The 72,089-nt window shown below is 37.8% G+C and overlaps 1 protein-coding gene across 2 annotated transcripts; it reads left to right on the top strand.

Annotated features, from left to right (window-relative positions):
* Positions 1-31,575: 31,575 nt before the first annotated feature.
* GOSR2 (golgi SNAP receptor complex member 2) lies at positions 31,576-55,179 on the top strand. Of its 2 annotated transcripts, XM_051994902.1 has the most exons (6): positions 31,582-31,758; positions 42,324-42,388; positions 44,338-44,446; positions 45,235-45,367; positions 48,929-49,069; positions 51,598-55,179. In XM_051994902.1, exons 1-6 carry the CDS (start codon positions 31,646-31,648, stop codon positions 51,757-51,759), a joined length of 723 nt encoding a protein of 240 aa, XP_051850862.1. In that variant the 5' UTR covers positions 31,582-31,645; the 3' UTR covers positions 51,760-55,179. The 2 variants fall into 2 exon arrangements, with proteins under 2 accessions (XP_051850863.1, XP_051850862.1); XM_051994903.1 differs by lacking the exon at positions 48,929-49,069 and having other exon boundaries at positions 31,576-31,758.
* The last annotated feature ends 16,910 nt before the right edge of the window (positions 55,180-72,089 follow it).

Raw genomic sequence — 72,089 nt, 5'->3', positions numbered from 1 at the left:
CATCTGGATCCAGTGGCCAAATATAGATCAGAACGACTGGAGATGGCTCTGAATGCAGCAGGAGACCTTGGTCTTTTAAAACTAAGGTCTTTTTTAAAATAGTATTTTATTTTTCCAAATACATGCAAAAGTGGTTTTCAGCTTTCACGTTTGCAAAACCTTGTGTTCTAAATTTTTTCTCCCTCTCCCCAACCAAGACAGCAAGCAATCTAATATAGGTTAAACATGTGCACTTCTTCTAAACCTATTTCCATATCTATCATGCTGTGGCAAGAAAAATCAGATCAAAAGGGGGAAAAAAACACAAGCAAATAAATAACAACAACAAAAAGTGAAAATACTTTGATCCACATTCAATAGTTCTCTTTCTGAATGCAGATGGCACTTTCCATCACAAGCCTATTGAAATTTAAGCTAAAGTCTTTTATAGGTCTCGGTTTGACTGAAGCAACACTTATTCAGTGATTAAGGCTGGATGCATTTGAGGCAGGTTTAGGGTATAAGAATACAGGAAAGATGGGGGAAAGGGAGCTGGGTTATGGGGGGCTTTGAATGCCAAATAGATGTTTTTGTATTTAATATTGGAGGCAATGGGATAGGCCTAGAGTTTGACTAAAATAGTAAATCAAGTCTCTTCTGACTCCATCCCAGTTTGCTTTCCATGCCACCATGCTACCATTTTTCAAAGTGAAAAAAGAACAGGAAGAGAAGAGACAAAGAGAGACAGAGAAAAAAAAAAGATGAGAAGAGGAAAAGCCTTGGGTACTCACTTGGTAACTGTACCCATGTAGTAGGAATAAAACTCTAGGTTCATTTTTTTTCATAAATCATTTTTAAATTATTTAATATTTTGTTTTTCTCCCATTACATGCAAAACAATATTTAACATTCTTTTTTTTTAAACTTTGAGTTCTAAACCCCATCCATGTTTTTTAAAACATTTGAGCTGTAATCAGGTCTGCTAGCCTCAGAGATGAGACCAGTTCAGAGATATTTCCATTGTGCCTAAAGGGGAGAAAAGACTACTGGAGTAATTCTTTTATTCCCAGTCACACTTCAGTCTACTCATTTCAAATACAAAATTGTGATTTGTAAAAATGTTTAGTTGTTTTTTAGTCATATGTGTTTCTTTATTTGGCAAAGATGCTGGAAATTGTATTGCCGTTTCCTTCTCCAAATTATTTTTCAGATAAAATAGTCTCCCTGGTCCCAGCCTAAATCTTGTCCATACTCAAGGACATTACAGAAAGCACTACAGAGACAGGGATGCCTCCTCCAGTCATCCTATTCCTCACTGCTTACCAATAATGACTTTCTGGAACCTCTTTATCTGGTCAGACTGCTCCCTACATTTATATAACCCCTTTTCTTCAAGAAAGCCCTTTTCACTGATCCCAATCAATAGAATATCTTTAAAAGTTTGAAGAGGATTGTTTTATTGGGTCTACTCCCTCCCTCCAGTCTTCTCTTCTCCATATTAAATAACCTTAATTCATTTAATCTATCCTGGGGTGACCATTTATTACATGTATGAAACTGATCAAGTGACTTTCCCTTTCTGTGTCTCAGTTTCACCAGCTATAAAAAGAGGCAATGGGATGAGATGATATTTAAGATTCCTTCCAACTCTAAATCTATAATGTTCAACAACTACAATAATTCTTTATTTGATCAGAAGATTTTATCATTGCCTCTCTCTCTCTATGCCTTATTACCCCTAATCTTATTCTTCTTTACCATAACCTCTAACCCCTTCATACCACACACAGTACTTCCCTCAGCCATCACCCTCGATCTAGTTCCACTATCCTCCTTTCTTTCCACTCCTTTGTGAGTTCAATTTTACACACACATCTTGCCAAATTACAACCCTCAATTGCTCCCTCCCTGTATCTCATTTGCTTCTACTCATGAAATGGGCTGGAGAAAATCATGCGATTATATTGATTGGTATCCATTACAAATTTATGTTACTTAATTCACAATGGTACTCTCCATACAACAGGGCAAGCTTTCTAGTACCCCCTACTTAATTCTCTTATCTCATTCACCATAGTAACCATTGTGGTACCTCCCATAGTTCCCCTTTCTTCTTTTCTACCTCCTCATCTGAGGACCTCACCTTATGGAGGTCATTCACCATAAATTCCATCTTCTCCCCACCCTCTTACACCATCCCCCCACTATTTACTCTAGTCTCTGATGAAGAGTTGGCACTTCTCCTTGTTGAGGTCAACCACTCTACATAAAATCTTGATTCCATATCCTTCCATCTTCTCCAGTAAGACTTCTCACCATTATCCCTATTCTGTATCTAATCATTCTTCTCTATCTACTGGTTCCTCCTCTGCTACCTACAAACAAATCTATATCTCATCCATTCTCAAAATACTCCCACTTGATCCTACTGTCTTTACTAGCTATCATTTTATTTCTTTCTTTCCTTAACTCCTTGAAAAAGTTCAGTTCTATGTTTACATATATTGGATTATTTGCCATCTAAGAGAAGAGGTAGGGGGAAGGGAGGGAGAAAAAAAATTGGAACACGAGATTTACAAGAGTAGATGTTGAGAATTATCTATGCATACATTTTGAAAATAAAAAACTTTAAATAAAAAAAAATTCAGTGCTTCTACTTCTTTTTTTCTCTCTTTCTTTGAAATCCTCTGCAATCCAGCTTTTGCCTTCATTATGCAAATAAAACTCTTCTCTCCAAAGTTGACAATAATCTCCTAACTGATCAATTTAATGCCCTTGTCTCAGTTCTCCTTCCTCTTGATCTCTTTACAGCCTATGAATTATTGGCCACTTTCTCCCTTAGATCTGGGGTCTCCTAAATCTCTTCTCTCTTGGTTTTCCTCCTATGTTCAGTTCCTCCAGTCATGTCTGATTCTTCATGACCCCATTTCATGGGTTTTCTTAGTAGAAATCCTGGAATGGTTTACCATTTCCTTCTCCAGCTCATTTTACAGATGAGGAAAGTGAGGTAAAAGGGTTAAGTGACTGTCCAGGATCACACAGCTAGTATAAAGGGCTGAAACTCTGAACAGGTGTATCGGAATCAGACAACAAGAGCACTTAAGGCTAATTGCCTATTGGGCAATACTTTATTAGCATATGCTTGGAAAAATGGCCCTTCCCAGTATTCTGTGTAGGCTTGATCTTTCAGTGTATACAGATAATCGTAGGAGGGATTAGGGGGTGGAGTAAGACAAGCCAGAGCTATTTTAGGTGGAAGAAGAGAAGGGAGATTTATTGATGGAGAGTGTGAGTGATCCCCTTCACTTCTTTCCCTAAAGACCAAAGACTTTCCCTTATCCTGACTCTGGCTGATCCTGAGGTCAACAGGAAGCTAACTCGGACTTCACAAGCTAGTAAGGGTCTGAGGTGGGATTTGAATTCAGGTCTTCCTTATTCTGGATCCTGCCACTCTATCCCCTGTGCTGTTATTCTCCTCCCATCCTTCTAACTATTTCTTCTCAAATTCTTCTGCTGGATTTTCATCCATATCATACACAGTAGCTGAAGAGTTCCCCCAAGACTCTATCCTTGACCCTTTTAATCTATACTTTCTCATTTGGTAACCTCATCAGCTTCCATCTTTATGCAGACAATTCCGACATCCAACCCTTGTCTCTTTTCTGATCCACAATCCCACATCACCAAATATATGAGACCTATGCACCTCTCCATTTATAGAGCTGCTATCTTAACTCATGCCTTTAGATTACTGCAATGCCTTTCTAATTGGGTTCTCATCCTCAAGTCTCTCCCCAGTACAGTCAGTCAGCCAGTAAAGTTGATTAAGCAACTACTGGGACAACTAAGTGGCTCAGTTGAAAGAGTACTGAGCCTGCAGTCAAGAAGACCTAAATTCAAATCTGACCTTAGACACTTACTCACTAATATGATCCTGAATAAGTCACTTAACTCTGCATTAGTTTCTTCATCTGTAAAGTGAGCTAGAGGAGGAAGTGGCAAACTCCTTCAGTATTTCTGTCAAGAAAACCCCAAAAAGGATCACGAAGAGTCAGACTTGACTGAAAAATGATTAAAGAACAAAAATGGTCAAAGTCCCAATTTTTCTTCTCTTTAGGACTTCTCTTTCAATTCAACAATAAACATTTCTCTATGAATTATGTGCAAGACCATAAAGCTACAAGCAAAGCAGTCTTTGACCTTCAAAGAGCTTACATTCTACTAGGGCTACATAATATGCACAGCTAGGACACTAGCAACTGGGAAGAGATCAGGGATAGCTTCATGGAGGAGGTGGCACCTGAAATGAGCCATGAAGGATGATAAAGAAGTTCAAGATGAGGAAGGAATGCCTTCAAGGCATGAGACGGACTATAAGAATGAAAGCAGGCAGGGAATGGCATGTGGAATTTGAGAAGCATCTAGATGTTTGGAATTCTCTTGAATTTTCCCCCCTTTATCTCATTTGTGAAGCCCAGTACTATATGCTGCATTCTTCCAAGAAGCAATGCAGAGTATCCCAAAATCACCTTTAAGTTACTAAGATTGAGATTTTTATATCAGACCAGACTCAAGCTTCAAACTACAATTTCAGCTGGAAGTCCATCATGTATCTCAAATATTCTTCATCCTGATTTGCACAGACTTTATTATTTCTCTATCTTCTATCTGAGTAATTAATAGACTTTTTTCCTCTCTGCTTCTTTTGTTTGTTATTGATGCAGTTTTGCACTAAAGATCACTCTTCAGATACCCAAAGGGCAACAAACTGTGGAATTTGATGATTCTGGAGGAATGGATGAAGCTGATAACTTTGCCTCACGTAAATCCAATTCAGGGACAAGTCAAGGCATCAACCACATGAAATCACTGGTTTTCTTGCAATGAAAGGCAAAAAACAACAACCTCTTGTTGGCGCTCAAGAGGGACCCCCAAAAAATCCGCGTCACGAGGTATTTCAAAAGAATTTGCACACTTGGATCCATCTCCAAGTCAAGGGGCAGTTTATTATAATTGTAATGCCAATTAAAGTGGACTAAGTTCTTAAAGATATTAGCAAAGAACCAGGGGCAAGAAGATAAATTTATAGGAAAAAGTTAGAGAAAGCAGGTGTTTCATGCCACTGATAGGCTAATTTTATGACTTAGAAGTAGAGTTGAGGAGTGATCTGGTTCTGATTTTGTGTGCAGATACAATACTCATAATCCTCTGGGCAGAACTCACAGGGAACCTTCTGGAAGTGTATTTTTAGGCCTGAAATGTCACTAGTTCAAGTGGAAGGAACCCAACTATTGATCTATAAAGTGGGTAGTTTGAGCTAGATTATCTTTCCAACTTGGCTAACACCTATGTCCTAATTTCATCATGTAGAACAGGGATTTGGATCTCCTAAAGAAAAAGTTCCAAATAACCTTAATAATTCTAACAATAGGATTGGATAGGAATATCTTTCCTTGGATCTTTAAGGGAAAATTGAGAGAATCTAGAGTGGAGGGTAGGAAACCAAGAAGCAAAAGTTTATACAAGACTAGAGAAGGGCAGGATATCCATGCCTATGGACCTTAGTCATCCTATTTCCTCTCCAGAGACTGACTGGTAGAATGCAGCCAGAAGAGGTGGCAGCTGAGGAGAAAAGCAAACCACCCTGCCCCATTCCCCCACCCTCATCTCAGGAATGGGACAAATGTTCGGCTGAGAGATCTAAAGTCTGGGCCACCTACCACAGCACTCTCACCCCCTCTTGAGAGAGGATATGGCCTACTTATTTGAACAATCTCAGCCCATTTGCTCAGCCACCAGCTTCTCCTTTCCTCCCCTTCTTGTTTAATCTTTAATGTGGCCCCAAGTGCCCCAGGGCTGGACCCATCAACTCACCAGGTCTGATAAAAGCGATAATTAGCTCCTTTTTCAACTTTCCACTTTTTCTTCCCCATCCACCCTGCCCCCTCCCTTCCACATACTTATTTATTTCTCTGATGTATGTAAGTGTATTGGGAGGTCTAGCTAATGGGCTAACTAGCCCTCAGCCAATTTTTCAACCCACAGCATTCTGGAATGTGGTCAGTCATTAGTAGAGCCTTATAGGGGGTCTCCATGCATACTTTCTATCTCATTCCCTATCCTTAGCACACCCAAGAGCTAATGGAGGAAATGGGCCTAATCTAAGCAGATTGGACCTGCCCAGACTTGCTGAATCCTACCTTCCTCAACCAAAGGGAGGACTTAAGAGCTACCTCCCCTATCCAGCTCCAGTCATGTCATCAGCTGCCTCTCCCAAGAGCAGTAGCCAGACAGGATCTGGGGCTCTCTTGCATCCCAAGAGACCAAAAAGGGAAGGGAAGGGGACATTTTTCTAGCTTTCTAAGGCAATGAAAAAAGAATTGGTTAAAGTTCAACTACAGGTCACCATAGTAATGATGGCTCCTTCCTCTGGGATGGATGGGTCAAGAGGAGAAGCGAATACTTGTCCAAATTAACTGGGAAACTAAATTAATCTATGCATCTATCTCAGTTTCTAATTCCCCAGAGTAAGAGCTAATCTGAGAAGACAGTTAGGTAATGTTATATTCTTTCCCAACACATGGCAACTAGTGGGGCAACCAATGGATAAGGTGAAGGCAGATCCCGCCAGCTATTAGTTAAAAGAGAAAAAAGACTAAGTCTTTATATAAATATCACTAGCCTATGAGACTCTTCCCAATTCAGAGTTCTCACCTGAAAAATGGTGGGATTAGACCAAATGATCTTTTAGGTCTCTTCCAGTTCTTGACTATATGAGAAATCCCTCTACTGATACCCTCAGAGGACAGAGGTGATTTCTTCCCCTCCCCTGTCTTATAATGCCCTCAGGCTGCATGCTGACCTTTTTGTGGCATCCCCTTAAGTCTGATCTGGACTATCACTGTAAACCAACTTCATGTTCCCTGATTAAGAACGGCCTTGGGCCCTATAATTTCCAACAATAGCTCTTTCCAGGATGCTTAGAACTTCAGGACATTTTTGTGCTGAAAATGTTTAATAACCGGCTTCCCAAGTGTAAAACAAAAAATTGCTTGCATGGCATATTCTTCCCCCTCCACTTGATAGGGTTCCCCCCCAAATACATTTCAACATTCATTTTTGTAAGATTTTGAATTTCACATTTTTTTCTCCCTCACTCCCTCTTTTCTTCCCTTTCCAAGACAGCAAGCAATCTGATATAGATTATACATGTACAATCATATTAAACATATTTAAACATTAGTTGTATTGTTAAAAAAGAATCAGAACAAAAGGGGAAAAACCACAAGAAATTTTTAAAAAGTAAAAATTGTATGCTTTGATCTGCATTCAGATTCCATACTTCTTTCTCTGGATATGGATAGCATTTTTCATCATGAGTCTTTTGGAATAGTATTAGATCATTGTATTGCTGAGAAGAGCCAAGTCTATCAAAATCATCACACAATGCTGTTGTTACTGTGTACAATGCTCCCCTGGTTCTGCTTACTTCACTCAGCATCAGTTTATATAAGTCTTTCCAAGCTTTTCCTGCAATCACCTTGCTCATCATTTCTTATAGCAGTAGTATTCTATTACATTCATATTCCACAATTTGTTCAGAAGTTCCCCAATTGATGAGTATCCCCTCGATTTCCAATTCTTTGTTATCACAAAAAGAGCTGCTACAAACATTTTTTACATATAAGTTCTTTCTTCTTTTTTATGATCTTTTCGGAATACAGATCTAATAGTGGTATGGCTGGATCAAAGGCTATGCAGAGTTTTATGGCCCTTTAGGCATAGTTCCAAATTGCTCTCCAAAGTGGTTAAATCAGTTCACAACTCTACCAATAATACATTAGTGTTCCAATTTCCCCCCATTCTGTCCAACATTTATCATTTTCCTTTTCTATCATATTAGATAATCTGAAATACTTGAGTTAATACCTTAGAATTATTTTAACTTGCATTCATCTAATCAAAAATGATTTAAAGCATTTTTATGACTATAGCTTTCATTTCTTTATCTGAAAACTGCCTGTTCATATCCTTTGATGAGCTAACAATTGAGAAATGACATGTATTCTAATAAATTCAGTTACCTATATGTTTAAGAAATGGGGCCTTTATCAAAAATATTGACTGTAAAAATTGTTTATCAGATTTCTGCTTCCCTTCTAATTTTGACTGCACTGGTTTTGTTTATGCAAGACTTTTAAAATTTAATCTAATCAAAATGATCCATTTTGCATAGTCATAAATTTTTCTCTTCTCCATAGATCTAACAAGCAAATTATTTCTTACTCTCCTAATTTGCTTATGCTATCACCTTTTATGTCTAAATCCATGTACCCATTTTGACTTTATTTTGGTATAGGGTATGTGATGTTAGTCAATACCTAGTTTCTATCATATTATTCTCCAATTTTCCCAGAAGTTTTTGTCAAATAATGAGTTCTTATCCTTGAAGCTGGAGTCTTTGGGCTTATCAAACAGTGGATTACTACAATCATTGACTACTGTGTCCTGTGTACCTAACCTATTTTACTGATCCACCATTCTATTTTTTAACCAGTACCAAATAGTTTTGATAACTGCCACTTTATAGTATAGTTTTAGAGCTGTTTGTGCCCCATTTTTAAGTCTAATTTGTATTATTAACATTTTCTCCATCATTTTTTTAAAACAACAAACAAAAGAAAAAATCAAGCCCTCATCTGTAGCATTTTCCAATTTCTAGCATATAAATCTAAAAATTAACAATCAGCTCTCAAGAGCTATAAGCCTGCCTATGGCTGTATATCTTAAGTGTTTTTCCTTTAACTGAAATCTTCCACAACATGGATCCAGCAACCTAACAGACTGAAAAGACTACCATAGAAGCTCTTGAGTTCAGTGTTTCTTAGTGTAAGGTCCCTAAAGGGTCAGTAAGTACTCTGGTGCAGTGGGTCAGGATGGGCTGGGCTAATGCCCAAGTTAGACGATCTAGTATAGAGAAGAAAGAAAGACTGTGAGAGGAGGCTGTTAACTCTGAGTGGCCTGATTGCTAGAAACTCTCAATTTTCAGATAGAAAGAAGGGATAAGACTTTATTCTTATATTGTACTCTGCTCTTATCTCATTTTCTTCTTGCTCAACAGCCCAGCCTCAAACACCCAGTCCTCACAGTGAGAAACATTAAGAGTTAAGGATGGGTAGAAATTCAGTGGCCCCATTATTTGCTTGAATATGAAAGAAAGGGCAGATGGCAGTCCAGGCATATGGTAATGGTAAAATTAAGGAAGTATTCAAGTGATAGTCATCCAATTTGGAATTTTAGGTATCCTAGAGTGATTAGGAAGGGGCTATGTATTGTCATATATATGCAGATGCATTTATATAAAAAATATATAGATGCTTTTATATAAATATATATGTATATATGTATTACGTACAGCATCTGCATCATATAGTTAAGTTGAGTAACTGAACAGAGGATGAAAGCACCTTCCTGTCCCACCAACATTTATACTCAGATATAAGTACTCCCAAAGTACATATATAGTATGACTATGACAGTGTCTTCAGGGCCCATGCTGTGACATTAATTACAAAAAACAAAAAACAAAAAAAAAACACTACTCTATATTTGTGAAGCTCAAAAATGCAAAGCACAATAAAATAAGGTTAAGTTTGTACATATGCACAGATATAAATACACATATGATATATACAGTATTTAAAAGTTTTGGAGAAATTGTAACCTTTTCAAACTTAAATATACCATATTATATAAAAATATGGTAAATGAGTGAGACTGATAGATATAAAGCGGGATCTGATTCACCTTTGTGGAAAGGAGGAAGAGAACCATGCTCTAAATATCATCAATAGCCTAATTGGGGGAATTGGAAAAAGAAGGGCAGACAGGATCCAGCATTGCTGAAATTAGTCAATTTCTCTTATTTCCAAGAGGAATTTGATTTCAATTCATAGATAGCAATTTGCAACCTCTCAAATATCTCTAGGACTGCTAGGTGGTACAGTGGATAGGATGCAGATCCAGAGTCAGGAAGATTTGATCTCAAACATTTATTAGGTTTGTGACCATGAGCATGTCACTGAACCTGTATATTTCAGTTTCTTCATCTGTAAAATGAGCTAGAGAAGGAAATGGCAAACAACTCTAGTATCTTTGCCAAGAAAATCCTAAATGGGATCATGAAGAATTGGACACAATTGAAAAACAACTGAATAACAACAAAATAGTCTAGGAGAATGAGTTTGGGTTCCTAATAAAAGCCACTTTTCTGATCATTTCCAAAAGAGAGGATAATCTTTAATTTACATTTCCCAGTTTAGCTGCATCCACCAAACAATGATTGTATGAAAGAGTATAACAAATAGCTAATAAATCTATTTTTCAAGAAAGCAGCAAACAGAAACTGGAGAAGCTATGCAAATTAGAATATACAGAAAGAATGTATAAGGAAAATTTAACTCTAACTAGGAGCAAGATAAAATCTCTCCAAGAGGAAATATGTTCTGTTCAATTTCTTGTAATGGAAGTTAAGGGACAGAATGAGGACTGACCCCTATATACTTCTACAGTTTTAGGGCACCAGGTCACCATCTAAAATCGATGTTTTATATCTCTTTCAATCTGTCTCTCTCAAGATCAACAAACTGTGTTCAACAAGCTGAAGCTAAATCTTTTCTCCACCCAGAAAGCTCAGAATATATTTCCTTCACATAGATAAGTAACTGAGTTATTCTTGAGGAAAATTACACCAAGTTTGGTCAAAAGTAAGGTTACATACAGGCAGTTAGATGGTATAGTGGATAGTGCACCAAGCCTGGAGTCAAAAAGACTGATTTTTGTAAGTTCAAATCTAGCCTCAGACACTTATTAGTTATGTGTCCTTGGACAAGTCATTTAACTCTATCTGCCTCAGTTCCCTTATCTGTAAAATGAACTGGAAAGGGAAATAGCAAATCAGTCCATTGTTTTTGCCAAGAAAAATCTAAATGGAATCACAAAGAGTAAGCCACAACTGAAACGACTCATCAACTAATACAAAGTATTACATAAATACTTATATGTCAACATGTTTCCTTCTCTGATAAGAGAAGGCAAGAACTGTATGTATCATTTCTGTCTCCATATTCTAGTCTGTCTCTATAGCCAAATACTACTTCTGGTATAAAGTAGATGTTTAGTAAATGTTTTTGTTTAATAATTAATTGATTAATCTTATATCCCCTAAGTTAGTTTATAAAGGACTAAGTATAAAACTGATGTTAAATAATTACTGTTTAAATTGGATTAAATCAAATTAAGGATTATTTATTTAATTTTTTCTTTTTAAATAGTATTTTCCCCAATTACATGTAAAGACAATTTTTAACATTCATCTAAAAAAAGATAGGGTTCTGAATTTTCTTGATTCCTCTTCCTAAGACAGTAAGCAATTTGATACAGATCATATGTGCAATTATGTAAAACATATTTTCATATAAGTCATGTTGTAAAAAAGGAAAAAGCCAAAAGAAAAAAAAACATGAAAAAATAAAGTAAAAATAATATGCTTCAATCTGCATTTATCAATTTTTTTTCTGGATGTGGACAGCATTTTCCAATTTTGGAATTGTCTTGGATCATTGTATAGCTAAGAAGAGCAAAGTCATCCACAGTTAATCATTGCAAAATGCTGCTCATATTGTATACCGTGGGCTTACTTCACTTTCTATCAGTTCATGTAAATCTTTCCAGGTTTTTTTGAAAGCATTCTGCTTGTCATTTCTTATAATAGTATTTCATTACATTCCTATACAATTTATACAACCAATACCAATAGATGGACACCTTGAGGCTTATTTAAATCACAAAGGTATCCTTCATTTCACGGAATTGTCCCTTGAATAATTTCCCCATCCTCATTCCATCCCAGTTTATTTTCTATGCTATCTTACAGGAGAATGATGGCATAGCAAGTAGGTAGAGCAACTTAGAGCTTAAGATCTGATAGAGATGAAAATGATCAAAAATGATATGAGCACATGGAAAATATCATTTACTTTATAAAAATTTAATTTGCACATGCCTTTTCAGAAGCCTACTGACTGTAGAATGAGGCCCACCTGTATTGAGATGGCCATTGGCCAAGAAGCTTTGTACCTGCACTCACTCCCAGACGCTGCAAATTTTCTCTTCTATTTAATTTCATGCTTGTCATAAAAGCAGTCATTAAGCAGCTGAGTCTTTAAGGGGGAGAAAAACCTCCAAACACTTTGCTTCGGCTTGTCAGAATCTCTTCCAGGACCTATGTTTCCCCCATACCACACACACACACACACACACACACACACACACACACACACACAGCTTTGTGTTTCCCAGTGAAGGGAGACTCATAGAATTAAATCCAGCTTTCATAAATAGGAAAAGTGACTAACAAAAGTCACATAGCTAATGAGTAAGTCAGAATTCAAACCCATGTGTCTCAACTGTTAATTCAATGTTCTCTTCATTACTCCCAAATGCTCTATGAAAAGGATGTGCTGCTGCTTATTGTTGTTGTTGTTGTGTGTGTGTGTTTTTATTCTCAAACAGTATTACCTGACTTAATCCCTCGTTTATTTACTAATCAAGGCTCTTAATATTTTGTGTTGCTATTGTTCATTCATTTTCAGTCATGCCCAACTCTCCATCACCCTATTTGGGATTTTTTGGGCAAAGATAGTGGAGTGGTTTGTCATTTCTTTCTCCAGCTCATTTTTACAAATAAGGAAATTGGGTTAAGTGAGTAGCCTAAGTGTCTAGGTGCCTGGACTCAGGAGGTCCTGCGTTCAAATCTGGCCTCAGATACTTATTAGTTGTATGACCCTGGGCAAGTAATTTAATTCCCATTTGTCTCAGTTTCCTCTTCTGCAAAACAGGAATAATAACAATACCTGCAAGATTGTTATGAAGATCAAATGAGATAATAATTATAAGTGCTTAACGCAGTGCCTGGCACAGAGTATAATATAAATGTTAGCAATGATTATCATTGGGAAAAGAATACAATCTCCCAAAGTACCATTTGCATAATAATAGCTCATTTTTACAGATCATTGTTTTTCATTTGTATCTCACAAATATGCCTCCATATATTATCATTTTTTAACTCATTATTATTATTTTTTGCTGAGGCAGTTGGGGTTAAGTGACTTGCCCAGGGTCACACAGCCAGGAAATATTAAGTGTGCGAGGTGAGATTTGAACTCAGGTCCTCCTGACTTCAGGGCTGATGCTCTATCCACTACACTACCTAGCTACCCCTTATTTTCATGTCTTTTATAGATGAGAAGATTAAAGCTTAATGAAATTATCTTCCCAGAGTCACACAGCTAGTTAGTGGCAAATGAAGAACTTGAATTCAGTCTTTTGACTTTAATGGATTAAAAACTGAAGAAGTGAATCCAAGTTTTGCCTCTAACACATATTGAAGCTTTAGGTGATGCTCTAAGATTAAGTTGGGGATAAAAGGACAGTAGGTGATACAGTAGATAGGGTGCTAGACTTGGAATCAAAAAAACCTGAGTTCAAATCTAACCTCCAATATCTAGCTATGTTTCCCTTAGCCTCTGCCTCAGTTTGTTCAACTGTTGTTCATTTGTCCTTCATTTCAAACGTGATTAATGACCTCACAAGGTGATGTCTTGACTTGTACACGGCAAGATAAAAGTCAAAATGATTGGCAATGGTCTGGGTTGGCAGTAGATGACCTTGGTGTCTTCATTGCCTGATCAACTTCTAAGTGTTCCACAGAACCTGCTTTGACCTCTTCGGTAAATATTGGAACAAATTGTTCTCATCCTCCCATTCTACTAGGAGAAGTCTTCACATGTTCAGGGTAGATACTCCCCTAACTCATCAACAGATTTGCGACCTGTCAGTTACCCTCAACCTGATTTAGCCAGTCTGCTGAGACTGTTTGCCAGGATGTGGCTACTGTGAATGCCACAGGTCTAGTTGAGTGCCAGGTGGACCCCAAAGGTAGATGAGCAGCCCTGAAAAGGGCTTGGTAAGCCTTCACATCAGAGGTTCTAATATTCTCTGACCAGCCCATAGACCTCTCAATTCAACTGTATAATGGGGATGATAATAGTGACTACCTCCCAGAGTGATTATAGGGATCAAATTAGGTAATACTTGTAAAGTGCTTAGCATGCAGTACCTTGCACATAGTAGGTGCTACATAAATGCTAGGTAGAAGGAGGAGTTTCCAGCCTGCATTGGTAGAAGGAATTTCTTCATGTGGGAATTTCCCATGCCAAAGAAATCTTAGATCCGATATCTCACATCCCTGTCCACTGATCTTCAATGCATTTATTTCTAAACCCTCAAATTGTCCTTTTCAGAAACAGAGAGTCAGAGAAAACAATGCTTGAGGCAGGCATTTACCTGTCATATATGTAGGTTTAAGTCTAGGTTAACCTAAAACCAACCAAGGTGTGTGTGTGTCTGTGTGTGTGTGTGTGTGTGTGTGTGTGTGTGTGTGAGAGAGAGAGAGAGAGAGAGAGAGAGAGAGAGAGAGAGAGAGAGAGTTTGTGTACATGCACACACGCATCCCACAACTGTATCTGTCAGGACAGCTTGTGCCAGGAAGCTTTCATTCGATCAGGTTTTAAAAACAAACATGGAACAGTTTGTGGTGGAAGGGTCAATCTACCAAGGAGAAAAATAAACAGAACTGAAATTGGAGATGAATTCTCTGTCTTATATGCTGGGGGAAAAGCATAAATGATACTATGTCATTCACTTAAGCAGTTCAATGATACTCACTCATTGACCAAAGTTTCTTGTTTTCATTTTACCTGCAGAAAAAGTCAATGGGACAAATTCAGAATCCTGAAATCCTGAGACAGCTTCCCTCCATCTCACATATACTAAACCTATGATGCAGGAAACATTCTCATAATCTTTTCACAAGCATGATATAGAAGTTTGAGGACTGAATTGAAAATTTTAAAAAATTATTTATACCTTATTTAATATTTTTGTCTCTCCTTCCTCCCCACTTCATTATCATGTCCTTAGAGCTTTTCCATCCCCCAAATCCAATTAGTGTCTCACTTCTTCTATGAAGATTTTCTTGATCATCTATAGAATTACAATCTGATTTTAATTTAGAAAGAATGAGGTCATCCACTGCCTCCCAGGCCATCACTGGTCATCTTAATTTTTGTCTTGTCAGCGGACTTCAGTGATTCTGGAAGAGAGAATGAGGCTGCTCACTTAAATCCAATTTCATTCACAAGTCAAGACATCCCTTCATGATGTTACCAGTCCTCTTCAAGAACGAAGGATGAATAACAATAATGCATTGGGACTAGCACACAGTGCTGGTTAGCCTTTTGTGCTCTTTTACCTTATTTTTCCAACTATATGTAAATTTCTTGAGAATAAGGGGTAAAGAGTAGTGGATTTGAAGTTTGAGGTCATTGTTAAGATGTTTTCAATCATACCTAACTTTTTGTCATCCCGTTTGGAGGTTTCTTGGAAAAGATACTAGAATAGCTTGCTATTTCCTTTTCTTGTTTATTTTACAGGTGAGAAAACTGAGGCAAGCAGGGTTAAGTGACTTGTCATGGTGACAAAGCAGAGGCCAGATCTGAACTCAGGAACATGATCCTTCGTTACTCTAAGCCTGGCACTCTACGGCACACATTCCCCTCACTGCGCCTTGGAGACCAAGAACCTAGTTCATCTGCTGATCTTTCTATTACATTTGGAGTACAGACACTTCTAAGAGGCCTTCAGTGGAGTACAATCTATACTTGGCTCTACACTATGTAATCATTTTATTAATGACTTAGATGAAAACAATAGATTACATGCTTATCAAAACTGTAGTTAATAAATCTGGGAGGCATAGTCAACATATTAGCTAATTGAAATGGGATGCAAAAGAGGAGAAAAGGAACAAGCATTTATTATACACCTGCTGTATGGCAGGCACTGTAGTAAATGCTTCACAAATATTGCCTTGTACTTGGCTCTTTTCAACATGAAGTAATTCAAGGTAATTCCAATAGACTTGTGATGGAAAGTACCATCTGCATCCAGAGAGAGAACTATGGAAACTGAATGTGGGTCAAATCATAGTATTTTCACCTGTTTGTCTGTTTGTTTTCTTTCTCATGTTTTTCCCTTTTGATCTTTTTTTTTCTTGTGCAGCATGACGAATATGGAAATATGTTTAGAAGAATTGCATATGTTTAACCTATATTGGATTGCTTGCTATCTTGGGAAAAGGGGAGTGGGGAAAGAGGGAGAAAAAAATGGAACACAAGGTCTTGCAAAGATGAATGTTGAAAACTATTTTTGCATGTATTTGGAAAAATAAAATACTATTTAAAAATAAAATAAACAATTTCTTGTTACTTTTCAATACGGTAGGACACTAGACCAAATAAAACAAGACTACATTTAATAGACACAATATAACATCTCATATTTGGTTTCAAAACAATCGATTTCACTAGGTGGAACCAGGAAAACAATATACATAAAAAACAACAACACAATTCAAACTGACTGCTTTGAAATTATTATGACCAAACTTCGCTCTAAAGAAATGTGAGAAGTCATTTCCCCTACTTTACAGAAGTGAGGAACCATAGTTACAGAATACTATACAGAATACTTCATCTTTCAATCTGGTATTTAGTTTTCCTGGTTTTTTTCTCTTTATGTTTTGTCAAAAGGAATGTTATAGGGGGCAGATAAATTGGAAAATGCCTATGATCTAAAAATAAAAGACATCAATAAAATTTATGTTTTAAAAAATCAACTTCATGAGTACAAGATGAGAAAGGCATAGGTAGACAACAATTTGACAGGAGGAAAAAAACCAGAATTTTGGTGGATTGAAGCTTCAATATGACTCAATTATTACATGATATAGCAGCACTAGTTATTAAAATCTTAGGAGGAATTGAGATGCCTAGTTTCTAATAGTACATAGTCTGCACATTGAGGAGCTACTGATATTTCATACTAATCAGGCCATCTATGGATTATTGTGTTCAGTTGAGATAAGAAATGGAAAGCCTTTGGAAAACCTTAAATTCTACATAAATGCTAGTTGTTATTATTTTCATTATTGTCTTTATTGTTATTTGCTCTGTAACACTTCTTCTTCTTCTTCTTTTGCTTCTCCTTTTCCTCCTCCTTCTTCATCTTCTTTCTTCCACAATGGACTCATACCCATGCTCTCCATATAAAGTCTCCTCCCAATTACCCTTATGATCATCAAATTCTTAGGGGACACATATTAGAGACAGTGTAACCTTTCCAAATATCTCATTATTTCTCACTCATGTTTACCTTTTTATGCTTCTCTTGAATTTTGTGTTTGTATATCAAATTTCCTATTCAGCTCTAGACTCTTCAGGTATGCTTTAAAATCCTCTACTTCAGTAAATATTCCATTTTTGCCCCGATAGATCATGTTAAGTTTTACTGAGTAAGTTATTCTTAGTCTTCTGGCAGATCTTTCGGAGCTAATAGATATCTGAAGGAGCCAGGTGTTGTGGTGCACATCTGTAGAACATGCTGCTGCAGAGGTGGATCACCCGACTTCAGAAACTCTGAGCTCATAGCTAAAGTTCAGATCAACCACAGCTGATTAATTGGGTATTTACATTCAGTTCAGCACCAATACCGTGAACAAAGGCCACCAGGCTGCCAAGCCGGGGCAAGCTGGCTGCTTGTGCCAATCAGTTAGGATCAAGTCCATGAATTGCTCCGAACTACATTTCCAGCCTCAAAAACAAAACAATTAGTTGACTAATTGACTAATATCATTCCTGAAAAATAGTTGCCTAGCCTCCACTTAAAAACCTTCCAAATCAATAACATTTAATCTGGACTTTTTCTTAGGAAACTTAATAGACAGCATTTATGCAGTGCTTTAAAGTGTACAAAACACTTTACAAATATTATCCCATTTGTTCCTCAAAGCAATGCTGGGAAGTAGATGTTATTATTATCCCTATTTTACAGATGAGGAAACTGAAGCACAGGCTTGCACAGGATCCCATAATGTGTAAGCATCTGAGGCTGGAATTCGACTCCGATCTTCCTGACTACAAGTCCAAAATTCTTTCCAAGATACACTTAGTTGTCCAAGAAGCTCTAAGGTGTTAAAGGGAGTAACTCCTTGAAAGAAAATTTCATAACTTGAAAAGAAGGAGAGAATGGAGTTGGGTTTTTAATGATTTGGCTCATGTATTACCAGTCCAAAGTAGTGTCCATCACACCACAAAGTCTGGCATTAAAATGGGGGTTGGGGAGGGGTCCTGCTGGGGAGCCTGGGTGGCTGACAGCCAATGTCTGCTTGGGCTGAGCAATGGAGGAAGGCATCCACCCAGTGCTAATGAAGCTACCAGGACATCTTTCCATAGGATCTGGGGAGGAACAGGCAGGGCAGGATGTGAACTCTTGGGGCTTCTCCCTTCCTCCCTGAGAGGAAGCTCCTCCTGCTTCCACCTTTGGACTGATTGTCAGGTTGGTTACAAATGAGTTCTCCTGCCTGTCTTCTTTTCCTGATTAGCAAAAAAATATATATGTATACCAGTACACACACACACACACACACACACACACACACACACACACACGCACACACACACACACACACACACACACTTCCCCTCCAAGAGAAAAGGATCACAAGGGAAGAAAGAATTGTCTCTGCCCTTGCAGCAGAGTGACTGCCAACTAACAAGGAAGGGGTATTTGGATCATTTTCTGAATCCATCCAAACTTCAAACTGGGATTCAAACTATTGTCTCTGTCTCCATCTTTCTCTGTCTCTGTTTCTCTCTGTCTCTCTCTTTCTCTGTCTTTCTGTCTCTCTGTCTCTGTCTTTCTCTCTCTCTCTCTCTCTCTCTCTGACTGTCTGGCTCTCTCTTTCCGGCTCTCTCTGTGGGTTGTGTCTCTCTCCCTCTCTGTGTGTGTCTCTCTCCGTCTCTTTTTTTCCTCTCTCTTTCTCTCCCTTTATCTCTTTTTTTTTCTTTCTTTCTTTCTTTCTCTCTGTCTCTCTCAGTATCTCTCTATCTCTCTGTCTCTCTCTGTGTCTCTCTTTCTTTCCTTTCTTCTCTCTTGTCTCTGTGTATCTATGTCTCTGTCTTCATCTCTCCCTCCCTCCCTTTGTCTCTCTGTCTCTCTTTGTGTCTGTCTCTCCCTCTATCTGTCTCTCTTTGACTATCTCTGTCTCTCTGTCTCAGTTTCTGTCTATCTCAGTCTCTGTCTCTCTTTCTCTGTCTCCCTCTCTTGTGTGTGTGTGTGTATGTGTGTGTGTGTGTGTGTGTGTGTGTGTGTGTGTGTGTTTTTCCACTGCAGTCTATGCACTGGGATATCCAGCATCCTGCTTTGCTCCCTAACAAGTCACAAAAGTTCATAAAAATATTTTTCTCTGCAAACAAGACAGCATACAGCAATAACCCTAAAATAGAGTCGGCAATAGAACCTTTAATAGATGCCTCTAAGGTCTAAAATCTGAGAACAGGTCTGGCCCCCTTTCTGGGTTCAAGTATCCTTAACTATATGTAGCACATAAAAACTCTGGAACAGTTCATCCAACTCACTTTGGCTCTGGCAAGGCAGTTGCCCAGAGAATGATTACTATGTCTCTCCTCAAGGCTCTAGAGGATAGCCCTTAGGACTGGAGGGTATTGATTTTTCAGAATTATAGCTTATAGTCTCTCCATGAGTGTGTTTTTTACCAAGATTATCAACTGATTTCAGTTAGTCAGACTTAATAATCTTTTAAGAAAAGGATATTTATTAAGATGATACAAGCAAGAAGAATTGGTATTTCTTTAATCTCCCAAAAGACTCCCACCAATGCATACAAAGGCCAGGGAAAAGTAGGCTCCATGTTAAAAAAAAATTGTGGAAATCCTTTTGCTAGATTCCTTAAGATTTTCCTGTTAAATATATTGTAGCTTTTTTTTTTACTGGATTCTTGGTAGAACTCTAAATCTATATCCAGTCTGTTCTTAGCTCCTGATGCAGACAGGACTTTCAATTAATATAAGGATGGGGCTAGGATGCTATCAGAAAAGCAGAAAGTCCAAAATTCTCCTAATATTATGAAGTTTGTAGGTAAGATGGGGGGGGGGACACCAAAGCGATATGCCTCTGCTTTTTTTACATGTTTAGTTGGAATGTTCCCTCCTCTCTGTTGCCAGATTCAAGTCCGCAAATTCAACTAGCCCAGTCTTTTGTCTACACTCCCCAGAGGGTCCAACAGAGTCCCTCAGTCAATTCAACAGACTTCCTGTCTTACTTAAGAAGGTATCTAGGCCTAGTTCAAACCCAGTTAGATGTGTTCTCACCAATAAATATATCCAGCTTAGTATGTTTTCACCTGCTGGTAAGCAGGTTGGTTTACCTATGTTACATGTAAAATATTACTCATAAAATAATGAAGTTAGATTGAGTGATTTCTAAGGTCTCATTCCACTTTAACATTTTATGATATGGGAAGCAAGTCAGTGTTTTATTATCTGTATTTGAGCAATTCTTTTGGATCTGTGGCAAGTTTATTTTCTTGTTTGTGTTTTTTTTTAGTTTTAAAAATAACAGAATTTATTACTTCTTTATTTTTCTCAATAGTATTTTATTTTTTCCAAATTACATATAAAGATAGTTTTCAACAATCATTTTTGTCAGACTTTAGTGTTCCAAATTTTTTTCTCCTTCCCTCCCCTTCCTCAAGTCATCAAGTAATCTGATATAGGTTAGATATATACTTTTCAACATATTTACATATTATTAATTTTGTGCAATAAAAATCAGATGAAAAGGGATAGAAAAAGCAAACAAAAAAAGATAAAAATACTATGTTTCAATCTACATTCAGCTCTCTCTCTGGATGTGGATAACATTTTCCATCCCAAGTCTATTGACATTGTCTTGGGTCACTGTATTGCTGAGAAAAGCTAAGTATCATAATTGATCACATAATCTTGCTATTACACTGTACAATGTTCTCTTGCTTTTGCTCACTTCATTCTAGATCCAAATCTGAGAGAAACTCAAATTAGAGTCCTCCTGAAAAAAAGACTATCTTGAAGTATAGTAACATTTGGCCTGTAGCATTCAGACACCTGAAGGGAGAACTCTGCCATGAAATTTCTCTATGAATTCCCTAAAGGGACTGCTTTGGTAGGACAGATCCATTCATTTGGAAGGCCAGCAGGGGTATTTTGGCAATAGCATTGCAGATTTGGCCTGGAACACCAGTCCAATGCAGGATAACTGAAAGTGACAAGATGGGGGAGCAAGGGACTCTATTTTCTTAGGGACTCCTTCCATAAATTTTGAACCACCAGGGAAGATACCCCCCATACCTCCTACCTCCTTGATCCTTTTCCCCCCACTAATGGATTTATTTTCTTAAACTCCAAAGCAAAAGAGTAGACAAAGGGGACCACGATTTATACTTTGCCCAGGGCCCCTTAACCACAGTTGGGGGGGAGGCACAGTGTCTGAGAACTGTGGGGATGCAGCTGGGGGCTGGTGCAACTTGGGTTGGCAACCCTGTAATCCTTCTTCAGGTAGTGGAATGTGCTTGATTCAGAAAGGCTGAGGCTTTGGGGGGTTGGGGGGATGGGGGCAATGAAGCCTCCTTTAAAAAGCCAAATGCTCAGAAGGGCCGATCCATTGCTTTTGAAAGCTCCTGATGGATGAGCTGCCGACACTCTTGTCAAGTCTCCTCTGTCTCTAGGGCTCCTCTCTATTCTCCCCATCTCCCAGCAGTCCCCATCATTACCCCCAAGTGCTGCCAGGCACTCTGTGAGGTCTGGCTTGTGTAAGGAAAGACTGTCAGTGTCAGGACACGTCAACTCCATGGCCTGCAGCAGGATTGTGGCAGGAGCTTCCATCAGAAATACTGTCTGGCCTTCCTTCTCCATCTCCCTCTCCCTCACCTTCTCAAGCTCTTTCACTCATTCCTGCTCTATGCCCTCGGGTCCTGCATGCCTTTGCTTTCAAAGCTACAACATATTGCTATTAAGGTGGCTTGTCTCCAGGAGGTCTTGAAAATAGGGGCTGGAAGACAGAAGGGGGGCACAGGTAAGAAGGGAATGTATGGGGGTGGGGGGCAGGGTGGACTAGTTAGATTAGAATCACAGATTCCAAGAGCTGGAGAGAACTCAAAGACTATCTAGTTCATAAGTTACCTGAGCAAGAAGTATCCCCAACACACACACACACACACACACACACACACACACACACACACCCTGGACAAGTTTCATTCATTCAATCTCTGCTTGAAGACCTGTAGTGAGTGGAGGACTCATTACTTCCTGAGGCAGCCCTGAGAAATTCCATGGCAGGGAAGAGAGAGAAAATAAATTTGGCACAGTAAGGAGCAGAGAGAGCACCTGGTGGGTCAAGGTGGCTACTGAACATTGGATTTTTGTTGGGAGAGGAAGTGGTGAGAAGGAGAACCTCAATGAACAATTGGAAAAGGCCACTGCAAGCTTGAGAATGTATGAATGGCTTCACAGAAAACTGGATTTCTCTGCTCTTACCCCCACTAGATGTAGAGATCTGACTGGGAAGGTAGGGTTCTGCATACCCATCAGCTATAAAATCTTAGGGTCAAAGGGGACCTCAGCTTGGTGGCACAGTGGCTAGAACAGTGGGCCTGGAATCAGGAAAATCTGAATTCAACTCTGACCTCAGATACTTATAAACTGTATGACCCTGAGCTAGTCACTTTACCTCTGTTTCAGTTTTACTAACTGTAAAATAAGGATAATAATAGCATCTATCTTATAAGATTGTTGCAAGGATCAAATAAAATGTTTAGTCATTTATTTAGTTGTTTTTTTAAGGGCTTAACACAGTATCTAGCACATGGTAAATGCTATATCAACGCTTATTCCCTTCTTTCCTTCTTTCAGAGTCCAATTCCTTCATTTTTACATATAGGGAAACTGAGACCCAGAGACAAATAACTGACTTAAAATCACATAGATTGTTAAGTCCTCACTTATGTAGCTAGATTAACAATCAATAGAAACCTTTGATTAATTAATATCTCTGAAGATGGGACAAGGAGCTCAGCTCAGAATTTTAAAAGAAAGAAAAAAAAGTGAAAGGGAAATTAGGTGATACAATGGATAGAACACTATCTTTGGAGTCAGGAGAACCTGAGTTCAAATCCAGCTTCATAAACTTACTAGCTGTGTGATCCTGGGCAAATCATATAATCCCAATTATCTAAAAAAAAAAAAAAAAAGAATTTAATAGGACATGTGGTCAAGTAGCTGGGTAGTATAGTGGATAGAGCTCCAGGACTGCAGTCAGGAAGACTTGAGTTCAGACATTTATTAACCATGTGACTCTGAACAAAAATCATCGAACTACTTGAGCCTCAGGTTCCTCAACTGCAAAATGGATATAATAATTGTATGAAGCTAGATGAGGCAATAGATGGTAGTCAGGAAGAGTCATCTTTCTGAGTTCAAATCCAGCCTCAGAGACTTACTAGTTCTGGCGGCCCTGGTTAAGTCACTTAATCTGGTTTGCTTCAGTTTCCTCATTTGTAAAATGAGCTGAAAAAGAGAGTGGCAAACCATTCCAGTATCTTTGTCCAAAAACTCCCAAATGAGGTTACAAAGAGTAAGACACGACTGAACAATAACACTCTGCTTTTCTACCCCAACAGATCAACTATTGTAGCTAGGTGATTCAGAGGGCAGAGCAATGGAAAACCCTAAATGGGGCTACACAGAGTATGGCCTTACTGAACAACAGCAACTTCTAATTCTTAGTCTAGGAGTAGCCCTAAGGGGAGGGGAATAGTAGGGAGGGCAACCAAGACACAATACCAAGCAATGGTTTGATTTGATAGAATGAGTATCAGAAGAGTCCAGGGTGACCCTGAAGTTATGAGTGTAAGAAACTGAGAGGATAGCAGAGAAGTTTGGAAAAGAAGAACTTTTGGGAATAAAGGCAATAAGTTGTTTGTTTGTTTCTTTTTTGAAGGTATTGAGTTTGATATGCCTACAGGAATCTAGTTTGAGATGCCCAATAAACAATTGGTGATATGAAATTGGAATTCAGGACAGATGATAAGGTTGAGAATTATCTACATAGAAGTAATTGAATTGATAGATTTGTAGTAATGATGAGATTACCAAGGTAGAGGAAATGGGGAAAGAGAGAGGGGAGAAGGAAAGAAAGGGGGCGGAAGAAAGGGAGGGTGTGAAGGAGGGAGGGACACAGAAACAGAGAGAAAGAGAGCGAGAGAGAGAGAGAGAGAGAGAGAGAGAGAGAGAGAGAGAGAGACAGAGAGACAGAGAGAGTTAGAGAGAGACAGAGACAGAGACAGAGAGAAATAGAGACAGAAAGAGACACAGAGAGACTCAGAGAGAGACACAGAGAGAGAGCCAGAACTCCATATCTATACTATACTTGTATGTACTTTTCTCTACCAATAGAATATAAGCTTCTTGCAAGCAGGGATAGTTTCCTTTTAATTATTTTATCATAATGTTTGGCATATAGGAAGCACCTGACAAATGTATGGTTTTGTAGAAGCTGGCTCTTGTGTTTATTCTGCATCATATATATATATATATATATTATATATATATATATTATATATATATATATATATAATATATATATATATATAATATATATATATATACAGAGAGAGAGAGAGAGAGAGAGAGAGAATGAACATTATTCTTTGCCTGGAATAAGCTTTTTTGGAAGACTGGGTTTCCAAAAGTGAATAATGGAAAAGCAGCTCTTTACCCCCATCTCCTCAACTCCTCCCTGTCCCTTAGAATCTCTACCTTTTTTCAAGGCCCAAATCAGGTATTATCTACTATGAAGAACTTTTCCTGATTTGTCCCACTCCTATCCCAAGTAGTTAGTGATCTCTGCCTTCTCAGATTACCTATGTTATCAGATCCCACTAGTGGAAAGTAAGGTCCCTGAGTGCAGAGTCTATTTCAGTTTCTTTCTTTTCCTCTTAATCTTAGGAGCCTAGTGTCTATAGTATTTTATTTATAATAAGCACATATTTATTGTTTGTTTGTTTGTTGAACTGGACTGATTTCCTGGAATTGATTAGATACTTTCTGTTTTTAGAGATCACTTGCACACTTTAGTCTGATCGGGAATTTACCATCCTCTGAGGTGGGGAGCTAGAAAACCTGGTATATTTGGCTGATATTCAAGAAGATAACCAACATTCTTCTCCTCTTGTCCCAGGATGAATTATCAGCCTCCTGGATCCCAAAGAAAATCTGGGCCATGTTTTTGTGCTTTGGATTCTTCCTTCCCTAGGATTTCAGGACAAGAAAGCTGAAAGGGGGAGGTGAGGTCAGAGGGGGTATAAATCACACTTAGGAACCAGAAAAAAATCTTAGAGACTATCTAGCCCATCATCTTCATTTTACAATTGAGATATTATATGTAAAGCACTTTGCAGACTTTAAAGCCCTACATAAATATTAGCTAATAGTCTTCTGGGGGCACCTAGGTGGCCCAGTAGTCAGGAAGTCAGGAATGTCCATCTTCCTGAATTCAAATCTGACCTCAAAAATTTACTCAGTGTGTGACCCTGGCCAAGTCACTTAACCCTACTTGCCTCAATTTCCTCAACTATAAAATGAGCTGAATAAGGAAACGGTAAACCATTCCAAGATCTTTGCCAAGAAAACCCCAAATGGAGTCATGAAGAGTCAAAAGCTATTGAAAAAAACAACTCAATAACAATATTATTCTTATAGATTGAGAAACTGCATCCTAGAAAGGGCAAAGGAAATGCCCAAGATCATAGAGATAACAAATTCTGGATTCAAATCCAGGTCCCCTCATTCTGAATTCTCTTTTCTATTACCCCTTGCCCTTCCACCTTGCCCCTAACACAAATATACCCATCTCCTTTTGCTACCCCGCTCCTTCTCTCCTGGCCTCCCTATGCTTCTACCTTTCTCATACTATTCACTATTTCCCAAATTGTCTGATCTGCAAGGCCACGGTAAGAAGGAAGCCCTAGCAATATCTCCTCTACATCCAGATGACTTTTGGCTTCTTAGCAACAGTGGAAACACCTGAGTCCTCCTAATGACCCTGGGAATCACTTAGCAAGAGGAAAATTGGGACCTTTGCCCTCCCTCCGTTTACAAATGACGGGGTTAATAGGGAATCCTCTTTCCTTTCCTCAGTGCTACTAGTGGGGGTCCAGCTCCAAAATGACCTGGGGACACATCAGACAGTGATAAGTTGTGATTCCCATCTCCTTTTATCCTGTTTAGAATACATTGGCTTTCCTCTCGCAAAACCCCCTTTGCCCTTCTTGCTCCTGGCTGTTGTGGCTACACAAGACAATTTGCTGATAGTTTCTCCCAGGAGGGAGGGTCCATTCCCCCATTCCCATACCTCCCCTGCAGAGCTCTAATGTCTCCTTTCTGTAGCTCCCTAAACCAACATCTCCTCCCTCTGGCAGGTACTGGAGAAAAACTTTACCTATTCCAGCCCACAGTGGATCATGCAAATAGTCTTGCAACACTTTCTCCTATGAAAAGTCATTGCCCTTTAAGGTTCTTATATCTAGAGGGAAAGGGATCGAGGAAAAGAACAGCAGAAAAGTTTAAGAGGCTTTTTTTTAAGGTTTTTAAAAATTATTCTTTTTAGATAGTATTTTATTTTTCTCTATATATGCAAAGATAGTTCTCAACCTTTGCAAAACCTTACGTTCTAAATTTTTCTCCCTCTCTTCCCCCTTCTCCCTCCAAGCAATCCTATATAGGTTAAATGTGCAATTTTGCTAAACAATTTCCTTATTTGTCATGCTGCACACACACACACACACACAAAATCAGATCAAAAGGGGAAAAAAAAAACAGAAATAGGGGAAAAAACAACAACAAATTGTCGATATTGTTGTAAATGTTATAAGTCCCTGAATTTAGGAAAGACCAGATGCTGATCCTCACAGGAACTAAAAAATGGGAAAGTAAATACGCACTATCCAGCAAAGGGAGGATAGTTGTATTCTGTCCTGGCCAAGACATACTGGGATATTTTGTGGCACTATAGTTGAGAAAGGATGTTCTGGAAGATGGAAAGTTCCCAAGGAAGGCAACCAAGATATTCTTCCAGGGGTCCTCAGACTTTTAAAATAGGGGGCCAGTTCACTGTTCCTCAGACTGTTGGAGGGCCAAACTATAGTAAAAACAAAAACTTTGTTTTGTGGGCCTTTAAATAAAGAAACTTCATAACTCTGGGTGAGGGTGATAATCGTCCTCAGCTGCTGCATCTGGCCCGCGGGCTGTAGTTTGAGTACCCCTGCATCAATGCAGTATGAGAAACAGTGGAAGGAATTTTAAATAATTAGCATAAAGAAGACTCAAGGGAGTACAGAATAAGTAAAGGGTTCTCTTAGGAAAGAGGGATCAGAATTGTTCCATATGGTCCTATAGGGCAGAACCAGGAACAATTAGCAAAAATTATAAAGGCAAATTTTGATTTGATGTCAGGAAAACTGTCCTAATAATTAGAGCTGTGCAAAAATGCATTGGATTGCCTTAGGAAGTAGGGGGCTGTCCCTTATTAAAGGTCTTCAAGCAGAGATTGAATAATCACTCAATAAATATATTTTAATAGGGATTGATTTTTTATTGTGAGTTGGACTAGATGAAGATTAAAGTCTCATCCAATTCTCAAATTCTATGGCATTCCATGATTCTAGTGTATTACTCTAAGAGCCAGCTGACCTTAGCTCTAGTCTATACTCCTAACACAGGATTCAGAGCTGAAAGAATCCTTGGGGTCCGTTTAATCTAGCCTTCATCATTGTACAAATGAGGAAACTGAGGAACCAAAAGGTTACATCACACTCACATTCATTTAGATTAAGCAAGTCACTTAATTTCTTTGTTTTATAATAGCTTTTTACTTTCAAAATAAGGCAGAGATCATTTTCAACATTCACCCTTGAGAAACCTTGTGTTATAAATTTTTCTCCCTCCCTTCCCCTCATCCCTTTTCTCTAGAAAGCAAGTATTCCAATCTATGTTAAACATGCAATTCTTCTATAAAGTCACTCAATTTCTCTCTCAATGTTCTGTTTCTGTAAAGTAAGAATGATAATAATACCAATTTTTATGTTTTGAGGTTGTTACTTATAAACAACATATTGTTAAATTCTGCTTCCTAAATCATCCTGCTATGCTATATACCTGACTCTCTAAGAATTAGTATTTAGCAAAATTACTCAATGACTCTAGGAGACAAATCGAGCTTGAAAAATCCCCTATTCTATTTTAGGTCTATTTTACCCCATAGGATCATACAGTTTTACAAAGTAAATTATTCTTGGTTGTAAGCTTTTTTGTTTTGCCTTTTGTTATAACATTCAAGATGTTATTTCCTTTCTTGCATTTTTTCTTTAATCTTGATTGCGGTTTCTTGGTACTTGATCTCTTTCTTCTTCAATTTTTGTATTATTCTTTACTTGATCTAGAAATTCTGAATCTTTATTATAATATTTTGTTTGTATTTAATTTGATATTTCAGAAAGTAGTCGGTGAATTCTTTTTATTTTCATTTTGCCCTTTGGCTTTAATTGCTCTGAACAGTTTTCTTTTATGATTTCTTTATATCCCAATTCTTCAAATTTGTCATGGTTTTCAGAATTTAATGATTCCTAAATTATCCTTCCTTCTTCTGTTTTCCAGTTATTTGTTCTTCCAGACATTTAATTTTATTGTAATATTTCTTGTTGACACATCAAATCATTGAGTTCTATTTGCTCCATTCTATTTTTCAGAGAAACATTTTCTGGGGAAAGTTTGTCCACTCTCTGCTCTCAGCTATTTATTCTCTAGTATTAAAATCATTTGTTTCTTAGTTTTTCCATCATTCAAAGAGTCCTTGTTATTAATCTTTTTTCTATCCTGATTTCTGATAATGATTTTAGAATTATTTTCTTTCTCAGGAATTCTATCATAGGGTTCTTTTAACCCATGACATTTTTTTTTTATTGGTATGAGATTTATGGCAGCAGCTTGGATATTGCAACAGATGGAGCACTTGGTTGGGAATCAGGAAGACTTCTCTTTTGGAGTTCATGTGACCCTGAGCAAGTCACTTCATCCTGCTTGCTCAGTTTCCTCATCTGTAAAATGATTTGGAGAGGAAATGGCCAGCCACTCTAGTGTCTTTGCCAAGAAAATCTTTTGTCCATGAAGACTTGGACATGACTGAAAAACCACTGAGCAATCATATGATCAGTTTCAGTTCTTGGATTGTCTTTTTTTTTTTTTTTTTAAGAGCAATTTTATTTTATTTTATTTTTTTAATTTAAATTTTATTTTATTTAATAATAACTTTGTATTGACAGAGTCCATGCCAGGGTAATTTTTTACAACATTACCCCTTGCACTCGCTTATGTTTCGTTTTTTTCCCGTCCCTCCCTCCACCTCCCCCCACCAAGATGGCAAGCAGTCCTATATATGTTAAATATGTTGCAGTATATCCTAGATACAATACATATTTGCAGAACCGAACAGTTCTCCTGTTGCACAGGGAGAATTGGATTCAGAAAGTAAAAATAACTCGGGAAGAAAATCAAAAATGCAAATAGTTCACATTCGTTTTCCAGTGTTCCTTCTTTGGGTGTAGCTGTTTCTGTCCATCATTTATCCATTGAAACTCAGTTAGGTCTCTTTGTCATAAAAATCCACTTCCATCAGAATACATCCTCATACAATATCGTTGTCGAAGTGTATAATGATCTCCTGGTTCTGCTCATCTCACTTAGCATCAGTCCATGTAAGTCTCTCCAAGCCTCTCTGTATTCATCCTGCTGGTCATTCCTTACAGAACAATAATATTCCATAACATTCATACCACAATTTACCCAGCCATTCTCCAATTGATGGGCATTGGATTGTCTTTTTAGCAGAGCCAGTAGTATCTATTCTCTCCCTATAGGATAATGTATGATAATGTGTGGGATAATTAGGTAGAGGTACTATCTTTTGCTACAGTTTTAGAAGGGATGATGTTATATAAGGGCTATGTTCTTCCTTATTTCAATCCAAAACTTGCTTTTCTGTGTCAGTTTTTTTTTTTGGGCAGCTGGGTTTTGATTCAGTCTCTCCCACTGTAATTCCTATATCAAAATGTGAAATTCCACCAGAGACAGAACTAACTTTAAGCATATCTCCTGGGGGATTCCCCATATCCTTAACTCTGCTTGCCTTGATTTCTTTTTTTAAATTTTATTTTTTTATTACAGCTTTTTATTTTCTAAACATATGCATGGAAATTTTTCAGCACTGATCCTTACAATATTTTATGTTCCAAATTTCTTCCCCCTTTCCCCACGCCGTCCCTAGATGGCAAGTAACCCAATATATGTTAAACATGTTAAAAATATGTATGTTAAATCCAATATATGTATACATAGTTATGCAATTACCATGCTGCACAAGAAAAATCAGATCAAAAAGGAAAAAATGAGAAGAAAACAAAATGCAAGCAAACAACAAAAAGGGTGAAAATGCTATGTTGTAATCCACTCAGTTCCCACGATCCTCTCTCTGGGTGTAGATGTCTCTCTTCCTCACAAGATACTGAAACTTTTCCTTGATTTCTTTACATCATCACCTATGAAGAGGCTTTCACTCCTGGAACAGCCCTAGCTCTAGGTCATATCACTTTGTGCAGTTCATTATGGGATGGTCTTTTTATTTAGTTCTGATGTTTTATTAATTATTAGTAAATATTTTTCAAGGATACCTAGAAATTTTTGTCATCTTAGCTAGAACTTTCAAACATGTTTCCCAATATAATTTTTTTATCCTTTCCTATGTCTATTTTTGCACTGAATTCACCTAATAAATATAAATGGGAGTGATTTGGTTTGAAGGATTTTGTTAAGTTTATTTTTGGAAACAGACATTGGTACATAAGCTGCAATTATCTTTACAGAAGACTTTTTGCTTAGGTTCACCATGAGCATTGCAGAATAAAATGACCAAGTGTTTCATGAAATTGTTTTTTGCTGCCTTTAAACACAACATGAAACCAGCTCTTTTTATTTGTCTTTTCAGAGATGACCTGCAAACCATGCTTCTACTTTTGACTTGTAGTTTCATTTATAGGGAAAATATCAGTATTTGTTGAGGTAACATGGCATAATGGATAAAGAGCCAGACTCAAATCCAAGAAAGACCTAAGTCCCAACTTTGACATATATTAGTTATATTACCCCCGGAAATCATTTAACTTTCAAGTACTTTAGACAACTCTGTAAGACTATGTTCAGCCACTCAAAGCATCCCGGGTATCGGCGCCGAAGGCGACCGCCCCATTGAGGGGCGGGGCTAGAGTAGAAGACAAGCGCTCCCCGCCTCCTCGCCTTCTCGTCTTTTCACTCAGGACCCATGAGGGTCCTCCAAGACTACCTGTCATAATTGCCTGATTCAAATATGTCATTTATCCTCGACATCTCTTCCTGAATGAACTAGGCAGCCTTGCTCATTGCCATAGTAGAGACCTATAAAAGACCTTTTTCTTATTTCCCTTTGGCATACTTTTCGGTCCCATTCTCCGGGTAGTTTATCAGGTATCCATGTGATCAACCCAAAGTAAGGACCGGAAATGGTGTTGGGACCTAAACCGGAAGACGGAAGTGGGTTTGTGGTGGACGTGTTCAGGGGAACCGGGAGCCGGCGGGACCGAGCTATGGAGCCGCTGTACCAGCAGACCCACAAGTGAGGGCCTGATGGGGCCGGGGCGCAGGACTCGAGGAGCCCCGGATCTAGGGGTGGGGTGGTGGGTCGAGGGTATCGGATGTCGGTCAATCGGTTCCCGAGGACGTCGGGATCTCCCTCCCTCTCTTCGTTACTCCAGGCTGGGCTCTCTGGCCAGGCTGACCTGTCAGCCGTGGGGGGCGTGGTGGGAGGGGCGATCCTCGGCTGAGCTCCCTTTGCTCTCCATATTGGAGGACCCCGGCCTGAGCTCACTATTCAGAATTCCTGGTCTCAGAGTGGGTCTTCATTGGAAAGGGAAGCTCCGTACTCTCCGCCCAGCTCAGCCCCGGGCTTTGAGCTCAGCAGACGCCTAATAAATGTCTGTTTCAGGGAAGAACTTGGAGGTGTCATGCATTGCGGTGTAGTGAAAAGAGTGCTGGATTTAGAGTCCAGAGATCTAGGTTCAAATCCCAGTTCTCCTACCTAAGTGACCTCACTTTTCTGGGCATCAGTTTCCTCCCCTGTGAAACGTAAGCATCTTAGGCAAAGTGGTCTCTTAAGGTCCCTTCCCGCTTTAAATCCAGTGATTAGTTGAAGGCAGCTTGTACCACAGGCGCACCTACTTTTTGTAAGTTTTTTTCACTGCCGTGCCTCAGTTTTTCCTCTCCTCCATTCTTTGGTCTTTTTTGTTTTTCTCTATCATTTCCTTTTCTGTCTACTTTCTTTAGGCTTTTTAATGAAACACAGTGTTTAGTCAAATGGGAACCTTTCGTGATAAAAGATGTCACTAAGCACTGGGTTAGTCTTTTCAAGCTAGAGTAATTAAAAATGTTGCAGTGTGTTAAGATAATGTTTTAAGAAGGCAGAGGAAGGAGAGAATATTGCAGTCTTCAGTCCTTGATAGCAAATATTAAACATCTGTAATATTTCAGGTAACAATTGGGAAGGTTTGAGAACTATCTAGGAGTCAGGAGGGGACTTTGAAAAATGTGGCACTTAAGGTGAAGAAAGCAGGAAGTAGAGGAAATGAGTGAAAACATTACAGACACAGGGCACAACCTTTGTAAAGAAGTTCAGAAATGAAATATTGGCTATGGAAAATAGCAAGTAGTCCACTTTGGTTGAAAGTTAGAAGAAAGGTGAGGGAGTGGTGTTTCATTAAAAAGCCTAAAGAAAGTAGACAGAAAAGGAAATAAGCCAAAGATAGATTGAAGCCAGGTTATGAAGGATTTTAAATTCCAGAGGAATTTGTTAGTTTATCCCAGAGGCAGTAGATACCATTGGAGCTTCTTGAGCAGGGTATTGACATGATCAGACCTATCTCTTAGAAATCTCAATATGCCACTTTTGAGGAATGGATTGATGAAGAAACTGGATGCAGGGGAAATAGTTTGGATGAAGTGGAACTGAACTGTAGTTATGGCAATGTGAGGAGAGAGGAGAGACTAAAGATGATGAGAAGTTAAAATCAATAAAATGTCTTTCATAATAACTAATAATTATAACTTAAGTGACTCCAGTGTAGGGAAATTGGAGGTGTCACCACACTGATCACCCCAAGGCTTCCTGAAGCTAAGCTGAAATTTGTCTTATACAACTATTTTAACTAGAATTAAAATTCTTAAAGGAAAGATCTAAGGCTTTTTTTACTTGGAAATGATAGATTTTTAGAGCATTGACCAAGTATTAAGTGATGGCAGAATGGGTAAAATCTCGATGACTTCCAGAAGACCTCTAAATTGTGTGATAGTAGAATTTTGTTTTAATGTGTATATCACTATATGATTCATTTCCCTTCTAGAGGATTGGGAAGTAAAGCAAAGAAATAATTTGGATTTGTCAAGGGAAAGAGTACTCACTCTTCCTTCTTTTGGGATCATGAATTTTTTTGTATAGCTTTTTAACTCATTAAATAGATGGCTTGGCAGGTGGAATGTTCTGAGGAGGAGAAAGCTGGGCAGCAATAAAAGTTGCAGGTGATATAGAGACAGCTAACAACTATGCAGCATTCTGCCTTGGTAGACATCCCTCTTCTCTTTCCTCCCTTGCCCCAGTCTGACAAGAAGATGATTCTGTGTTTTGTTCTTTTCCTCAGATCTATGCTTGGTTTTTCACTTCCTCAGTTTGCCTTCTCTTTAGTGATCTTTTCTTCTGCTTTGTCATAAGTTTCTAGTTATATTTTGAGTAATCTTATTTCAGCCTATCAATTCATACAAATCTAAAAATTTTTCTCCATAGTTCTCTTTATTTTTAATGGCACAATAACATTCTATTACATTAATATGCCATAGTTTTAAAGTTATTCGTTAATTGATGAACACCCACCTTGTTTCCAGTTCCATGTTTCCACCCACCATGCTTCATGAAAATATCTTGATAAATATTGGACCTTTGTTCCTGCCTTTGACCTCTTTGGAATCTATGCCCTATACTAGAAACAATGAGTTAAAGGGAGTGTAATTTAATCACTTTCCTTGCATAATTCCAAATAGCTGGGCCAGTTCCTATCTCTTCCAGATATATCAGTGTGCTTGTCTTCCTGTATCCTCTCCAACATTTACTGTTCCCATTTCTCCAATCAGTTAATAAAGGAGAATTGTGCTTAACACGAGATACACATATAAAGAGGGGAACAATCCCTACCCAAGAAGCTTTATATTCTACTGGGGTTGACAAGTACATATATCAATCTGTACAAATTAAATATAAAGACAATAAATACAAGACAGGGAAGGAGAACATTAACAGTGTGACCAGGAAAGGTTTCACAAAGAAGTACTTCTTGAAGTAAGAGAGGGATTCTTTAAGCAAAGAATGCATTCCAAATGTGAAGAATAGCCAAAGGAAAGGCACAGAGAAAGCTTATTTGACTGCATAATAAAGTGCCTTGGGAAGTAAATACCCCAGTGTATGAACAGCTATCATTTTGGTTTCCTGGGTTTAAAACAACTTCAAAAAGAAGGAAAGTACTAGCATATCAATTAAAGAGAATCTCTCCCAAGGAGAATAATATTTTATCTTGCCCTGGTTACCATAAACAAAGTGTTGTTGTGTTTTGTTTTGTTTTGTTTTTTCCTGCTTAAAGAAAGGAACTAAGAGTTTTCAACATTTAAGATTCACATTCTGGTGAAAGCTGGGACTGAAAAGATAGGTTGGGATCTGGTTATGAAGCACTTTAAAAGCTAAACAAAAGTTTTAGCACTTTTTTTTTTTTTACCAATTTTCAATATATAAGGTAAAATCGGAGAATTACTTTAGTTCAACATTTCATATTTTTAAGAAAGTTCATTGTAACCTAATCAGTATAAAACTTTCTATGGATAATCCATAGAGCCTTCTTTTTATTCAAAGTAGTAGGATTTGCCTCTGTTGGGAATCCTCGTGCTAAAACAAATTATGATATAATCTAAAAGATAATTATTTTTAGTGATCCAAGATAAGATAATTTCATTTCTACTAAGGATTTATCTTTTACAGGAGTATGGCTCTTAAGAGTTTATTAAGACATCTCACGTAGTTACTCTTATTTGGTTAGAGAATGCTATTAATGGGTCTGTAGTCCATTTTGTTTTGTAAAAAGAAAACCCATTCAGAGCCCTTCAGATTATTCTGTACCAATTGTCAGTTTTCTTTAAATATATACAACTGGTCTCAAAGTTAGTATGAGTACTCCTCCAGTAGGGAGAAAAAAACAACTAAAAGTGCTCCATAATAAATATCATGGAGCATAAGTGCTGAGATTATATTCTAGCAATTGCCAGAAAATCTTTATCTGAGTTCACTTGGATGGCCTGAATTCATATACCACTTTGCAGATAGTGAACAGAGGTAAGAGATCTCTGTTTTAGTCTTGGCTCTGCTGCTAACAGTGAAGCTAATGTGCCAACTGGATGAAAACAAGGCATTGTATCTCTCCAGGGCTTAGGTTTTTTGTCTGTAAAATTAGACTGAATGGTATGACCCCATTAATCCCAGCTCTAACATTTGTGATTCTTAGTATCTTTTAAAGAGGAAGAAAAAAAAAACTTTCTTAGTCATATTGTATTGAACCATACAAATGCCAGCCCCTAGTTTTTGAGGTTGCAGAAACAATTGTAGTAAATGAGAATAGTTGAAAACATATGATTGAAATGACTTATTTGTTTTGCTAGAACTTTGAACTCAAACTTGTTATCTTTTGCCACGTCTGAAGGAGCACTGAAATTAGTTACGGTACTTGAAATCTGTACTTGTCTAACTTGATTTGAGTTCAGTCAAACCCATATAGAGAATAAATTGGGCCAAAAAAAAAAAAACAAAACTTTTTTACTACATAATATTGGACTTGGTCTTCTAAGACCAGGAGTTAATATAACAATATAACATATATGTTAGGGTAAAATTAATAGACTAGTTTTATCTACATTTGTTAGATTCTGATATATGTAAAAGATTCTCATTTGTTCCCTATCATGACCAGAAAGTTTTTCTTTTTCAAGTTTTCTTTGGGGAACAGTGTCCTTTGACAAGTAGGCTATGTAGAAGCAATAGAATGAGATACAAGAAGTGAATACATTTATAGATCATCTATCTTTCAAGCAGAAGGTGGAATGGGTTATTTTGTATCGATTTTGAACTTTGGGCTACAAGGCAAAATGGAGATTGTATTTAATAGATTTCACAAAATCAGTTTTTAAAATTCTTCTTAAAATCTTCATTCAACACATAAACTAAAAGGCCTCAGACAGTGAAGTATTTCTGTTTTCCTTTGTTGCTCTCCTGATTGTTTCACTAACCCTTCAATCCCCATAGCTTCTGTTATCAATTAAGCATAGTATGGATCTTTAAAAACTTCCATTTCAGAGTACTTCACAATTAACAGAGTTCTAATGTCTTATTCTCCCAGATAGCCATACGTTTTGTTGTTTTGGGGGTTACCTGTTTGGTTTAAAACAGACTTTCTGGATATAAATCAGTTGTTCCCATAAGAAATTTTTTACACTCCTTATTTTGCAGTTTTCAGATCTGTAGATTGTGGAATTTTGAATTGGAAGGGAATTTAAAAGATCCTGTAATCCAGGTGAGGAAATTGAGACTCAGATAGGTTATCAGAGGCTGTACAAGTAATAAATAGTAGAGTGGAGATTAGAATTCAGGGTATCAGATTACATATTCATATATTTCCATTATGCCTCATTGATGCAGCATCAAAACTAGAACCTCTTATTGACTATCTTTCCATTGGACTGTTCAAAGCACCTTAAAGTAAGAATAGGAAAAATCAGTGGTATTTTCCCTGCCATCTTTTTTTTTTTTTTTTTTTTTAAAGCAATAGCCTTTCTAGACTAAGATTTAGTTAATATAACAAACAGAAATATGGTGGGGACCTATGATAAAGGCTTATCAGTGGTGATACTTTGCTTTCTCTTCCCATGCCTAGAATCCAAAATTACAATTTGTAGTGATTTTAAATGATATATAATCTATCTACCTACTACCTCTAGTCTTGCTATTTTCCATGGCAGAGTCTTTGTGAGGCAACTCATCCCATTTCTGGCAGCTAGACAGTTTCTCTTTATATCAAACTAAAATCTGTCTCCCGTTAACTTGCCAATCAAAGGATCAGAATTGCAATTTTTTTTAAGAGTTTGATATACTCATACAAATTATAACATACCCAACAAGTGATTATTTAACTTCTGATCAAAAACATCCATTGAGGAGCAATCCTCTACTTCTCTGGCTATGACATATTTTTGGACAGGTCAGATAGCTGAAATTTTCTTTGGAATGCCACTCATTATTCCTGGTTCTAACTTCTGGGATTAACAGAATATGTAATCCCTTTTCCACATCATAGCCTTTCAACTATTTGAATACAGGTAACATGATCCTTGAGCTTCTTTTTCCAAGTTAAATTTTGCCAGTTCCTTCAACAGATCTTCCTATGAAATGAACTCAGTGTTCTTTATCATCCTAATTGTCCACTATATGCATTGTACCACATCTCTGGACTCTCCACCTCTAAAATGGAGCAGAGGGAATAGTCTAATATATTCCCTTTATGAGCAGGTATTCTAAATAATCATCCAGCTTTTACTTTCACTTTTTTGTGGTTCTTTCCATTTATATTATAGTTATATATATTGTTTTCTTGATTCTGCTTACTTAATTTTACATTCATTCATGTAAATTTTTCTATGCTTGTGTTCATGTTCATCATTTCTTTCAGCTTAGTGATATTTCTTTACAATTCATGTGCCAGAGTTTAACTCTTCCCCATTCCATGAGCATTTGCTTTGCTTCCATTTCCTTTTTTACCTCATTAAGTGCTCCTATAGATATTTTCATATAGACCCTTTCTATCTTCTTGAGAGTGTATATCTATCAGTGGAAGCTCTATCTCAAATGTCATTTTAATCACTTTATTTGCATAGTTCCAAATTGATTTCCATCATATTTGTGTCAATTCACACCTCTTCCAAGTGTGCATCAGTTTTTCCACAGCCCCTTCAGTATAAACTGTGTTCCCATCTTTTGTCTTCTTTGCCATTTTGCCAGATGTGAAGTAAAACCTCAGGGTTATTTTTATTTCTATTTCAATTATTAGTGATAATTTTACAACCAATCTTGCAAACATCACTTAACATTGACTTAACAGTCACAACTGGTAATTCTTTTAAGTACCTGATCATTTGAGCCAGTTAACTTGAATTCATTGAAGTCACTCAAGTATTCTTTTATATTTTTTTAATTTATCTTGGTTACTAAGTTCCTATTTGTAATTTTGGTCCTGCCATTTCCAGTGCAAAGATCATTCTCTTGCAGAGAAAATAGAAACACAATAAAGATTAAACAGCTTTGTCTTTTCTAACTTGTCTGTTACCTTTGTTCTTTCCTCAAGCAAGGGCCCTGCCCCTTCTTTGATCCTCCCGCTTAATATCCCCCTTCTCCTGATACAGTCTTAAAACTTTTTTGTTGTCTAAATTTCCATACTAGCTTCCACATTGATCTCTTTGAACAACTTCCATTTTTTTCCCCTCCTTATCAGAATTGTTCCTTTTTATAGTCTCAGAATTTCATTCTTTAGAGTTTACCATTTTTTTTTCTTCTTTTACCAGTTTCTTATTGCTTCCTCTACCTTAGAAAGTTGAAATTATCATTAAGGCAAGTTAATAAACATGTAGCTACTATCTTTTTTGCAGAGAGTATTTCAACAGAGGTCTGGATAATTGAAATTCCCCATCACTACTGTATTCCCAAAAAATATAGTCTTGTGGCCTGTTTCTCAAGTTTCCATTTCTTTCTTCTCCCTGTCCCTATAGTCTATACCATATACCTGTGGCAGTTTTGCTTGTTTTTCCTTCTGTTGTTATTTACCCAAATGCTCTCTACTATAATTCTCCTTTCTAGTTAACTGATTTTCCTTCTGTGACTGTGTCTTTTTAAAATGTAGTGCTACACTTTAATTTCACTTTTATTCATATAACTTCTTTTGAATAAAATGCAGCCATTCAAAACCATATTCTAGTTACAAGCTTTATCCCATTTCTCAGTGATAGCTATGGGGTATATTTGCTTACTTGCATTAGGACCTATGTAGTTGTAGTTGCCTAAACTTTGAGCATTTGTGTTTAGACATTGGAAGCCAAGGGTTTTACTTGCCATTTTTTTCTGTTCTCCCTTATGGATCAATAGTGAATAAAATCCGCTCTCTTGCATATGATGATCCTGGCTCCCTTTTTCCTCATGGCTGTCTAAGTCTTTGCTGGGCTACACATCTTCTCAGGCAGCTCAATATGCAGTAATATTAAATGCTTCCTGGGAGGCTTGATGCCCCACATCATGCTATTCCTAATTTTGAGTTGGAAGAGGTCCAAAGACCAACCTTCACCTGGATAGAAACACTTTTGTAGCATTCCTGACCAGTAGTGATCCTGTTTTTACTCTCAGACCTCCAATCTAAGGAAGCCCATGACCCCTGAGGCAGCTGTTCCAACCCATATTGTTCAGAAGCTTCCCTTCCATGGAGCTTAAATCTACTTCTGTCATTTCCACTCATCACTCTAAGTTTGACTTTGTGGATTCTGCAGAACAAATTAATTCTTTTTCCACGTGACAGCCTCTCTGATGTTTAAAGACAGCTATCTTGTCTCCCTTAAGACTTTTCCAAGTTCAACATCCTTAGTTCCTTCAGCCAGTTCTCATTCTGTGGTCTCTCGTCTCTTCATCATCCTAGCTCCCTTCAGAGAATAATCCCTAGCTTGTCAGTATCCTTTCTAAAATGTCTTTTCCAAAACTGAACTCTTTAAACGTTTCTGACCAGGACAAAGAAGTGCAGGACTATCTTTAGTCTTGGATACATAAGCCTCTCCTAACATAAGCCAATGCTGCATTTCATTTACTGGATTCCTAAGTATTTTTTAATCTTGCTTGCCCCCACCTTGCATTTGTGAAATTGATTTTTTTAACCCTAATATAGCACTTTGCTTTTATTTCTGGTCAATTTCATTTTTGTTGATTTCATCCTATTATGCTAAACTGTCAGCATCTTTTTTGGATCCTGTTATCTACTGTTTGCTGTCTTTCCAAACTTTGTCATGTTCAAATATCAAAAGTTTGCTAATTCGGCTTTTATCCAAGTCATTGACCAAAAAATATTAAGCAACAGAGGCTAAAAGCTTTTCTGGGCACTAATTCTAAGTTGACATCATGCCCTTGATGACTATTTAAAAAATTTTAGTGCTCAACCGGTTTCTGTACTATGTTCCAGGCATCGGTTGCTTTAAGTGCTAATTACTGCAACAATCTCCTACCTCCAAAGTCTACCACTGTATGCTGGTAGACTATATGCTATCCTCAAATCATTAAATTGCTGTGGTGTTTTGGGACTTGTTAGAATCCCACAGAAGCTCCCAAATGTTATGTGAAGTCCAAACTTCATTTACTGTGCAACAAGATACTGAGCTATTTCTTCCTATTCCCTCCCTCCCTCTGCTGTTTGTATTAGCCTCTTCTGCAGTTTCATACATTTGCTTTCTACCATCCTTACATGACTTGCTCACTTTTATCACTGTATTCTCACCTTCTTTTTCAAGTCATGGTGTTTCCTGCCTTTAGGTGGGTATTCAAAACCTCTTCCTTCCATGAAGGTTCCCTACCTAATCATCTTGTGCATCTCAAAACTGTGTTCCTTAGACTTTAACTCATTGCCAATGTATACAGAGTCTTAGCTATTAACTAGTTTGTCAAGTCATCAAACAAACTTTATATTTAATGTCTGCTATATGTACAGCATTGTACTAGACTAGGAATACAGAGATTAAAATGAAGAAATTTCTGCCCTCAAAAAACTAATATTCTACTAGGAGACAAGGTACATACACAGATAAAAATAATGCAGAGTTAGATATTGAAAGAAGCAAATGAGAGATTAAACAACAGGCTTTAAGAATCAATACTTAAGAAAAAAAAATCGGAACAGAAACGAGTGTCAATATAAAGTAATTATTAAATAAAAATTTAAAAAAAAAAAGAATCAATACTTAAAACAGCTAGGGGAATCTGGAAAGGCTTCATAAAGAAATCTGAATTTAAAGTGAAGAGAAAAATCTAGGCATGCAAAAGCACAGAAGTTGGGATATAGGATTCCCAGTTGGAGGATCAGCAAGCATGCTAATTGACTGAAAATAAAGTGAACGAAGGGGAAAAATGTGAAATGACCTTGGAAAAATAGGTCAGATCCTGACTGGGTGGAATTAAGTGCCAAGCTAAGCAGTTTGCATTTTATTGTAGAGGCATTATGAAATTTTTTGAGAAGGGAAAATCATACAGTCATATTTGTGTCTTAGATTATTTTGGTTGCTCTTTAAAAAAGATGGATTCAAGAAAAAAGAGTGAAAATAGTCTCATTTCAAGGGGAAAGCCTATCAGGGGGTCCTGGGCAGAACATGAATTAGAATGAATAAAGAGATAGGTACAGATGTGAGAGATGTAAAATCTACAGAACTTGGGAACTGATTGGATATAGGAGGTAAGAGAGAATGAATAAAGAGATAGGTACAGATGTGAGAGATGTAAAATCTACAGAACTTGGGAACTGATTGGATATAGGAGGTAAGAGAGAGGTAGATGTCATCCTCGTTTCACTGAACAAGGAAGTAAATTTTGTAGCATTTTCTCCACTGACAGCCAGTACTTATTGGGTTTTTTGGTCAATTTTTTTTCATGGGGATGTCACCTATAAAAGATTTAAATTTTCATTTGTCTTACTTATAGGCAGAGCCAAGTGGTTAGTGAAACATCTCATAAATGGCTTTTGAGATCACAATATCTTGAGAAAGAGACTAGAATTTCTTTATAGCAAAGAGTAACTATGTAAAAATTAGGACTTGGAAATAGTGCTTTGTCCAAAAATATAGTACTAGAGTCAAAATATTAGAAATTTTTCTTGCCTTTTGTCTTAATGCAGCATACCTGCATTATAGTGCAGTTTTCTAGTCAGATTTTAAATCTATTACTTGTTTGCATTTAAAATAGTCTTTCCTGACTGAATAGATGTTGATTAATTCTAATTCCTTCATTTCCTTTTACCCTTCCTTTGATAGGCAGGTCCATGAAATCCAGTCTCATATGGGACGCCTGGAGACGTCAGACAAGGAGTCTGTGCACCGTGAGTAATTAACTGTGGAGACCGGAGCCCATGCTCTGATGACACAGTGTTAATGGGCTGGGTTTCCTTACTGCATTTTTGCCTAGGGGGCCTAATGATTCAGCTTGAAATGAGTTTTGTAGTTAAGGTGGGCAGTAAAAGCCTATGGCAAATTCACTGATTTCTTGATTATGCACCAAGGAATCCCACAAGTCTTATCCCCCATTACCCCTCCACTCAACCTGACATGGTTCTAGTGAAATGGAAGTGCCTTTCCTTCATCTGTCTTAATCTTATTACATAGTTCTCAGAGGAATGTGAACTGTAAAAATTCAGAGAGAGTTTCTGGGATTGGTGATTTTTCTAAGCTGAAACCTATACCTTTCATGAGGATTATTCAGAAATTAATAGCAATATTAATTAGTTTTGTTCCCACACCATGATTTCTTTGGGGAAGAATGTCATTTCTTTCTATTAAAAAAATCCTTTTTTCTGAGAGAGTAGTATAGTTCATTCTAATTATCTACACATCTCAGTATCCAGGGACCTCCTCCTTGACTCTTCCCTGTTTGCTGGTATATTAATTTGTCTCCTTTCTACAACTTAACAACATCTTGCTCATTTACTTTCTCTCCTCCCACTACCCCCATCTCCATGCCTTGAGTCCCAATTTGATATAACAATTAACTAGCTATGGGCATAGAAACATTACAGAGATGCTGAACAATAGAATATAGTGTTCAATATCTACATTTTATACTAGTCTGTCACTATACTTTAAAGTCTTAAAAACAACTTTCTCTCCTTTTGTGCAGATTAATCCTTATTCAGATAAATTTTGTCTCCCAGAAATTACTCTTCCACTTTCTGTTTGGATATTGAAAGGAATTCCAGGGACAAGGAAAATAGTTGAGTTGATCAGATTCTCTCCTGGGATTTTTCTCACTACTAGATTTGTTGTTATCGTGTAGAGATTTCTTATGCTACTTAAAGCAAACCTTGGAATGATTATACAACAATCCTATGAAATGGATACTACAAATATTATTAATACCATTTTCTAAATTAGGAAATGTGTAAAATAAATTTGCCAGTGTTCACACAACTATTAAGTGTCAAGATAAGGATTTGAACTCTTTAATTGTAGCATTTTTCTAATTATTTCATACTTTCCTTCCTTTCATATGTATTTTCCAAGCTAAAATCATTTCATTTCTTCCATTATTTCTCTCTCTCTCTCTCTCTTTCTCTCTCTCTCTCTCTCTCTCTCTCTTTCTCTCTCTCTGTGTGTGTGTCACACACATGTTTTTGGTGGAAACTGATTTTGAAAACAGGAGGGGTGTTATTATTAAGACTAAGCACTTAGTATATACCAAATGCTAAGCACTGGAATAAATAGTAGAAGTTGATAGTCTGCTCATAGAAGAGTTTGCTCTTCGATTGGAAGCGAGCACAAAGGGGAGGTTACAGCCGCTGAATGGAGGGCAAGGTCTATGAAGGTGCATGTTTCCAGGGGTGGGAATTTGGAAGAGCCCGACCCATGACTTGGGAAGATGCTGGTGGTCCTATGGTCAGGGTGCAGTGGGAATTCTGGGTTTTTCAGAATAACATTCTGGATCAGCAAATACTGCATTTGGCTTGAAATATCCAGTTGGCTTCAGATACTCACTGGACTTTTCTCAAGTTAGGAAAAATCACTTCTCAATCTGTTACTTTCTTTAAAAATATATATAGTTGTTATAGCACTTGATATTACAGGAACTAGAGATCCAAAGTGCTGAAGTTATTTGGTGAAATAACATTTTAGAAGTTCTTTTCAAAGAACAGTTTGCTTTGATTTCTATTGTTGCAACTTTTTTTTTCTTTTTAAATTATCTTTTTTAGTTTGTTAGGATCTTAGGGAAAAGATATATTTGCTTGAAATTTCTTATATCTTTTTCCAGCAATTATATTTCTTCTCTTTTATGTAGTAGTAGAAAATGAAATCCAAGCAAGGATAGACCAGATATTCAGCAGCCTGGAACGCCTGGAGATTTTGTCCAGCAAAGAGCCCCCTAATAAGCGCCAGAACGCCAAACTGTAAGTGCTAGAGCCTATGGGAGAACTGTGGTCCTTGACATTCAGTCCCTGATGTGGGTCTTTCTCATAGTGATAGAAGCTGTACTTCACAGGGACAGCAGGAGCAGTCTCTGTGAGGGGAGGCTGTTAGGGAGATGGGCTTCTCACAAATCAGGTGCTAGCTCCCCCGCTGCACATCTGTCTTATTCATATCAGCCTCCAAAGCTGGATTTTTCTGACCTCAGAGTAGGAAGAAAGAAGGTCAGAATTGTGGCCTTGGGCGACTGCTGCCTGGTCACCTTTGCTATGGTTTGTGATCCCCACTGGGTTCCTAGGTCAGAGTACAATCTTGTTTTTTATCTTTTTCACCAATCAATTCATAATTAAAATACTGATCTAACATTTGCTATCCGGCCATGAAATTAAAATGGAAACTGGAGTAGTTCTCAAATGTTTTCTAAATCTTTATTGACAGTTTGAGCTGATGTTGCCCTTGGGCCCCTTACAGAGAGGAACAGAGGAAAGGTCAGAAAGAGTTCATCAGACCTGTTTCCTGTCACCTGCTCCTTGTCCTGCCTTCAGAGTCATGAGCCAGCAGACACTGAAGTAGAGTGGCTGGTCCCTGGATATAGTACATCCCTAACTTAGACACAGGCAGCCACTTCAGTTTTCAACATCATTGATCAAAATCAGTTTTTTACTGAAGTGGGTGGTATCGGATAGGAAAGAAAAAAATGTTCCATCCTAACTACTTCAAATTTTTCTTTGTTTTCTGGAATTTAATCTCTGTCTTTATCGCTTCTTTCTAGCCGGGTTGACCAGTTAAAATATGATGTACAGCACTTGCAGACTGCATTGAGGAACTTCCAACATCGGCGATATGCAAGGGAGCAACAGGAGAGACAGCGAGAAGAGCTTCTGGCAAGAACCTTCACCACAAATGTAAGCCAGTCGTTCTGGGCCACTGAGAGGGGCAGGTGGAGAGTCAGGCACTTTTCATTTTGCTGGGGTATGACTTTAGGAGCAATGGCAAGGGCCTACTGGGAAGAACAGGGACCTGCTTGCATTGACACAGAGAAACAATGTGAGTTGGACTCTTTTGCAAATGTAAAGATTTAAGAAAGAAGCAGTTAAATTAAAAGAATGGATAGAAGTAAGAATTACCTAGATGAACTATTCAAGTGTAAGACAATAGAAGTTCATGTGGTAGGGAAAAATGTTCTGATCAGATAAAGTCAGATGATTAGGACTTAAACAGCTCATAAGGAAAGTAACATTTGAAAGTTGCTTCAGGCATCAAATATTGTGCTCTGTGAGATAGGTTAGACTCATGTCTAGTGATTTATGATGCTAAAATACTTAACATAATGAGAATACTAATAATGACTTTTACATACATCCATTTGAACCCCACCATACCTACTATAAGGTTAAAGTACAGTATGAGTTCAATTTTATAAAAGCAGAAACTGAGCCCTGGAAAAGCTAAGTGACTAATATGATATATCTAAGACTTGAGCCTAGAGCATCTTATTTTACATCTACTGATATGTGATTCTGGTTTCAGTTTCTTTTCTTTCTTTTTTTTTTTTTTTTTTGTTTTTTGTTTTTCTTTTTTTTTGCTTCCAAACTAAATAGCAATTTGGAGACATTTGTTAACAGTTTAGTTTTACTTGGACTACCAGAATTGAACTTGGTTCAAAAGTGACCTATTGGTTTTTATTAATAGATTTCTTATAAATTTTCTTGAACATTTTTAACTTTTAAAAGTTAAGTTGTCTAATATACAGCTCCTTATTACACTAGTCTGTGCACTGCTATGTATGGAATATTTTATAAGGTGAATTATTATGGTGACGTTGTTCCTGTATTTTCACTAAAAAGACCGATCATAACTCAGGCCTGTTACTTGATGGATAATTCTCATTGTTGCCATTGTTCATCACAGGGAATTGCCCAAATGTGTTGAAATAAATCTATTTAGTTTCTTTTTCTTCAAAGTAAGTTGTTTCCTCTGGCTGCCAAGTAAGTTATGAATTATTCTACAATGTGACCAAAAACTTAAGACTTGGCATAATTGTAAGGTTATTTTCAGTGTTTGATAGGCATTTTAAACTTAATAATCCTTGTTTCTCTTTTTTTAAACTGAACTTGTTATTTCATCAGTAATGAATTTCTCCTGCCAAGCCAATTTACACCTACTCCTCAACAATGTATCTTAAAAGCCTGGAACTTTGTGAGATTAAGCAGCCCAGCAACTTGAACTGCCAAGATTTAACCTGGCTTCAGGGCTGGCTCTGCATTGTGCCATTGCATCTAGAAATGCTAAAGATAATAAAAGTGACTGACATTTACATAATATTTGAAGTATTACAAAGAGTTTTTCACACAACCACCTTGTGAGGTACAAGGACTACTGATCCCATTTCATAGATGAGGACTTACATCTGAAAGATTAAGTGACTTGCCCATGATCAAATAAGTGGTTGAGGCAGGATTTGAATCTAGATTTCTTGACTTAAGCTAAATATTTTTTCTACTACATCTAAGCATAAAAGAAGTGTATAGAACCTTGAAAAAATAGGTGTAGAACAAATAGGTACTCCATGCTTATTGAACAAATGGAGAAAGAACTATGATTTGTTCAGCCAGTCAACACTTTATGAATGCCTGCCTTGTGTTGAGCACAGTACTAGATTACTGCTGCTTCTAAGGATCCATTATTGGAATAATTTAGGCCCCTCTGAGCTTATCAACTTCTCAGACCACCAACTTCTTTCTAAAACGTATGTAGGAGATCTTTGCCTTTGAAACCATAGTTTTTGCCTTTTGTTATTTTATAGGCTTCTTGTCTAGAAAACCAGCTCAAAGGAATGAGTTTTCTGAACCTTCTGGCCTCTGAACCTTCTCTGCTCCCTCTATTCCATGCTATGACTTATCCAATCTTAATTACCTTCTCACTCATTTGTCACCATCTTGGTTCCCAGTTTCATTGCTCATTTCACCATTTTTCTTTCTCCCCCAGTTGCTACATACACCAGATGACAAGAGTACATTTTCAGGGGCTTACTTATAAGAAAAAAAGGTAAAAATTTAGAAATAATATGCCAAGAAAGGGTAATTAGAAATGCTAATGAAAGTAATCCCCAACCCTACCCTACATTGAGACTAAATAGACCTAATTTCTCTACTATTATTTCTCTTCTCTTTATTTTCATGATCTTTGATTGACCTGTCTTGATTCCCTCTAGGCTGAATATTTTGTTTCTTTATGGGCCTGCCTTTTCTCTCTCTGAATACTTTTAATTGATTTTTAGTTGGCCCACCTGGGTGCGAAGACTCAAGCCTGTTGGTCTGTTTCTTAATCTCAGACTCAGTCTGTGCTAGAGAGTCTGAAAATCTCAGACTGCCTGCCAGGTGCACAGGAAGTGTTTAATAAATGCTTATCATAGCCAACCTGGAAACTTCCTGGATGCAAGTGGAGTTTTCAGTGCTCTGCCTCTGTTACTATGAAATCTTTCAGTTAATCAGATCTTTCCATCTCCCAAATGGAGAAGGGAATTTTTTTAAAAAGGTGATCACAAGCAAATAAAGATTTTTCTATTATACCCGAAGGTGAAAATGATCCCAAAGACAAACCCTTTTGTTCCCTCAGCATTGTAACAGGATGGTGACAACAGAGTCACATCTGCACACATACAACAGCTATTTTGGACTTTGATGGTCATGGATCAGTGCTTTGATCTCTGGCAGATCCAGTAAAGGATTAAGATGAAAAAACAGTACTAATGGATAATGATTTGGGAGCTTTATTACTACTATTGATAGTAAACCATTTCTGTGTCAGAGTCACCTTCACCACAAGTAACAGTTAATTTCTCACACAGACTTGGAAATGGGCAGATCCATATCAAGTTTTACTTTTTCCTCTCTACCACTCCATTTAATTCATTCACTCAAAAATATGCTTCTGTGACACATATGTGACATAAAACACTGTTGGGCTATGTAGGCAATTAAGAAATAGTAAACCACCATTAGAGAGCTTGTTGAACGGACCATAAGTCCATACACAAAGTGACTAAAAAATGGAAACAAATGCTTTTTCTCTTGAGAAAAAGTGAAATGAAAAGATTTTAGTGTGGTCAAGAAAGTGATACTTGTGCATCTGCAAAGAGGAAGAGAGGATTTTTTTTTCCCAGGCCAAACTTTGAGGTGGGGAGTAAGGCAAGACTTAGTAGTACATGTGCCAGTACAGTACAGTAATAGTGAAGACCTAAATTGGAGAGTAGCAGAGAATTTCTTCTTCTACTACATCAACATATGCCATTCCCAATCTTAACTTTTGGAGTTTTTCTACCCTATACTTTTTGAATTTTACTCCCCTGCTTATTGCCAACTTTAGGGTTTAATGTAACCAAAATGATCAGTGGTAGGGCCCTAGGAAATTGGATGGGTAAGCAAGCAGGCAAAGTTAATTGAGACCCTGCATTTCCTCCACAGGACTCTGATACTACCATACCCATGGATGAATCACTGCAGTTTAATTCCTCCCTCCAGAAAGTTCACCACGGCATGGATGACCTCATTGGAGGCGGGCACAGTATTCTGGAGGGACTGAGGGCCCAGAGAATGACCCTAAAGGTGGGGCTCCTTCTAGGGAATGGGGCCAAGGCCATTGCTTGGATCTCATCCAATTGTCTAATATTTAAGGTGGTTTCTATTTCCCTGATGCTTTTGGTGGGGAGGTTTTCAGGTTTGTTTTTCATTTAAGCTTCCTCTAAATCTTAGTGTGTGTAATAAAGCCTTCAAGTTTGAAATTTCTGATCAGACACATAGTGGTCACTTGTATTGAAAGTAACTTTGAGTGAACTGTTAGGATAGTCTAGGAGAGTCTCAGACTCCTTTTGCTGTTAAGATTTCTTGGTTCTTTTCTTGCTTGACTTTAGAAAGGCTCCATGTGGTAGAAAATTGCCTCTGGACCTATGATATGACCACACTTTGAGAAAAATATTTCATTGTCTTTTTTGCTCTCAAAGTCTTTTCATTTCCTGAACTTGTGATAAAAATGCATTTTACAATAAGGAGTCAGGTCCTTGTAAAAATGGCTAGTGAAAGTGTCTGTTCAGGTAGGAGACATAATGCAGTAGAAAGGACATTTAATTTGGCTTAAGAGGGCTTAGATTCAAGTCCCAGATCCCCCATAACCACCTGTGAGACCTTGGGCAAGTCACTGAGCATCTCTGGGCCTCCGTTTCCAAATGAGAGGCTTCAAACTTGCCTCCTGCTCTGAATCTATGATCATCTAGGAAATATGTACAGAAACATATATATAAAGTTCATTATCAACATTTGGAAAATTGCTTAAATTGTGAGAAATCTAGTTGTGCATTGATGTTATTATAGAAATCATGCGAAGACAACTTAATAACAAGATCCCTCAAGTCCCACTTAATTATTTCTAAACTGTTTCATAATGAAATTTGACAATTGTAGCAAAGGTCTGGTTCAGAGATTCTGATTCTACATAACTACAATAAGTAGCCATATTTCCCTCATTCTCTACAGTTATGGGTAATCCAGGAAGCAATGGCACTGGTGAGGTGAAAAGGCCTTGGGAGCTTTTTACCAAAACATTACATTTTCCTGATGTCAATTATGATATTTTAGCCCCAACCCTTTTCCTGTATGGCCCTGATAGGGAATAGGATGTGGTTTATGCCCATTATCAGGGTGGGGGACTCATGAGAATGAAGTGCTTTTAGCCACTGAATGTGAGAAACAGTTACTAGGAAGTGGACCTTTTATCTAAGTTTTTTTTGGACCAGACAAGCCTAGTAAATTCAAGTAGTCCATCACCCTCATCTTTTTGTTACATGGAGCTGAAATTGGTACGTCCCATCCATTCATGGGAACGGCAGAGTCACTTCACATTTGGTTCTGCTTGATTTTGAAGTGTCTTTGTCATCCTCTTAAGAATGCTGCCCCATTTGTTGAGTTGATTGAGTCAAAGCCAGGGACACCTAGAGGTATTCTGATCTTAGCCCCACGGTGCTATGCTATTGGTCTCTTAGAGCACTAGTCAAGAACAATGATATCTTGCTATCAAGTAGTTCACAGTCAGTCAAATCTTGCTATTGAAATATGCTTCTGAGGCAGGGGTTAATAATGTATCTCCTAACAAGCTTATAAAGGTGTTATATTGCTTCTTCTACTGACCGCTCCTGCCTGTTATTCATCTCCAAAGGGGATTTCTAAAATTCAAAGTATTCTACTGCCAGAGGATTTTGCTTTTTTTTCTCATTTGAAAGGACAGAGAATAATACTCTGATGTGATGTGGCTGCAGGCATACTGACTGTCATAAATGACAAACCAATTTTTCAAATACAAGACCATTTTCAGCAAATCTTGGGCTTTGGTATCTAGTCATAGTAGAAAAATTACCTGCCCTCTGGAACCAAGAAAAGTAAATGGTTCATTAGATCATTATATTCACACATGTCACCACTACCTACCAGCCACAGAATACAAGGACATTGCTCAGATTTCTTTTAGTTCCAGGCTTAAGTAGAGTTGTTTTATGCAACAAGGCTATCCTAGGTGTCCAGGAAGAATGCAAGCGGTTTACCTGCATATGTTGCCTCTATGGTATGAACTGGTATTTTAAGATCTATTTATACAGATTACTTCATGAAAAGTTGTAAATGCTTTTAAAAAAAATTTTTTTAAAGCAGTGAAGCAAAGCAAAATGAGTATCTTAGCCTGTTGGCTTAAAAATAAAAACCTTTTCATCCTGGCATCAGGTAGCACTTTGGTGGTGATTTCTGTGTAATTTTTGTTTTAGATTTTCATGGTACACATGAATTGTGTGCTCTTCATTTCAGTCCCATCCCTACTACACAGACTAAACTTAGTGGTGTTCTTCCAGACTGAGCAAGCTAGTGTGGGTGAACCAGCTGACCTGAAAATTTATTGCAGGCAGCAGAGAAGGAAGCTGTATATAAGGAAAGTTATTGTGGTTACCTTTTTTAATATTTGCTTTTTTGGGATGAACAAGAAGATGCCTGTTGATAAAGCCAATTTCACCACCAGTTATAAACAAACATACACACCCCTGTGCAGGATGAGAAAAGCTCATGCATTCTTTTCTTTTCCTTCTTGTTGGTTCCAGGGCACTCAGAAGAAGATCCTGGATATTGCTAACACGCTGGGGTTATCCAACACTGTCATGCGACTTATTGAGAAGCGGGCTTTCCAAGACAAGTACTTGATGATAGGTGGGATGCTTCTCACCTGTGTGATCATGTTTCTGGTGGTGCAGTATCTGACATGAGCAAGCAGAGCCCAATGACTGGAAAGTGTTTCCATTGCACGCGTCAGTGTGTGTGCGCGCGTGCATGTGTGTGTGTGTGTGTGTGAATGACAGAGCGCCTGCCTGCCTGCCTTTTGAGATATACTGCCTATCATAACTGTGAATGCCACTTCAGAAGAATTTTCATCTATAATCCAGCAGGAGTTTCAAAACAGTTCTAGTTTTCTTTAACCCCATGGAGGGGAAAGCCAAGACCACTCAAGAAGCTTTGTTGGGAACCAAGTAACTAACCTCTTTCACCTTGATCTTGAGGAAGAAAAAAAAAGTGAAATGCTTTGATGATTTTATCCACACAGCGTGTTTTGTGTCTGAAGAATCTGAAGATATTAGCCTTATTGACAAAAAGGCTCAAATACTTGTGACAATTAGCCATGTGGAACAGGATTGGAGGTAGAGCGAGTGATCAGTGAACAGATTGGAACAGGTACCTCTTCCAAAGTCCATAAGGGAAAAATTTGATATCTATTCCATACACCAGTTGCAAGAAGATTAATACACCTGCTTTTTGCCTCTCACCCAACTGTTGCTTTCCTCCTCCAACTTTCCCCTATCCCTTACTCCCAAAAAATAAGTGTACAGATTGAACCCACCCTGCTAGCAGGGCAGCCTAGTACTTTCTAGCATTCCTCTTGGAGTCATTAACCATAAACATGGGAAGAATGGGGGGGGGAAATGAAGATACTGTTAACAGTGAGTTAATTTTTACACATTAGAGTTTTACAGTGTTTTCCTTTTTAAAATGAAACTAATATTTGGGATTATTGGATTTAAGATCGAAGATTTTAGTATTCTGATTTATATATAAAGAATGGTTTTTGTTTTACTCGATTTTTGGAGTTCAAAGTATACCACATGGAAAGCACTTTTCCAAAGTTCTCCCTTCCATTCTCTCTTCCTTTGGAGCCACAGAAGTGGGATTGGAAGGCATAATCTGAGCACAGAATAATTTACCTATTTCAGATTATTTTTGATCTTGTAACAGCACCAATTTACCTACAGTCTTCTTCCCTAAGATATGTTAATAGCAGCCAGTGGCTCTGAATCTCATGGTAGGGTAGATTTGTCTTGGGCCCGATTTAAGGGGATTTATTGTTGAAGTTTCACAGCAAAAATTTCCCTAAAGAGGTAGATAGCCTCTTCCAAGGCTGTATAGCCTTATAGCAAGGTTTTAACCTACTTTTTTAATTCATTGTCCTATAACTATATCTTTGTCAGTCCTCTTTCTACTATTACCTGTACTATTTAATTGCCTCTTCTCTAATTTTTTTCTTTTCGGTTCAGTTCTCTTCCTTGTATTTTGTCCTCAGCTTGCTTCTGTAAATATATCTTCATCTCTTCAGTATATGTATGGGACCACTCTTGTGATGAAAACCATTAGTTTTTAAGTGACACAGATTTGTAAAACTCTGCAATGAGGGCCATGCACAGGTTAAATACTAGTTTGTCTACCAGTTGTCCAACTGGTGGACAGACTACCAACAGATGATGGTCTCTGGAGTTACCTATGCCAGGAAGTCTTCAGGTTCTAAAGGAAGGAAATAGCCCTTCAGATTGGGAACCTAGCTAAAGAGATGGAAATGCCACTTGAGACAGTAGATGTTGATGAGCTCCTTAGAACTGAAGACTTTTGCCATTTTGCAGAAGGGCCCTTTGAAATGCTTAGATTTCAGACTCCAGGCCTCCTAGAAGCCCCATCCTCTGGATTTGCTGAGATCATCAGACTGCTTTGATGAGAATTTTAAATTATGGTATAGATGTGTAAGCCTTTTCTGGGCATAGAACCTGGCAGTGTGAGAAATCCCCAGGCCTCCACACTCTTTGTAATTGCAGTGATTTTCGTCTGCACCATGAGGTTTACTTAAAATCTAGACCTGACAGTGCACAAGTGGGTGTGTGTGACTTGAGGGGCAGAATGACCTCAATAGCCATTTCTGATTGCCTGTGGTAAAACAATACTGAGGGAAGAATGTTGTCAGAAGCTCACTGGGATGCATCCCTCTCCACCCATTAACTACCTCTGAAAAGCTAGCAGGATGGTTTTCTTTTATACCCACCAGCAACATTGTTCCTGATATACCAGTGGCCCTGTTCTTGTGAGCTTGGGCTTTTTGCTGGGGATGGAGCACCCTCTAGTGGAACAGAAAAATTCTGCTTTGGGAGACCAGCAACTGAGGAAGGGTCTGTCTTAGTCTGTACAGGAATTTTGTGATATCAGTTCTTCTTTCAAATAATTGGGCTCTCAGAAATATCAACCTGGAAATGTTTCCAAACTAAGAAAAAAAAAAAAGTGGAGGGAGCAGTGGCTCATAATTGGTATTATAAATTAATTCTTTGCTTTACAAAAATGATTCTCTAAGAATCAGAACACCTGAGATCTAAACCTGGTTTTGCCATTCACTAGCTGTGTATGTCTTCAACCTTTCTGAGCCCAGTTTCCTCTTTTCTAGAATGAGTTTGAATGGATCTCTGAGGACCCTTAAAACTCTAGAATTCTGTTTCTATGAAATGGCTTATTCCTGTACTAAATTTAAAATACATTTGTTAAATGAGAGAATAGGAGTAGATAATCAGATAGGAATACAAGCCATCTGTAATATTCTATGGTTTCAGATTTGGTTGTCAGACATTGGATTTATAACTAATATTTCAGTTTAATAAAATGAGTTATGCCTAAAAAATTGTATTTCTTATAAAGGAATCTGACTGACATTGTTACTGTTAGTGACCAAGACACAGAATTACAGACTGTCTCATGTGGAAGGGATGTTAAAGATCCTCTATCCTAAAGGTTCTTAAACTGGGATCTGTAATCCTTTGGGGAAAAAAAAAAGGTAAATTTTATTTTAATATAATGGATTTCCTTTGAAATCCCATTTTGTTTTATGCACTTAAATACATTATTCTGAGAAGGATTACATAGGTTTTTACCAGATTGCCAAAAAAAGGTCTATAATATTACAAAAGGGTTACCATCTCTGACTTCCCACTCTCATCTAGTCCATCTTCCTTTTTTTTTTTTTTTTTTTTTTTTTTTTGGTGAGAAGATGAAACTTAAATTCTCATGTTCAAATGGAGAGAACACTGTAGTCATGCGTTTTGTTGCTCTGTACATTTTATTAGTAATTAATTACCTTCTTTGTATCCGAGATGTCAGCACATGAAAATATTTGCTAAGGTGGCCTCTTGCTGTGAAAAAAACCCAAAATTTGTGGAAATTAGTAGTAACTTACAGGGGACTTGTAATTAAGTCAGTACCTCTTCTTTAATCTAGGAAGCCAAGGCGGAGCCAAACATCATTCTTGAATTTTCCACCTGTGGATGTTGGGTCTTTAACCAGGGCTATATAAGAAATAATACTATAAAATGAGAGTGGATATATGACCAATTTGTACAAACATATTACTTTATAAATGCCTGAGTAATTTGCATGTAGGAGTGTGTGTATATGTGTGTGTGTATATATATATCTTTAGAGGTAGGTAAATATAGATATGTACACATACATTTATACTACCTCACCCATGTCTTTATATACACAGGGAGTTCGTTCTCTGAGATTCCTGAGGGAATGTAGTATAGAAGAAAGAGCATTTAGGGCTGACAGGGATTAGAGGGGGCTGAGTTCTGGTCTCAGCTCTTCCACTAATTTGCTTTGGCCCCTTAGACAAATCTATTTTCTTCTTAAGAAAGTTGAGAATGTTGACCTGCATCATAAGTAAGATCTCTTCCAGATTTAATATGTTGTATATGAGCTGCTTTTTCTAGCTTTTTGGGATCATTATCCTCATTTATACAAGTGTTAAACAGGAAACAAACAAACAAAAAGATGACTTGCTTATAATTAGATCTTCAGACTCTAAAACACGTTTTGTAGATGTTAATGATCTTCTAGAGGTTCTTTGTTTCATAATTCTCTCCTGATTGGCAAAAGAGAGGCAGGGAAGAAGAGCCCAGTGCCATTAAAACCCTGCACTAGACTGCTGCTGTTACCATGACTCACCATTGGAGGACAATATAACTCTATCCTTCGGCACAACTGGATCTATATCCAGCTCATCTCGCTCTCTTTCCTTACCAATGGTTGATATTATGGGATACAGAAGAGGTACATCATTTGGCTTGATCTGTTTCTATTTATATGGAGTGTTACATACGTATGAACAAAAATAAGTTAGTATAACCCAGCTTGTAGAATATGTGGAGGGGAATAGAGCATAAGAAGACTGGAAAGATAGAAAGGAGCCAGGTCATGAAAAGTTGAGTGCCAAACAGAACATTTAATATGATCAAAGAGACAATAAGAAACCACTGAAGTTGTGGGAAGAGTATGTGATGTGATCAGATCTGTGCTTTAAGAAATTCAACTTAGAGCAGAATAGAGGATGATTTAGAAAGGGAAAGAGAAGTGAGGCAGACACCAAATCATGTGAGCAGTGATGAAGACCTGAACTCCCTAAGTGAAAAGAATGAGATGTCTGTAAAGGAATTAGAGGCAAAAAGATTTGGCATTGAATTGGGTATGTGAGGTGTGTGAAAGTGAGGAAACACCAAAATTGTGGGTCTGGGTAATTGGGAGGATACAGTGGTGCTTTCTGTAGGAATAGTGCACTTCAGAAGGTAAAGTGAGGGTTGGGAAAAGATGAGTTCTATTTAATACATGTTGAATTTGGAATATGCAGTTCTAGATTCATGTATATAGCTCAGGGCAGACTAACACTAGATGTGGGAATCATCCACATAGAGATAATAACTGAATCTATTGGAACTGAAAAAAATCCCCATTTAGACCCAACCCATGGGAACTAATGAGATTATAGTAGAGATTAAAAAGAACAACCAAGATAGCAACCCCCAAGGTTAGTGGGTATTACATTGATAAAAAAATTAGTAAAGGGGACCAAGAGAGGGTGCATTTGGGCAGACAGATTAGTCAAGAGAATATTAATGTAATTCAGTTTACTTTTTAATTGGATTGGGGCAAAGCACAAGCAGCTAGGGAGGATCATTATCATCATTTAACATAGAGTGTAAGATAGGCCTTAATCTTTATGGGTCTCAGTTTGCCTATTAAATTTAGGGTGGTTGGATCCAATGACCTTGAAGATCCCTTCCACCTTTAAATCTTTTCTATGTTGAACTTGCTGAGATTTAACCTAGAAGAGTGCATTGAGAACTTGAACTCAGAGTGGAATCAGGATGGTTAAATATATATGAGTTTTGCTGTAGCTACTTCATGTCTTAGCCTACAACTACCAATAAAGAGAGCAAGACAATTCTAATCAGGAAGGCCAAGAAAAAAATCACTGAATCATTTTTTTCAGCCTAGAGCAATTTAGGAAAACTTGTCGTTGGATGTTGCACTGGCCAGTGAAGTATATGCCATAACAGGCAGAATTGGCAGGGGGTTTTGAAGATAGCAACAGAAGCGGGGGCACTTCAGAGCCCAGGGATGGCAAAGGGACTGAACACTTCAGCAAAAGGATCTCGGGGAAACTATTAACACAGGGAGCAGCAATAGGTGCCATCTGGCAGCTCTACCAACCAGTTGCAGTGGCAAGAGAGCAGGGGCCCTACTGATATAAAAACAAATTCTAGGATGATTATTGTGTGGCCCTGATCCCGAGAATAGAATGAGGCCTTGGTTCTAATCTTCAGCCTTACACATAAGCCTGCAATGGATTAAATCAGGAAACCAAAGCCCCAAAACTCCAGCAGTTCAGACACTATGAACCTATGGTATCTTCCAGTGGAATGTGACTGAACCTAGCAGCAAGTCCACAGAAATTCAATCATACAAAAGCCAACAGATCCAGAGTTAGGAACTTGCAAAACATGTGGCAGTGAGCAGACCTCTCCCATAATCATACCACTTTGGAAACACTTAAAACTTACAGGCACTCAGACTGAGCTATGAAACTAGCAAAAGAACATAAAAAGAAGCCGAGGCTAATTGTTTTTTACAAATGTGTATACACAAAACAGATTCCAACATCAACAAAGTCCAAAGTCAATAAGTTGGCTGGAAATATGAGCAAATAAAAGAATTTCACCATAAAAAGCCACTATGGTTAGAGGGAAGCTCAAGACAAACACAGAAGCCAAAACTTTGAAAACATCTCCAAGCAAAGCCTCAAAGAAAAATGCAGATTGGACACAAGACCAACAGGAATTATTAGAATTAAAATTTTTTTCTAAAAGAGTAATAAATAATTGTGTAAAGAATAGCAAAAGAAAAATTGGGGAAAGAAATATGAGCTATTTGAGAAATTTATAAAAAGAATTAACAGCAAAGAATGCTGAAGAAAATAACTCCTTAAAAATCATATTTGGCCAATATGGTAAAAGAGGTATTCCCACTGTCCCCCCAAAAAGAAACAAAAAATAAATCCTTAAAAATCTAAATCAGATGGTTTTGTTTTTTTAAAAAGGCAAAACTTCATTGAAGAAAATCCTTAAAAATTAGTATTGGTTAACTGAAAGCTAATTACTCCATGAGACTTCAAGATACAATAAAACAGTCAAAATACTAAAAATAGAGAAGAAAGTATAAAATATCTCATAGGGGGTTGAAGGTTGCAGAGAGAATTTTAAATTATTGGACTATCTAATAGCTGTGCACTGTCTTCCCCTTATTCCCTCCAAAAAAGCCTAGACATCACATTCCAAGAAATTTAAAAGAAAAAGTGCTCAGAATTAGAATTGGAAGCAAAGTGGACATGGAAAGAATTCATCTGTCATCCCCCTAAAAGAAATCCCCAAATGAAAACTTCCAGGAATTTAGCAGCTAATACCTTAGAAAAGCAGGAGGCTTAGAATATGATTTTAGGATTATAACAGAATTCAGCAAAAATAAGTATAATTGGAGGTAGGGGTAGAGAATGAGCATTTAATGAAAGAACTTTCAAGTAAAATACCAAAACTAAATAGAAAATTTGACATTCAGATGCAAATATAAAAAAAGAAATAAGGGACTGATAAAAATTAAATTTCAAGATGATACATGTAACTTCAGAATGTTATCACTAAGACTTAAAAGTGAGCCTACTTAAGGACATAAATGTGATCCCATTGTATTAGGATGATCTCAAAAGGGAACGCCTACATTCTGCAAGTTAGGTTTTTCTCTGAGGTGGGTGAACTGTTTCATTTTATTTGAAGGTCTCCCAATTCGCTTAAGGGATGAGAGTAAAGCAATTATTAGCTTTTTTGTACTACAATCCTGGAAATATGTCCAACAACTGGCTTGACCAGGAATAAAAAACTAACAAGCATCATTGTTAAGGATGGACCATAGCATTAGATGGAAAATCTTTTATAAAATACTCATTTGCAAGTTTTTTTTTTTAATTGGCCAAAATTTGGGACAGAACTTTTAAGAGCAAACTAGCTTCCAAATCGGGACCTTCAGGGACCATTTGATGGGCCTCTAAAGGTAAAATGCCTACATTTCAGCTAGACCAAAGCAGTAAAAGGCAGGTGGTTCAGTAAATATATTCCCTGGAGAAAATCAAGGGATGAATCTTTGGACAGTCACCCTCCAGAGAAAATGATTCTTTTGCATGTTGATGCGAATTATCACAATTGCCCATTGTAAATCCTAGAAGCTGTAGATACAACATTCAGAGAGGAGATTGAAGAAATAGGCCACATATTAAAAGGACAAATGCACTTGGCTAAGAGTCATGAAATGACTCTAGTTCTAGAGTTATAAATGAATAGACCCAGAAGAACTAGTGTCTATTTCTGACTCTGATCTTGAGCAAATTACAACCTGTCTGTGCCAAAATTTTCTCATAGAATTAAGATCTGACTTTCATTTAACTATTGATAAGAGCAAACTAAAATGAATGGGAAAGCACAGTGTAAATGTCAATGTCTTCACTGGTCTAACTTCCTCCATTTACAGAAGTGAAGTGAAATTAGAACAGTGGAAAGAGCACTGGGGGCCAAGGACTTGAGTTTGAATCCTTCTCTGACACTTCCAGTGTGACCCTGGACAAGTCACCATCTCACTGAGCCTCAGTTTTCTCATCTGTAAAAATTGAGTTGGACTGGAAGGCCTATTAGCTCTTAATCAGATCCAATGTTCCCAAAAAAGGTTGATCTCTATCTCCCTTCACTTCCTGTCTAGTTCCAACAATGAGTGCCTCTCCCTATCTATATAATGACTTGCTATAGTCTAAGGCCCACCAAGACCTCCAGGCTTTGACTTCATTCTATTCTGGTGCAGCCATTTGAGCTTCACTATAGAGTCATGAAGGGTCATTTCACCAAAGTCATGAAGAATTAGACATGACTCAACAACAATAAATTTTCTGTGATAATAACATAATTCACAAATCTGTAATCCTTTTAAGTTTTACAAAGCACTTAATCCTTTGAGGTAAATAATACAAGTAAATTTACTCCCATTTTATAAATGGAAACATGTTTAGAGAAATTAAGTGATTTACCCATGGTCATGCAACTAGTCAGTGACAGAGCCAGAATGTTTTTGAATTTTTATATTTTCTTCAATTACATGTAAAAACAATTTTTAACATTTTTTAAAATTTTGAGCTCTAAGTTCTCTCCATCTTTTCCCCCTTCTTTTTTTGAGAAGGCAAGCAATTTGATATAGATTATTCATGTAGAGTCCTGCAAAACATTTCCATATTAACCATGTTGTGAAAGAGAACAGTGAGAAAAACCCAAGGGGGGAAAAAAGTGTGTGGGGATATGCTTCAATCTACATTCATCACTTCTTTCTGTGGAAGTAGATAGCATTTTTCATAAGTTTGTCAGAATTCTTTTGTATCATTGCATTGTTGAGAATACCTAAATCATTCACAGTTGATCATTGTACAGTATTACTGTTTGTTTCTGTGTGCAACATTCTCTTGATTCTGCTTACTTCACTTTGTACCAGTTCACATAAGTTTTACCAGGTTTTTCTGAAACATTCTGCAGAGTCAGAGTTTGGCCTCAAGTATTAATGTCAAGTCTAGCATCTACCTGCCTCTCCTTTCTTAGAAGTACCATGAGACAACCCCAGGAGCACTTTGAGCTTCAAACAGTAATTAACATGAAGCACGTAGTAAGGTTGCCTCACAGAGAATAAGATAGAGCTCTAAGCTGGAATCTGTGAACCCACATTGTCATTTAAAAAACATTTTTATAACTACATTTCAGCATAATTTGTAACATTAAGTATTTTCTGCCTTTACACCCATTTTTCTGAGGAATCCACCAAACTGCTAAAGGGATCCATGACATCAAAAAAGTTAAAAATACCTGCTTTCAAAGAAAAAAAAAGCAACCGCCTGCTTTAGGATTGTATTGTCCCTTCCACACATGTCAGAGTCTAGGGCAATTGGAACCTGTTCCTGGGATTTTTTTTTTTTATATAATAGTACTTTATTTTTCCAAATACATCTAAAGTTAGTTTTCAACACTCATTTTTGTAAAACTATGTGTTCTAAATTTTTCTCCCTTCCTCTCTTACATTTTCCCTTCCCAAGATAGCAAAAATTTTGATGTAGGTTAAATATGTGCAGTCCTTTTAAACATATTTCATATTTGTCATGTTGAACAAGAAAAATCAGACCACAAAGGAAAAACCATGAGAAAGAAAAAACCCAAAAAGATGAAATACTACATTCAGTCTCCATTGTTCCCTCTCTGGATGTGATTGGCACTTTCCATCCCAAGTCTATTGTAATTGCCTTGTTGAGAAGAGCCCAGTCTATCACAGTTGATCATCACATAATCTTGCTACTGTGTACAGTGTTCTGGGATTCCTAACATGCCAGTTTTTGTTGTCATCCAATCATTTCAGACTCTTTGTGATTCATTTGGAATTTTCTTGGCAAAGATACTGGAGTGGTTTGCCATTTTCCTTCTCCAGCTCATTTAACAGTTGAGGAAACTGAGACAATTGCAGCTAAATGACCCAACTAAAATCATACAGCTAATGTCTGAAGCTATATTTTAACTCGGGAACATGAGTCTTTCTGATTTGGGACCTGGCACTCTACCCACTGGGTCACCTAGATCTCCCCATCCCACCACAATTTTCTGAGTCACTGGCTATAATTGACTAAGGCCAAACCCATTCCAGGATTGAAGCCAAATCATGTACCCTGCCAAGAAGATTAACCAAAGAGATGCTTCCGGGCCCCCAGGTTGTCCATGAACTTGGATAGGGGGGAAAAAAACATTTAATTTCAATATTTTCTTGTCTCTTGTAATTCTACATATTATATTTTACACACTTAAACATATTATTCTGAAAAGGGGTACATAGGTTTTAGCAGGCTGCCAAAGGGGTCTATTACACAAGGAAATGTAAACCATTGCTCTGGGGGATGGGCTGCCCTCATTTTGTCTGACAAATATTTCCAATTCCCACTTACATTTTCTGCAGCTATAATAGGGGCAAGTTGTAGTCTTGGATCAAATTGAAAGATCCTTGTGGACTGAAAAATCCTTTGGCACTACTGTGAAAATTGACATAGGACAATCAGGTTATCCACACTTGAGCTTCCATTCTATTGCAATGGATTGCACATAATAGTTACAAAATAATTTTTTTTTGGATTAAATTGAATTGAAGGAATTTGTTAGTCACTGGTCATCTCTTGAAGGCAACCAAACATTGGCTCAATGAAAAAAAATTTTATTTTGCTTACTTGTCAGGTATGTTGAATTGTCAAATGTGGATATCAGAAAAAAGTCTGCAGGTCACTGAATTATAAAATTTTTATAAGTAAAAGGTACTGCAACCGTTTTAATCCAACCTCAGATCTTCGTGATAACATTACCAGCAAGTGAACATTTAATTCCTCATGAAAACATACTCAATTTGAAATGCTTTTTGGGCATACAAGAAGAGGTTGCCAGAAGGCAGTAGGCAATTTGGGAATAATTCTGCTTGACTTTCCTTTCACAAAATCTGAATTAGTAAGGTCCCACAGTATTCACCCTCTTTTACTCAAACACATTTGCTTCCTTCAAAAATTAATGACTTCCATTTTTTTTTAACTTGTTTAGACTCTTCATTTGCCAAACATACTGGTGCAAGGAAACACATTTTTATGTGAAGTATGACTTGCAAATATCCTTTCAAGCATCTCTGAGATACCAACAGCTCCGTTTTCTCAATAGCCCTCGGTGACGCAGGTGTCAGGGGCTAGGTTGTATTGAAGGGTGACAGCAAGGCTTTTGAGACTGAATATGAGAGAGGTTACTTCTCTTGAAATCAAACCAGAAAGTTGCTTTCCTTTTTCTCCCTTTCTGTACTTCAGTGCCTCTCTCTATTACCATTTTCATCATTCTTTTTTTCATTCTGTCTCCCTTACTCCATGCATTATAATAGATAGCATTTACCTACTTCTTGAGGAGTAGCACTTTATAAATGTTATCTCATTTTAGTATTTTAACAATCCCAGGAGGTAGGGGCTATTATTACAAGAAAACTGAGACAGGCACATCCGTGACTTGCCCAAGATCTCTTTGTATCTCTGTGTGTATGTCTCTCGGTCTCCCTCCTTTTCTCTCTGTCTCTGTCTGTCTGTCTCCCTGTCTTTCCTCTGTCTCTCTCTGTCTCTCTCTCTGACTTTGTCTCTCTCTGTCTCTCTGTATCTCTGTCTGTCTCTCTGTGTCTCTGTGTCTCAATGTCTCTGTCTCTGTCTCTCTTTCTATCTCTGTGTGTCTCTGTCTCTCTGTCTCTGTGTGTCTCTATCTCTGTCTTTCTCTGTGTCTGCCAGTCTCTCTGTGTGTCTCTCAGTTTCTCGGTCTCTGTCTCTCTGTGTCTGTGTCTCTGTGTCTCTTTGTCTCTGTCTCTCTGTGTCTATTTCTGTTTGTGTCTCTGTCTGTCTCTCTGACTCTGTCTCTCTGTCTCTGTCTCTCTCTCTCTCTCTCTCACACACACACACACACACACACAGACACAAGCAGGGTCACGTGGCTAATAAAAATCTGAAGATAGATCTCAAGTCAGGTCTTCTCATTCCAGACCCAGCCTTCTAATCACTGTACCACCCAGCTACCTTCCCTAAACCTCTTTCCTTCTCTGCCCTTACATGTATTCCTCTCTTCCCTCTTCCCCTTTCACCTCACCCTCTCTTATTTTCCTCCCTGCTAGTGGAATTTTTATCTCTATTATCTCAGGATATCCTCTCCCACTCACTGACTGCAGCCTGGAATTTCACCCCCAAACTTCATTTCGTTAGCTTAAATTCCAAAATGTATTCCCCACCAACTTGGAAAGAGACTCGGGTGCTATGAATTCTCATCATCGTTGTAGTCGCCGTGCTGGCTGCTGCTCTTATTGTTACTGTGATTATTCACCCTTGATTTTCCAGGAAGACTAGTGACATCACAGAATGATGTTTTGACATGAGTGTGAATTGAAGTGAGGCAGTTGTACAAGATCTTCAGTCTCTCTCCCTCCCATCACTAAAGTCCCATAGCAAGACGAAAGGCGGGATGACCAGTGACGGCCCAGGAGGCAGCAGACAGAGCCTGCTCTGACCATCTCTGTGGCCTTTGAAGCAAATTGTTCTCATCTGCCTTTTTGGGGAGCTTATTTGGGGGTAGACATCTCCCTGACAGTTCTGAGACCTGACGGTTACTCCTGGCCTGGTTCGGCTCATTGGCCAAGACTAATCCTTAATGTGCTGAATGAAGAAGATGAGATCAAGGTTTTACAGCAGTGTGGGAGGATGGGGCAACAGGGTGCTTGGGTTGGGGATGGGTCGGGGGGCCGCCACTATGGGTGGCAGAAGGTAAATTTCAGTGGCTTAATAATTTTTTGCAAGTCATTCTTCACTCTCAAACCCAAACTTCCCTTCTGTAAGGCGAGGGGAGGGGAGCTCAGGGGGAAAAGCTTCCAGCTCTTATGTTCCTACCGATAAGAATGAACCCCCTAAGGCAGACACTTGGTTTTCCTTAAACTAGAAGCTGGATCTCCTGGGATTTCTGCCCAGCTGTAGAGGCAAAAGCATTTCTCATTTGTGTCTCAGATGTGTCATAGAATCTCAGAGTTGGAAGGCCATCAGAGACCACAGGGAGTCCCATTTGTATATACATAGAATGCCCTGTTCATACCTCACATGTGCCCATCCAGACTCTTAAAGACCTACAGTGACTGGGAATTCATTATTTCCTAAAGAAGCCCATGACACTTTTGGACTGCATTAATTGTCATCTATCAAAACTGCATGTATCCCCAGGGTACCTTTTTAAATACTACCTTTTCTGTGAAACCGTCCTTGATTTCCCCAAACTATACATGATTTTTTCTTTCTGATTTCACACAGCTTTTCATTACCTATTTTGCCTACTCATCACACTCAGTACTGAATTTGTCATCTCTCCAAGTAGGCAGCTAAGTGCAGAGTGGACAGAGCACTGGGCTGGGAATGGGGAAGATTCCTTTCCTTGAGGTCAAATCTGGCCGTGGCACTTACGAGCTGTGTGACTGGGCAAGTCACTTAATGTTGTTTGCTTTAAATCCCCTAGAAAAGGGAAGGCCAAACTGACAAGAGTCAGACATGGCCCAACAACAGCCATGAGGTTGCTAAAGTGTGGCAAACACTAGGAATGACTTGCCTTCAAAGACTCCTCTGATGGGAGAGGTAACAAGCAGGACTTAAGTTCAAGTCATCTATATATTGCCACCATTCAAACCGCAACACCTGGGATTAGAATTCTACAAACAAGTAAAGGTCAGGGCACAGATAAAAGACAGAGGTCCAGAACTGTTGCTTTGGATAAAAAATATTCCATCCTGTTGCTAGAAGAATTTGTTATGTCTCAGAAGTCAATCCCCAAAGGACAGGTCAGGGTCATTCCTATGATGCTGTCCAGTATATGGAGACCAAAGATTGTGTAAAGTAATTTGCCCTTTTTTCCCTCCTTATCCTCAGCCTAGACTCTGTGAAAGAGGAAGAAAATAGCAAGTGGGAGATAGGAGGGAAAGGCAGCGAGAGAAAGGAAAGGAGTGGGTGAATAGAGAAAAGAAGGAGAAAATGGAAAATATTGCTTTAGTATCCGGTATCCTCAGTATCAGTAGCTTCTAAATTGTTTTTCCCTCTTTGAGGGATTAAAAGAAAAAGACAATTACCATAGCATCTCTCTGAGATGGAATTGTCATAATCACAGTTATCATATGAATGTCTCAGAAACAGGGTCCACTGAACCACTGGACAAGCTTCTGAGTGTCAGATCTATTGTGTCTCAATGACATGTAGCTAGATGACGCAACGGATAGAATGGAAGACTCATACTGAGTTCAGATTTTATCTCAGTTGGTTTTGCTGTGTGACCCATGGCAAGTAACTCAATCCTATTTACCTTAGTTTCTTCATCTGTAAAAAAACAAAACAAAACAAAAAACCTGAGGAATGAAATAGAAAACCACCCCAACATCCCAAATGGGGAGACCATTGAACAACAGCAATAACATTGACCTCTGATCTCCCTATCTCATCTTTGAGCTCCAGCAAAAAGCAAAGGTGGCTGCCCTATTTCTTCTTAGATCCCAAATTCAAAATCAGGTTCCAAGTAGCTAGCCTGTCTGTGCAGCCCTAAGATTCTCTCACTCATTTTTCAAAGCATTGGGAGACTGAAGCTGTTAAAAAAAAATTCAATCTGTGCCCAGCTGGCAGCATAGTATTGTGAAGAGGGTCTTCTTACAGTCAGGAAGAAATAAATTCAAATCTTCCCTCGGACATTTCCAACTTGTGTGACTCTAAGTAAACCCTGTAACCTCCAAGTTTTAGTTTCCTTGTCTGTAAATGAAGGAGATGAGCTTGATGGCCTTTGGGTATTATTCCAGCTCTAAATCTGTGATCCCATGATCTTTGCCTTTGGATTAGAATCTGAGTTGAAAGGACCATAGATTTGAAGCTAGAAGAAATACTGATGTTCATCTGGTCCAAGCCTTTCATTTTATAGATGAAGAAGCTGAGGTTTGGAGAGATTAAGTGACTTATCCAAGGCCACATAATAGCAAAATGATCTTATGCAAGTTCTCTATGGCTCTCAGTCTCAGCCTTAATTATCCCATACATTTCATGTCCACAGACAAAACCAATCTCCTTGTGCAAATCCTTTGCTTTAGTGGCAAGGCAAATAAGGAAGAAGAGTGCAAATCATCTCCTTAAGAATGCTGAGGAGTTTTCCATACTCTTCCCATCCTGAGAGCATGAAATTGAGAACTAATGTTCCCAAGGAACCATGCCTAGGGCTGTACAGGCTGAAGGGAATGGTCTCCGTATACCCATTCAGATCCTAGGTCTAGATGTCCACCCATCATAAAGGAGTCTTGAGGTCGGACAGTGACTCCCCTGCAGCTTATTCCTGGATCTGCATTTTATTCACCCAGACACTAATTTTAATTGCAGTTACCATGGCAACATAAAGTTCCTTGTGCATCCTTAGATTCCCAGTGTGGCTGTCCAGTCCTGGGCTTCTGGCCAGATTACCTAACAAGTCAAAAGCTCCAGATTCTGAATTTAATGATAAATTGTGAAACTTCCAGTGACAATTTTATGGGAGCTATTGGGTAATTGGCCTAGCCCTCTAAAAATGACTAATCACTTTTTAGATTGGAAATTCAACTTGAGTGACTTCCTAATTTGATCCAAACTTTCCCAACCTAGCATTCAAACCCTGACTCCATCATCTTTCTCTCTCTTCTCCCTTTAGTTCCTTAACTAAGTGCATTTTTACTCTAATTTAATAACACTCAAATTTATCCCTATCTCAACCCCTGTCATCTACTCTAGATTATGCACTATAGCTCAGTGTTCTTCTCCCTTCACTGTCTCTGCCAAACCATTTTCATCACTTCTTTCAATGTCTTTTCCCCAAACTTGTCTCCTCTCAAAAAGCCTATCCTAACCCCATTTTTATATTCCCTAAATGTGAATGTAGAAATCCTCATATGATATTATTTTGTGCATGACAATATTTGTCCAGAACATTGACAAGAATGGACAAGGATGGCAAACATAGACAAGTTCCAAAAATGGACAGGATAAGAAGACATGGATAAGGTTTCAATTTGTGCCAATGCAATTCACATTAATAGGATCATAAATCCATGCAACTATAGAAGAATGTCAATACCTTGATTTAATTCAATCCAATTTAACCAAATGTTTTCCTGTTCTTGTTCAGTCATTTCAGTCATGTCCAATATTTCACGAGTCCATTTGGGATTTTCTTTGAACTCAAGTATTTCAGATTCCAGGACTGTCACTCCATCTACTGCCTCACCTAGCTGCCCCACACGTACAGCTGTGCTGGTGCATTGTTTCTAGAGCTGTGAATTGGTCTAGTCATTCTGGAAAGCAATTTGGAATTATCTCCAGATAGTTATCAAACCATGTGTAATCTTTGTCCAATCTATGCCATTATTAGGTCAAAGTAATCAAAGAAATAGGATATAAAAGTAAAAAAACAATTATGGCTTCTTTGTACTGATCAAAAATTGTGCATAGCGCTAGAGTGAGTTGAACTAGGAACAATTTATACAATGATAACAAAATTATAGAAAAAAGCAACTTTGAAAGACTTTAAAATGCTGATCAACTCAGATACTGTGGAATATTTAGAGCTTGGTCAGACATCAAAGATATCACAGTCATACACTACATCCCAGTCCTAATCCTGATAAGCAAGCCTGGGAAGCACCTTAACCTTCCTTTCATCTGTTATGGGAGGACAGTCATTCAGCAGGGCAGTTGGCCAGGTGATCCGCACTGGGAAGTAGGGAGTGGCGGTGAAGGAGCTCTAACCTCCCTGCAAAACCCACATCCATGTTGAACACCAAATAAGGAGGAAGATGAAACACATTTGTACAATAACTCAAGACAGTCTCCATGGCAACAATTACCAAAAAATCTTCTGGGAGGCACAACTGCAGGAGCCAGGAGTGGCAGACATTGGGGGTGGAGGAGGAATGAGGCCCAGTGGGAGGATGTTTTGTGTTATGTGCAAGCTTTAGGGAAATGGGAAGAGTAGGAACCTGAGTGCCTGATGAAGCATAGATTTGTAGTCTAAGAGTTAGGAGGAAAGTTAGAAGTCAGCTCGTCATGGTCCCTTGGAGTCAGTACCAAAGATTTAAGATTTACTGTTCTCAGATGTAAGAGTTTTTCCAGTAGGATTCCCTCCAGGGAAATAAAAATAGTAAGAAGTGAGGTGACCCTCCCCAGGACACCATGGATATATAGGAGATTTTTTTAAAAAGAATCACTCTTCATAGGTCACTAGAATTACCAAAGAAAAGGAAAGAGCCCAGGGTTCAGACAGGAGATTGCTGTGTGACTTTGGTCAAGTCATCTGATCTTTCTGGACCCCACTTTCCCCTGGTTTCAAAGTAAAGCTTTCCATCCCATCTTTCAAGGTTTTCATGAAACCAAATAAATGGAAAAAGGCTTTGGAAGAAATAAAGATATGCAAATTCGGGATAGTATGTTAGTGGTTATATAATGTTAATAGTAGTGATAGCTATCAAAATTATTGACATTAGAAGGTTATCTTTTCATCCTTGGGAGCCTTGCTTCCTAGGGAAAGTAGGTTTAAACTCAGATGTGGGAACTTGGGAGGAGGCAAGGCAGGAAAATGAAGGATTTCGCCAGCATAGACTTATGGGTCCTAGTCAATCTCCACAAGATTTTTGAGATTCAGGCAGCTGTCTGTAGAGTTCTCCTTCTTTGCATATGAGATGAGAGAAAGACAACCAGATTGATACATCTAGCTCAGAGGCAAGTCCCACTGAGCCAAATATACCCACCCCAGGAGATAACATTCTGTTTCTAGGATGGAGCTTTAAAAGGACATTATTAGACATCATCTAATCCAATTCTCTCATTTTTTTATTTTAAAAAAATCCTACTGATGCATTTTGTTTTTATATTAAAACCATTTCCAATTACATGCATCTTCTCCCACTCTATTCCCACACAGAGAACTGAACCCTCCCTTGTAACAAAGAAACATAATTAATCAAAAACACCCAATATATATTTCCTTTAATATATTTCCACCTCTCTTAATGGTGATGGAGTAGAGAGGTAGGAAGATAAATGAGATACAATTCATCATCTATTCTCCTAAACAATTATTGGCTTTTAGTCACTTAAATTGGTTTCCTGTTATTGTTTTTTTTTTCATTTTCATCATTGTAGTAATTGTATTTTTAGTAATTTAGTAATTTTTTTAGTTTTGTTTATTGCATTCCAAATCAGTACATACAGATTTCTACCGTAATAAGAAACTGATCAATAAAGAGGTCCAGTCTTTTAAGCATATACAATTCTGGTGCTGTCTTCCTGGAGCCAAGCTACAAGGAAGTTTATGGAGGCCAGTTATAGAATTTCATGATGATCCAAAATGAAGGACTCTACTCTTTATTTCAGAGCACGATCCAGTATTTTGTGCTTCTTTCTCATTGTGCACTAGAGAAAAACCTTAGTTGATTACTGTGCATTGGGCATATAAAAAGCTCAATGGAAAAAGTTGACTTCACCCTTTTCCCTAGTGATGAGCAAGAAATAAATGTTATAAGCCTCCAGGTGGAGAGAAAAGTAGTAGGAACTGCTGCCAGCTGTCTTATCTTCTCACTTGGATCACCATGTGACTGTGAATATATGACATAGTTATTTTGCCTCTATATTTCTTTTCAGATATTAAGTGGAATTTCTGAAACAGAATGGACAAGATTAGAAGACTGTGAGCTTCAAAATATCAATAAAGCTTCTATGGTCCTCCACAGAAACTGGAGCTGCTAGGTGTTCCAGGCAAGCCTGGTGAGCAGCCGTTCTTGAGGAATGACTTGTGTGACCAGACCAGCTGTAAGTCAACTTACCAGCTGAACCTGCTGAGGAGACAGTGATTGACTGGTTTGGCCCAACTCAGTATTTTATTGACACAGAAAATAATGGACTCATCCATAAATTATCCAGAAATGAACTCAGTGGGAGAAATGTTTTGTAGCTATCCCTTTAAGTTTTATTCCTCCCCTGAGGATTTGAAGACAGAAGAATGTGTTCTCTGGCTCAGGGTAAGGAGGGCAAAAGTGAAATGTTTTCACACATTGATTCTACTAGTATTGTCTCAATCAATAACCCCTTTGTAAAAGTTAATTCATATTAATTGTTTATCAGTGACATTGAGACTATATCAATTAGTTAAAATTATACAGGCATACTTTGGAGATATTGCTGATTCAGTTCCAGACCACCTTAATAAAGTGAGTCACATGAATTTATGGTTTTCCAGTGCAAATAAAAGTTATTTTTATACTATAATGTAGTCTATTAAGTGTGCAATAGTATTTTCTAAAAAATGTACATTCCTCAAGCCATTCTCCAATTGATAGTCAAAGGAAATGAATAGACAATTTTCAGATGAAGAAATTAAACTATTCTAGTCATATGAAAAGGAGATCTAAATCACTACTGATCAGAGAAATGCAAATTAAGACAACTCTGAGGTACTACTACATACCTCTCAGATTGGCTAGAGTGACAGGGAAAGGTAATGTGGAATGTTGGAGGGGATGTGGGAAAACAGGGACAATGATACATTGTTGGTGGAATTGTGATCCAGCCATTCTAGAAAGCAATTTGGAACTATGTGCAAGGGGCCATAAAACTGTGCATACCCTTTGACTCAGCAGTTTTTCTGCTGGGTTTATATCCCAAAGAGATCTTAAAAGAGAGAAAAGGACCTACACGTGCAAAAATATTTGTGGCAGCCCTTTTTGTAGTGGCCAGAAACTGGAAAATGAATAGATACCCATCAATTGGAGAATTGATGAATAATTATGGTATGTAAATGTTATGGAATATTATTGTTCTATAAGAAATGATCAGTGGGATGATTTCAGAGAGGACTGGAGAGACCGACATGAAATGATGCTAAGTGAAATGAACAGAAGTAGGAGATCATTGTACATGGAAACAACAATATTTTATAAAGATCAATTCTGATAGGCATGATTCTTTTCAACAATGAGATGACTGAGGCCAATTCCAGTGATCTTGTGATGAAGAGAGACATCTACACCCAGAGAGAGGACTGTGGGAACTGAGTGTGGATCATAATATAGTTTTTTCACTCTTTTTGTTGTTGTTTGCTTGCATTTTATTTTTTCTCATTTTTTTCCTTTTTGATTTGATTTTTCTTGTGCAGCAAGATAATTGTATAAATATGTATACATATATTGGATTTAACATATATTTTACCATATTTAATATATATTGGATTACTTGCCATCTTGTGGAGGGGATGGGGGG

The sequence above is a fragment of the Antechinus flavipes genome, chromosome 4 (genome assembly GCF_016432865.1).
Source record: "Antechinus flavipes isolate AdamAnt ecotype Samford, QLD, Australia chromosome 4, AdamAnt_v2, whole genome shotgun sequence".
Classification (NCBI taxonomy): domain Eukaryota; kingdom Metazoa; phylum Chordata; class Mammalia; order Dasyuromorphia; family Dasyuridae; genus Antechinus; species Antechinus flavipes.
The sequence above is the reverse complement of the archived record's forward strand: the minus strand, read 5'-3'. Positions and strand labels throughout refer to the sequence as shown.

Excerpts from the sequence above, each read along its gene's own strand:
- GOSR2 (XM_051994902.1), top strand. The coding sequence starts at position 31,646 with ATGGTGTTGGGACCTAAACCGGAAGACGGAAGTGGGTTTGTGGTGGAC. Across the intron at positions 31,759-42,323 it reads CTGTACCAGCAGACCCACAA|GCAGGTCCATGAAATCCAGT; the intron begins GTGAGGGCCTGA and ends TTCCTTTGATAG. Across the intron at positions 45,368-48,928 it reads CAAGAACCTTCACCACAAAT|GACTCTGATACTACCATACC; the intron begins GTAAGCCAGTCG and ends TTTCCTCCACAG.